The following is a 72,089-nucleotide window of genomic DNA, read 5'->3' on the forward strand; positions in this document are numbered from 1 at the left end:
ACTGTCATAACTTGAGATCTATACATGCTATTGATGTGATTCCAATTGGAGGTGATAGCTTGTTCTCTTACGATTCCAACGGTAGGTCACACGCCCAGAATGACAAAAAAACGAGTGAGATATGACTGTTTTACAAAAACTGGTCATTGTTGAGCATTGTGTCGCACTCGACCGAGTGGACCGGCACTCGACCGAGTGAGCAACACTCGACCGAGTGAGTGACACTCGACCGAGTGGATCGAGTGCCGCTGTTTTCAGAACACGGGATTTAATCCCTCTCCCCTAACCCTAAAATCATTTTCACCTTCCTCCTTATCTCTCCAAACTCTCTCCCTTCTCTCTAAAACCCTCACAAACACAATATTAGGAGATTCAAGCTTGGTTTAGTGGATTGCTCACCTTCCTCCTTCTTTTCTCTTGATTTGTAAGTTAAGATCTACCCTTTTCTAGTCTTATGAACCCTAACTTTTGGGGGTTTTCAATTGGGTTGATTAATTAGCAATTAGTATGTGTTTATGGGTAATTAGAGGGTAATAATAAGGGGTTTTATAATTTATAATGGATTAGGATGTATTATGATAGTTGTTATGTGATTATTGTAGAGTGAGACGATTTTATGAGATGGATTCTTGTTGTCTTGGATTAGCTTATGGAGTATGCTAAAAGGTAGGTTTATCCTACTCGGTTTCAATATTTTTGTGTGCATATTTGTGTGTCTTGCATCATCATTTTTATGTACGAGTCGATTGGGATAACATGTTGGTCTTTGAGGAAGTTTTATCCATGATATGTTAGGATTGAGTTCATGATGAGTCATATAATTAGTATTGTGTTGCATTTTCCATGTGTGGTCATTGTTGTGTTGTGTTGGAGATCATTGGTGGTGTTACTTGGTTATTGAGGAAACGTAAGACGGTTGGGAGGCTGTCTTGCGCTTAAGTCGCCTCTTGGAGCTTCCCACTCCAAGAGGGATGTGCACATTAATGGCTTGAGTTACGGAGGGACTCGTGTGGTTGAGACACAACGTCTGGCAGGGGATCCGGTTAGCTTCTAGACCTGGTATGTCTGGGCGTGTACGTCCCGGTACCTGTTTGTGGTTATCGGTACGTCTGGGCGTATCCCGGTACCTGTTTGTGATTATCGATATGTCTGGGCGTGTCCCGGTACCAGAGTGGTTGTCGGTATGTCTAGGCGTGTTCCGATACCGTGGTGGTGGTTGTTGATAGTGGTTTATTCATATTAGTAGTCATGTTGCACATTCACACACTTGAGTCGTGTCGCACTTTATTTGTTTATTGAAACTGACGTTTGTTGTGTCTGTTTATTTGTCACCTATCTCTTTTGGGGTGGCTTGTGTCGATCCATATGATATCCTTTGGTAATATGAGGAGTAGGTTAGGTACAGATTGTTTGGATAGTACGCGGGAGACGGGACGAGCTTGATGAGTCACGAGACGAGTGTAGCTAGTTAGATGAGCATAGTAGCCATGAGTTATATTTTTATTCATTTGTTTACCTTTATGTAGTAATTCACTAAACATTATATTTATTTATAAAATGTTCTTTTATTTAAGTTTTGAAACACTACCTCGGGAAACCGAGATGGTAACGCTCCAATTATCCTGGCCGGATAGTTGGGGTGTTACACCGCCCCACCATCAACATCGTCGATGCCACTATCACCGCCCCACCATCAACATTGTCACCGCCCCTCTATTGTCCTCGCCAACGTCGTCAACCATTTTTATCAAACTCGCAACAATGGTGGACATCAACCTCATTCTTTATTCCGTCACTCCCTTCGACTCTTCATCTTTTCTATATTTTCGCCTCCTGTTCTCGGTCCTTAACCCTAATTTGCTCTCCGTCTTCATCGATTGCGTTGATTATTTGTTCTTGATAATGTATTTGTGACATTATGTCAATAATTTAGGGTTCTTGATTACGAAATTGATCTGATTATTATGTGCGCTTGCACTTTGTAAAAGAGAAGAAGTATGTGATTTTATCATGATTGTGAATGATTATTGGGGAAAATATTGTGAATCTTTGATTTCTGCAAGGTTTGTTGATGCGATAATTTCGCTGCAAAAGAGAAACCACCACTACAGTGACAGTCGGCGGCGCATGGAGGCAACGATGAGGGTTGTGTAGGGTGGCTGTCGGATGGTGGTTGGATGGTGGTGTTTGTGGCTTAATTAAGGTGATGATCTACTAATATGTGAAAGACTAGGTGGGGGTAATAGGGGGCAAATGGGTAAATTTGCTATCTTTCTTAATTCATTCCCTCCCAACAAAGGGAAGAAAATATAAAATCAGAAGGAGTATATGATATGATGGTAAAAAAAATGATTGAGATGGAGCGAATATATTTTGTTTGATATCAATTACAAGTTGTACCACTTTTAATTTGTTAGCTTAGTAACAGTCAATGGATGTGAATTATTCACATAAAAATAGACGGACATTAGAAGTGCTAAACTACCCTTAAGGCTCAAGCGCAGTCAGCAACCTCAAAGCAATAAGCGTAAAGACGATTCGTCTTTTCACATTAAAGATTGTGATTGTTAAAAAAATTCATATTCACCTACTCTTCAAGGTTTTTACAAAATTCGCTACCCCGTATATTAATTTATGGGTAATGCTAAATACAACCGAGTGGGTTGCATTTAAGCATTAAATACCTTCTAATTTGGGTATTAATTTGGGAATTAGGAACTACATTACACATTAACCAATACAATTAATACATATATTAAGACTTTATTTCCTCTTTTGGTTTCTTAAATACAATCCAAATACCCAATGCCCCAATGAGTTGTATTTATCATTACCCTTAATTTATAGGTCGCTCCTAATTAGACTTATTAATGTTGCAAGTTATACCAACTATTACCAAGGTACTTGTAAATTGTAGCCAATTAATCTATATAATAATATAAAAAGCATCTTGAGTATCCTTTGAAGTGACACGTGGCACTCCTTAAGCTTATGCCACCTATCATTTCCGATTTATACCGGCCGTATCTATTAACTTACGTTAGTTAGTAACTAAGTCAGGTGACTGTTGTTCTGTCCTATACCTCTGTAAACGCACAAAACCGGCAACTCAAATTCAATGATGCAATTCATTATCCCATAATTAAGTCCCAGAGATGAATTAAATCGTCATTATCTAATTACGTACCAACCCAGCCGTTCATCTTCCACCATAATTGTCGCCCCGTATAAGGATCTTATGCATAAATTGAATGTTCATTAAGATGTCTTCGTCTCTTCATTTTCTTTCATGCATAGCAGCATAGTGCTCTTCCATCCATTTGATAAATTGAAAAGGTTTGCCATTAATTAAGATATATTTATTTTTTTTCCTTACTATATTTATTTAGCCCTTTAAATATGAAGCGTCTATGAGACTATGATTAAGCAACAAACCACCCCATCATCGCCCCCGTCGGCTCCATCATCATGATACACGGTAACACGACTACAAACTTCTTTATTCTTGGCCTTCCGATGTTGAAAGATAATTTTCAAGTTGTTATTTTAGGGGGTTTCTTTGTAAGAGTACTATTTTTTATTTTTATTTTTAAATTTTGGGTAATTTATTTAGTCGTAGATAAAATGTGTTGTATTTAGTACTGCCATTTCTAAACTTCTACTGCCGTTTCTTAACCCATATTTTTTCAGGTTTCACATATACAATTGCAGCTTTAATATCTTATATGTATATTGCAAGATTAATGTTTTTGCAATTTATCCACTTATTGTTTTCCCATTCCCCCTTTATACGTTGACTAATGATTTTTCCGACTTTGAAGGTATGCCTATCCCCTTCTAGAGTTCTAGGGAAGAAGTAAGTGACGGGTTGGTAATATACTTGTAATCTTGTATCAAGTACGGATATTTAGGCTATTGATTTGGCTCCACTTGCATATTTTTCATTAATAATTTTATTTTAGATCTCTAGGTACCTTATCTTCTACAAGTTTTATCCTATGTAATTTAACAAAGTTAACTGGCTATTGCAGGAAGAGGCATGGTAAAGGGAAGCGAAAAGTCGGAATCCCTGTTTCCTAAAGTGGGGCTACATTTTTGAGTGGGTAAAGTTGTCACCTGGAGGAGTCTTGGCTTGGCATCTCCGGTTTACTTCTCTCCCATCGTCGAATACCGTACCGTACTGTTTCTGCATTAGAATGATGAAGAGCTATGTAAGCTCATAGGGCCAGTCATCGTTATTGCCAGTGGCTAAGGTGAGATTGTTAACGCTTCTATTGAGTTCTGGGGTTATATGTTCGATATAGAATTGGATACTGACTGCTTTTGGCTAAATTTAGTGTGTGGTCATCAGGTCATGTTAGGAGTTAGGAGTGTTTTGCAAGTTGATAACTTGACATTGGTGTAATTTTTTGTGGAATCATGTTTACTCTAATTGATTATTAATAGAAATTAATTTAGTCTTCATTTTGACTATAATAGAATGGTCCAACGCAGGCTCCGCAACCACATTTCGCGCCCATTATTGGCCTTCACATGTTTTGGTCTATTGTAAGTTTGTAACCGCTAATACATAGGGCAAGCCAACAAAGAATTACGCCGTCTTACTGGAGCCATGTCAATTAGTTTTAGGTATTTATAGTTCTTGCATGCAAACAACTGGGTCGGTCATTAACGAATTAATAAAACGAGGTGCACAAAATTACAAGTTTTAGCAACAGTAAGCGGACAACACAATTATTTGGGGAGACTCGAGCTTATTGTTGATTCAACCTAGATTATACATATTCTCACTTCATTAATCATTATACCATACCCACCACATAAGCCCCTCACAAGAGATTTAAAAGTATAGCATTTGAATCACTAACCAAATAAGTGAAATAAGACACAAGTCAAAATCTAATGGGAGCCTAAAACATGTACTCCCTCCAATTCACCATATTCTTCCCTATTTCCTAAAACGGTTATTCAGGTTTTCTTCCCTTTTTTATTTTTGGTAACTTTTTACTCCTCAAATTCACCATATTCTTCCCTATTTCCTAAAACGGTTATTCAGGTTTTCTTCCCTTTTCTATTTTTGGTAACTTTTTACTCTTATTTTATTCATACCTCTCTCCTATTATCACACCCCTACCCAACTCTTTTAATCATATTTTATTCCTTACTTTAATATTTGTGGCCCACAATTCATTATTTAACTCTTAATTATTCATCCATCTCTCCTAACACCAAACCCCACCCAACTTTTTATCAATATAATATCCATTTCTTAATCCTTGTACCCAAACTAAAGAGGAAGAAAATAAAGGATTGGAGGGAGTATAAATTAGTAGTTATTGCGTGCCACCGTGGGATAAATATTGATTATTTTATGTTAAAAAGTTATCACTTTAAAAATATCTAGGTCATTTTATAATAACAATAAGTGGTCAATTTTTTTTACTATAAATGGTCACTTTTTACAATAAAAGGTTACTTTTTTAGTGATCGAATAGTAGACGGTCTTAATGTATAATTTATAATTCTATATAGTGTACTAATCTATCAATCTAATGCACTTAAAAGAGCTATGCAGATTCCGAATGGCTAGATTTAGATGGGTTGCTTTACGATCTTTGATACAAGAGCAAAAAGACTACGCATCACAATCAAACTGTCTGAAATACTATCGATCATAATTCATAATAGCCCCGTGAATTTCACGGGCAATAGAACTAGTTAGGTATTTATTATTGTAATTGGGCTTTTTTAAAAACAAAAAAGTGTTAAACATGGGTTTTGAACACACAATAAATGGTATAGCCAAGCAACTCCTACCCATCGCACCACCTTCACACTCATACTTTCTGTTGTTCCCTAAAATATTTATCTTAGAATCAGTGGGGGTTCATTGAACCCCATGAACCCCCACTGAAAACGCCCCTGAACATAGGTTGACACGTGTCCAATAGAGTTATTAGTGGTTATTCTATTATACTTTTATATAGAATAGAATAAATTTCTCTAGATCGGTTGCTTTTCCCTATACATTCTGCTTTTGTTTTATTAATAAAATTTGATGAATTTTAAGATTAAGACAGATATACACGTTTAATAAAATCAAAATTTGTGTAAATTTTGAGTAAAAAAATGCAAATAAGGTTAGAGAAGGGGAAGTGTCATGTAACAATAAAAGATGATGACATAACATACCAAATTGAGAAGACACACGTCCAAGCTGTTCCATAACCCTGGTCCCTGGGTAATAATCCCACATTTTGAAGAAGAAAGATTAAATTCTCAACCAGTTACGGTGGTAATTACCGACATAATCAAATAATTATGGCGCTTCTACTCCTCCTTCCACCCTAATTTTTACCTTCTTCCACAGATCATAACAATACCAATAATTAATTTTTGGTTCATCTCACATTCTTGTATAATTATATCATCAATAATACTCGTATATAATAAATATAAATATAAAATTGGTGCAAGGTTGTTGGTACAACATCAATTTAATTGGTCGTATAATAATCAATCAATCAATAAATTCCGTCATTTTCCCCCAATTTTATGGTGTAGAAGAGCGATTTTGAAGCTCTTCGTGCAATTCGATCACTCCGTCGGTAATTAATTCGCACGATCTTGTTTGATTGGGGGATCGGATTGTTCTTATTTTGATTTCAATTGTTTATTTGGGAGATCGAATTGCATTTTTTTGAAGCTCAATTGTATTTGTGTTTTTTGATTGGATCGATTAGGGTTTCGGCAAGTTTGCAAAGTTTTTGAATTTATTGAATTAGGGTTGTTGTTTGATTGAGAAGATGGCGACTGCTCAAGTTTCGTCGGAAACCGCGAAAAAAGAGGAGCTTAGAGAAGCTGGCAGACGTCGGGTAATCCTCGTCATTGTTTGAATTTGATTTTAGTTGATTGCATTTTGATTTTTTGTTTTAGGTTATGCTTTTTCCCCAATTGTGCTGTGTTTATGCTGTTACTCCGTATCATTTTATGGGATTCAACAATGTTGCAATGTGTGTGTTTTCCGCAACTTTGATCGTCTTTTTGACGAATTTTGGGATTTCAGATGGTGTTTGGCGAATTTCGGGATCTTTGGTGTTGATTGTTGAGGTTTTGTTGTCAATGTGCTACCTTTTTTTGGCCCTCGATGACTCGATCTGTGCACGACATTTTGAGTTATCAAGGTTTTGGAGCTTACTTTGGCTGCAATTTACCACATTTCGAGGTGTTACTGGCCGCATTTAGCGAGATTAGGCTATGACCACGGAAACTGGGACCGTGACCAAAACCGAGATTTAAATATAATGCACATTGTTATCTTGAATGGCATGATAGTTTGCTTGTTCAGTAGCGTTTATGATTGGAGTAAATGCATCCGCTATTGTAATGAAGTAAATTAGTGACCGAAAATGAATCTGAATTGAAGAACTTATATATTGATTATCTTTCTGTAATATGCATATATATATTTACAGCTTGAAGAATTCAGAAAGAAAAAAGGAGCGAAAAAGTCAGCAGCTACAAGTCAACCACGTACTTCTAATCCTACAACAGCTGAGAAACAAACGTCTCACCATGAACCGCCTCCACCACCACCACTTAATTCTGTAGGTCTTGGCTATGCAATGACAGATGCGATTACAGATAGTTCTGGTGATACTAAAAAAGATCATGGTTTCACTCATGATAGTGGTTCTGAAACAGTTTCACAAGAACAGGTTAATAGTGGAAGTGGTAATTGGAATTCATCTAATTTGTTTTCGGTTCTCCCTGTACAAGCGGTAAACGGGAATGATGCTCCAGATCTAGAGTACCAAAAAGGTTCTGTATATGTAAACACTTCGAAATTTCCTTCCTTCGAGACTGATGTTGGCGATGGAAAGCATGAAGTTGCAGTATCTTTGGGTAGGCATGGTAGTTTGCAAGATGGTAGTAACAGTAATTTCTCTTCTAATTTCTATGGAGGCGATATGGACACTAACGCTTCTCTAATCCTCCCAAACGCTAATGACAACGCCAAAAATTTTGGACGTTTGACCAACTTATTACAACGACATGATGAACCTGGTTAGTGTAGTAGTTGTTTGCTAATTGCCTTTGTTTTCTGTATAATATTACTATTACACTTGGTTGCCGTAATTCATTATGGGTCTTCCAGAAACTACTTCTCAATGTTTTCAATTTATGGTAAGGCTGCATATTTCATCCCGCATACTCCGCCATAAGCTGAAGCCTTTGAGGCATTTGGGGTAATTTCGTTGTTACTACTGTGGCACAGCTAAGGGGTAATTTTTAAAAAAATTTCTTGGGGTTCGAGTGATTCAGCTGATGTTTCTGCATCACTATCTCCTTTTATGCAGAATCAATGCAGCCTAATATTAAATCTCAGGCATCTACATTGGCGGTTGGTTATAACCAGCAAAGACTGGCGTTGAAGAACGATGTAACTTCTGATATTGATGAAAGAAGACCTAGTGATATAATCGAGAGCTCTTTGAAATTTGGTAGTCAACAGGCATCTGAACCGCTTGCAGAAGGTTTGAATTTCAATTCAAGTGGTCCGGTTCATGGAAACTCTTCAGCTGCGGCCGAAACACATTTCAGAAGATCCCGCCCTTCATTCCTTGATTCTCTGAAAATTGGTAAAGATTCTCCTGCACCTGGCCAGCCTCTTGTCGAAAAGGAAAGTTTCACAACTTCCAAGCTTCTGAGCAATGATTTTGCAGCGCCATCACGGTTTCCCGACACCACTACTTTTTCTCCACCTGAACCTCTTCCAACACCAGTGTATGCAAATAAAAATAGTGATTATTTTGGCAATGGGTTTATGGGACAAAAGATCTTAGAGAACAGCATGGATAGTAAGCTGCAGTTCAATTCTCACAGGCAGAATGAAGATTTTGCTGCTTTAGAGCAGGTATTTTGGTTTCTTTTCTGCTTTTAACCTCCATGTCAGTGATTTCACTCTGTAGACGGAACCTTTGTGATTTTGCCTGCTTAACAGTTCACATCCTGGCAAGTTCTAAAGGCACTTCCTGCGTATTCTAATATCCTTCCCACTTCTTAGACTCGGGTACTTGCATCGGGATATGGGTACATATCCAAGTGTGGTACTCCATTGATTTATATCAAAATGAGGATACATATGAATACAGAGACATGACTCTAAAAGGTTAATAATTGAAAATATGAAACAAATTTAGAGTTTTAAAATGGAGTGGAGAGATATATTTGAGATTTTCGGCTAATAATCGCCAAAAATCATATTATATGCTTCATATACCTGTCCGCCTCCTCTGTTTTGGGCATTCAATACTTTTACCTTCTCTGCTAGGGAAGTGCCAGATTAGTAAGTATGGGTAAGGACTCCATACCCATTTCCTTGAGTGTTGTGTCGGACGCATATGGCCCCAAAACTTCAGAAAAGTAAAAAAAAAAAAAAGCCGCACATCAAGGAGAGGCGTTAGGTCTGGAGGGGGAAAATTGGGGAGGGAGTTCAGGTTTGGAAGGGGGAGATTGCGTGGAGGTTGCTGCTGAAGGGAGCAGATCGGGCATGGATTTGGCAGACTGAGTCGTGGCTGTGGCCATGGTAACGTTGTTGGGGGATGCTCATAGGAGAGAGATCGAGGGAGGAGAGGGGAGGGGTTGCAAATGGATGGTAGGTTACGGCTGGCGGAGATTGGTGAAGGTGTTGTAGGTAATGTCGAGGAGAGAAAAGGTGGTAAGGGTGACAGGTGGGAGGAGAGAGCAGGTAGCTCAGATAGTTTGAAGAGAGTGGGAGTAAATGATTTAAGGTTAAACCCCATATATGGTTATGTTCAATCAAGTTAATAGTTCTTAAGTTGAGCCTAACAATGTTAACTTTCTTGTAATGTTTTTGAGCACAACTTGGTAAAAAACATTCTATATATGGAAAGAAAAGAAGTGGGCAGAATACAGCATTAACAGCCCAAAAAGGACATTGGGTAGAAAATCTCATTATGGAGGGAGTATCTGATTAGGAGCTGGGATTAAATTTGACTCTTATCTCATATTACTTGTATGGTAATCTTAAAGTCCAGGTCGGGTTAGTGGATGAGGATTCTGCAAAAGAAACTAAAAAGTTAGCCCCCCCCCCCCCCCCCCCCCCTCTCTCTCAAGGAACACACCTTTCACACACTGTATCTAGCAAGAAGTTTTTATCCTTCTTAAAATCTCTTTCTTTTTGAAACTAGGTTTAATAATCTTTATTATCATCTCGTATATTTGTATACAGAAAAGTGACTTTATTGCTGTGTCAAAATACTCCTTACGGATAAAAAATTTACACAGGATGTACATCCCTATTTTTTGTGACATCTTTTGGTTGTACAATTTACTTATAAGGTAACACTGCCTCCCGTGCATATTTTACTTGATGTGTGATACTAACTTTTTAACTTCTGCTTGCCATTTTTCTTTGTTATCCCGGTCAAGCTGTCTAATGCTGGTTCTTTTTTATTTGTTCACAAAGTCTTGGGAGAGACTGTCTCTCAATAAGTTGTTATTGAGAGACCATTTCGCCGTACCCTTTTTTAGTATCTTTTGTGCCCCTTGTATTGTTAATGGTGGCTTAAAATGACTCTTTCATTTGGTACCTTTTATCATACAAAAACATACCCATTTAAACTTAGATAGTAACTTTTTCTATTAGTACCACCATTTTATGTTATACATACTTATTTTATGACTTTTGGTACCATGTTTACTTCAAATTATAATTGGTCTCTCAATAAATTTATTGAGACACCTACTCTTGTTTGTTTTATAGTTGAATCCATGTTGAGAGATTTTTGAACTATCAGTCGTCTTTGTTCCGCACAAGCTGTCCATTTTTTAAAAACAAGACTTTTTGGCTGTAATGCTGTATTACTATTACATGATGTTGCATTCAACGGCATCTTTGTTGGTCATAAGAATTTCTTATTTTTTTAGGCTTCCTATACCCTCTCTTTTTAACTTTTTTTTTTTGGGTATGATCTGTAGCACATAGAGGATCTGACACAGGAGAAGTTCTCTTTGCAACGTTCAATGGAGGCTTCAAAATCTTTAGCAGAGTCTTTAGCTGCCGAAAATTCGTCTTTGACAGAAAGCTATAACCATCAGGTTGGTGTTACTTCTGTTGAGCATTGCATGATCTCCCTACTCCTGCTGAGATCTGAATTGTTTTTAGATAATAATGTACAAAGACGTTAAATATTATAGCTTGGTAACATGCTTAAGCAGTATAAGAGAGAAAATTTTATAGTTTTCACACCAAATAAGACTGATATTTAACTAAACCTAATTATATAAATTATTACTTCATTATTAATTTTCCATATTTCCAATGGAGCCAAATACTCATTACTCTTTGGTTATGGATTACAATGGAATAAATCAAAATGGCTCACTAAAGTGGCTGCTCTTCTTTCTTTTGTGAAGTAGCGGTCCTTCAATGCAGTTCTTGACGTAATTTTCATCTTGGGTCATTCGGAAACAGCCTCTTTGTGTTGCTAACACAAGGGTAAGGCTGCGTACATCCGACCCCCCTTACCCCGCAATTTGCGGGAGCCATTGAGGCATTGGGTTGTTGTTGTCGTACGACTACATTTACCAAATAACCTTAAGTAATGACTTGATTATACAATAAAATTAGAGAAGTTGCAAAAGGAGATAGTGAGCTAGTAGTGTACCTTTGTAACAAAAGACAGGAAAATAGAACTACGAAAAAAAATGGTGGAGAATATTTATTCTCTTAGTATATAGGAGGATTTTTCTAATAAAACTATTGCGGATCCTTACTCTTGTAACTTGTAAGACAACAACTTATTAATCAATGGGTGTTTGTGAGTTGTGACACGTGATGCTAGCTGGAGTTTTCAAGTTGGTGTATACTTGTGGCCTTGTGGGTCACACTTGCTGAAAATCTGATTAGCGTTTGTATCAACTTTCAGCCTTTCATCAAAATGATAACTTTGTCCCTAACACAATGACTGTTTGTTGCTTCACTTTATCTGTTATCTTACTGGAGTTGATATCGCTTTTCCATAGGCAGAATTGAACTTCAAATTTACTGTGTATTTTTTTTCCCTCAAACCCCTCAAAGTGGAGTGATTTCTTTTTTGTGGGTATAGTTGTTCTGAAGTTATCTAAAGCTTCTCCATAAAGTGCCTATATACATGCAAGGAAAACCTAGTCTTCCTCACTCACCTGTCAGCAATGCTTTCATGAGAATTAGACAAGCTTAAAATACGCAAAATTTTTTTTGAGTATCCACTCTTTTGTTTTGTCAAATAGTCGAAAAGAAATATTCAGAACTCAGGAAAGAGGCACATCAGACAATAGGTAAGCCGTTATTGTTCAAGCACGAGTGGTGCTTTCACTATAAGCCACCCAGCTACAAGAAATATGTTAGTTCAAAAGCTTAAATCTTTATGAAGCTTTACATACCCAATGCCACTAAAAGTTATTTTACGTAAAGAAACCCTCTAGACCGGAGTTCCTTAACCTTCCGTTCGTGCAGGTGGGCTTAGATAGTGGCAGCATTTGCTGTGCTGGTACTATTGACAACTGACTATGGCCTATCAAATATCAACAAGTTTCTAATTTTTTTGTATTATACCGGTACTCCTGAGTCTACTTACTTGGTGGAAAGATGTGATGTTTTGCTGCCTTATTGACCTTCTCCCCATCATTCTCTAACATTCTTCTCTCACATAAATAAAATAATGTTTCTTCCTATTCTTTGGAAATTCTCCATTCTTTTCGAAATTATGTGACAGGAATTTTGAAAGTGAGGTAATTCCAAAGAATAGGGCGGATCATTTGTTTGCTCACGTTCACTTGTCATCGTTGTAAGCATATATGTATTAAGTTATATTTAGGGTTAATTGATAAGAATAATCCAAACTATACCTCTCCTTCTCATATTAATCCACACTATACTTTAACTCAGAATAATCTGGACTATGCGCTCATTTTTCTCACAATGCACTAGGTGACCGGCTACCTATTGATCAAGTCACAATAAAAAAAGAAAAGCTAATAACTAAACTCATTACACCCTTCCATCTTCTTCCTCCTCACCCACTTTTTTCCATCACCACCTCCTGGGTACACCTCCATAATAATCAGTCACCATCTCCAATTAACAACTTCTAAATTTATTCATTGTTGTTCTTCTCCTTTTATTGACTTCAACTTCTAAAGTAATTTGTCAAATTATTAGCCACCATTTTCCAATAAGTACTGGATGTAGCATGTAGCAATTAAAAAAAACGGGTAGTGTAGCTTGTGAAAAAGAGGGGGCTGGAAATGGTTTAGAAGAATTGATGTGATAGGATAATGGGGAGGTTGATTTATTGTGATTGGATTTGGAATTTCAAAAACTTGAAAGAAATGGTACACCATAAGACTTTGTCACACTTTTGGGGAGAGGAGACAAACGAAGAGAATGCAAAAGCAGGAGTGCTGGGATGGGTTACGGACACAAAATCAGCAATGGGATACCTTGTTGTTCTTGTTTGTTGTTATGGAGATTTTAATCATCAACAATAAACCCAAATCAATTTGGGGGTTTATCAACAAACACAAATCGATTTGAAACCTAACTTTAAAGAAGATTTTATTACTCAACCTAATTTAAAGCTTTAACCCAAAACCCAGATTTGAACTCAAAAATTGAGTTTATTATTCAACCTAAATTAAAGCTTCAACCCAGAATTGAAGGTTAAGCTTGACGGGGTTATGGTGGCAGTGGTGATAGTGGTGGGTCAGAAATTTGGAGGTCAGTGTCTGGTGGTTGCTTCTGGTGGGGCGCCAGAGGGGTGTTATGTGTTAATGGAGAATGAAGAAGTGGTGAGGAAATGTTGGTGTTAATGGTGGAGGAGAATGAAGGAGTAGTGAGGAGGAAGGTGAAGTGTTAACAGGTTGTTTACCTGTTGCAACAGGTTAATAATGACTCGAGATCATTACGAGAATAAGGGGTAAATATTATGGATTATTTTGAGTTAAAGTATAGGATGGATTAATATAGGAAGGAGGGGCATAGTTTGGATTATTCTCATCAATTAACCCTTATATTTATGTGAGAGGGGAAGATTGGAAAGTGAAGGTGAAGGGCCATAGCATTGCTCTGGGATAATTTTACATGTCCCCTTTCATCTCTTGCGGTAAATGTCTGGTTACATTATTGCATTTTTTATTCTCTCTCGTTTGAGTCGCTTGACTGATACACAACTGTAAACCTCTATCTATCCTCCAGTGAAACTTTTCTAACATAGATGGAGTTAGATTCTTGGTTTTTGCGTTTAAACTGTTGCCTCGCTTCGTTTCTTTTTTTTGCTCCGTTCAATTCCCCTGATCCCTCATCAGTACATTTGACGGAGAAAAAGCCGATCCATCATCTATTAAAGTCTACCAATGTTTTATCAATTTCCTTCTTATTTAGTACAGATTTAAATGTATTCGATAAAGGTGTTGTATTAGACAAATGTCTACTTGACTATCTGACGAATAATCTTGCGATTAACTTTTTATAATATTTATTTATGGGCATGTCTTTTGCGAACTTGATGTTGGTCTCCGTGTTCTAACTTCTTGGAGCTAATTACAGGCGAGCCTTGTGAGCCAGCTAAAGGCTGAGATGGGAAGATTACAGGACGAAATCAAGGCCCGATCGGTAAGTATTATTGATTTTGGATGTAATAATAACAATTTTCGTACATGTGGTTATGTGAATGAAGCTGTAGGCACTGTGACATAGATATGAAATTAATGTTTCTGTGAACCGATAATTGTGCTGGAGTGTTATCTAAATTTGTCATTGATAGATTTGGGCTCACCCCTGTTGAATCTTCTAATTTCTTAAATAGGTTGATTACTATTAATTATCTCTGCTTTTATAATTCTGTCGTATTGGTGTAGTAGGTTGAGCTTGAGGCTATAAAGGCTGAATTTACAAACGCGCATCTTGAATGTAATGCAGCTGATGAGCGTGCAAAGCTATTGGCCTCTGAAGTCATCAACTTAGAAGAGAAGGTGATGATTTATCTTTTAATGCCTCCATTCCGCCCTTTTTATGTGAGACCTCCTTGCATCAATCCACAGTAGTGAATGACTGTTTAAGAGGAACAAGGATGATTTGTGTGCCTCAGTTTACAATATTAAGAGCAATAGCAATAGAAGAACTTTATATAAAGTTCTTCTTTTGCCATGCATATTTTAGTAATTTCAATGTTTAAGAACTTTTGTTTACAATAGATCACATTTATATAAAGTTCTTAGATTAAAAATAGACTATATGTAATTGGTCTTTTACAATTTTCAAAGTCATATTTATTGGTCCCCAAATTCCAATATATAACAAACTAAGTTCTTATTTTAGAACTTGGTTCTTTATTTTAATAACAACTTTTAGTTGCAATAGAGGAACTTTATAATTTGGGGTTCTTATTGAAGACCCCAAGAATAAGAACCACTATTGCCATTGCTCTAAGAGTTTCTCTCACGAAATTCGAGTGTGAGATTATTTATTTAGATTTATTTTTATTCGTGTGTTTGAATGCTCTCAAGAAATGATTTATTCACAGTATTAAATATTGGTTTCTCACCAACTGACATCGGACTTACCAAGGTTTTTAAGATTACAATTTACAATGACCGCATTTTGAGCGGCTGTTGGCATTTCTAGCACAACAACCAAGATTAGGGTCTAATAACAGATTCTGGCGTCACGTTTCGAACTCAGCTAAAATATATTTTTTTTGTCAGGGAGATGACAAACTTTATGAGATTTTGAAATAAAAAGAGATGGTTTCCAAAAATATGGGAAGTAAAACTTTTTTAGGGAATTTTATAAACTACAGGAATTCTTTTTTCAGATTCACAATGATTGACTTTGAATAAAGCAAAATGACTCCCTTAATTGTCTCATGAAGGATATCTTGTGTACATGTGATGTGACCCTGTTGGGGCTGTTCCGTCGTAGGCAGACCAGGGAGGATGCTTTTATTTTTATTGCTTCATGTCTCTGAAAAATGACACCTAAATGCAAACTTGTTGTAGGGGCGGTTTTTACTTGTAGACTATAACATAGGGTCATAGGTATAAGTAATGCCACGCCTTACAAAACAAGTATGTTCAATCAGTTAAGTTACCCATATATTGGCTGGACCAATATATCATTGTCTATAATACCCTAGCCAGACCTGTCTGAAGTAAATCTATTTTTTTTTTTACTGTGTCATCTGAACTGAATTTGCCTTTTGAAATCGTTCTGTAGGCCCTAAGGTTGAGATCTAATGAGTTGAAGCTGGAGAGGGAATTGCAAAACTCCAATGCTGAAATTACTTCCTACAAGTATGAATTTTTTACTTTTTAGTTATAGAATAATAGAAGTCGCACTTTGTGTAGTGTAATACGTTTAGTTACATTCACTTTTTACTTTATTTTTTACTTTTTAGTTGTATTAGCTTGTTAAAGTTATCTTTTCGATTGCTATAAGCACGCCTATATTAATGCTATGCAATTGAGAAGAACGCATACGAACTACTCGTAAAAGTTTATGTTCGGAGGTAATCTTCTACATTTTGGTCTCCCGTATCTTCGAAGGCTTATTTTGGGGCGGGGTGGGGGGAAATGAGCCACAATTTAGTAAACGTTTAGTTACTTTTTGGCGATGAATCTCTATAATATAAGTCTAGAAGTAATTTTGATTGGGGCTTGATGGTATGGAATCTAGCCCTTCAATATTGTTGGTAGTGTTTTCTTGATTTTATATGAAACAATTTTTCTTTCCAATTATGAATTGCCCAGAGTTTTAGGCTTTTAAAACTTATCTCTCGCCTTTCCCTCTTAATTCTTGATATGCCATCTCGAATCTCAACGTTGTCAAGCCTCAAGTTTTCATCCTTTCGATTCTGATATTGTTCCGAGTGCCAGTGATATTACTTCAAAATGCTACCCTGTTGCATGTAGCATAACTACATCTAATCAGTATTGTAACTGTGGTAGATTTCTGCACTAAACGGCTGCCTCCTGTGCTTAAAGGTCATGAATTGCGTAGTGGTAGTTTGATAAGCTGGTAATTTTAGTGTTTCTCGTTCTGCTGTTGCTGCTGTTACAGTAATATTATAACATGAAATAAGGTGTTGCTGTTGCTGTTAGTGTTGTTGTTGCTGGTGGTGTTGGTGGTGCTGCTGCTTCTGCGGTGGTGCTCGCCAGTGGCAGCGACGACACGGTTGTGGTGGTGGTGGTGGCTATTGTGGTGCTTTTTGGGATTTCATTTGAGGTACTTGGTGTCATTTCTCATAGGCACTGGGTGCTGTTACACTAATATTTTAACATGAAATAAGGTGTTGCTGTTGCTGGTGTTGTTGGTGCTGCTGCTTCTGCGGTGGTGCTTGTCAGTGGCAGCGGCACGGTTGCGGTGGCGGCTGTTGTGGTGGTTTTTGGGATTTCGTTTGAGGTACTGGGTTTCATTTCTCATAGGCACTGCCGGGTGCAGTTGATAATATCCTGTGGAACTTGACCATCTGTTATGCTTATGTGGATCTGTGGAATAGGTTTTGTAGTAGTTCAACGGCTTGTTGGTCTTGATAGTATTTGGTGAGGGGTATTTCTGTCCTCACATGGCGGTCATGGCTTTCTCTTGCTTTGTCCTGCAGAAGTAGGTATCTTTGCCTGGTGACTGGTCGATTGCTCATTCTTCTAATCAGTATTGTAACTGTGGGAGTCAGGAGTGTCTTGTTGCCGTCTTTTTTCATTCATTGACGTCTCTCACTATGTTCATATTGCACTTGATTTTATTTTGTCCTCACTATTCATCAGTGTGTGGTCTTCTTATGCAAAGATTAAGACTATGAATTATCATGCAGGAAAAAGATGTCTAGTTTAGAAAAAGAGCGTCGTGATTTGCAGCAGACTATTGATGCTTTACAGGAAGGTACATAATCATTACAAAGTTTACAGTTCATATTGAGGCAGAAGAAAGTAAGAAGCACAAATCTGTCACTTAGATCAGCAGAAGACTGCTAACGCAATTACTGTATCTATTTGGGGATTTACATTTATTTTTGCATAGTAGACGGAATTACAAGATAGTCTTAAACTTCTGACATCACATTTCATCCCTTTTCTTTCACCATTGTTGTGTAAAAAAAATGCTTCATTGATGCAGAGAAGAAACTACTGCAGTCTAAACTACGCAAAAATTCTACTAGTGGAACTTCAGTGGATCTCAGTAGGGCACATAGCAAGAAAGATGTATCCACTTCTACAAATGATTTGCGTATGTGAATGGTTCTCCCCTTTTTCCTCGCATGTTGTAGTTTTGTCGACTCAGGTGTCTGTCGTTGCTCATTGGTAAAAATCTTAGTGATTGCTGAATACTTCCTTTCCCTTGGGTTCTTTTGTTAGTCTTTGATTGCTTACTGATAGACTAATACACTCTCCGCCTCACCGAATTTAATTGTGATATTGTACCTGATATAATAACGACTTAATTTTGCTGAGAAGGTGAAGGTTGGGAAGGTTATTATTGGTGGTAGCATTGAATGTTGTGAAAAAGAAGTAATGGTTTTATGGCTCTCAGCTCTGAAAGTTGGGACAAAATGACAGCTTGAGATTTGTGCGGTATGATCAATGATGGAGTAGTAGTAGTAGTAGTAGTAATAATGGTTGCAGGCCATGAACAGATTATCAGTTTGTCAATTGGATTGAATAGTTTTGAGAGTCTTCCACAGGCTTCTTGATTGGTCAGAAATTTATGTTCGAGGTTTACTTATTATGTGTCAGACACTCGGGACCATTTAGCCTCAGGCTGAGATCTCCTTGCATGAGTTGGGTTCCCACTTAACCCTTTTCGTAGTTTTACCAACAAATCATTGCATCATTAAAAAATGGGTTGTCTAGGTTATCACTAGCAGAAAATTTTGCTTTCACAAGTTGGCTGGATTGAATTTTTTCTACAATATCTTTCATGTCACTTGAGTTGTTGCAATCCTATTCTTTCTACTATATAATTTTGGAGTGTATGTTTGTCCTTGTTAATTGGTACTTGTGATCTACCCTAAATAGTTCTTCTTTTACCCAAGAGCTCTTACCAGTATGAGTGTTTGCTGTTTGAGGCATATTATTGGCTCCCTATCCTACAGTAGATGTGTTCACACTGGTAGCTTCCATTCCTATTTAGGTTTAGGTTTTCAGAAACCATTTATCATCATCAGACTGGTGTTTTAATAGTTTTATTTGTATTACTGATGCTAGATAATTGAACTCATGGATTTGTTCTGTTCTTCAGAAAACACCTCAGAACCAGCTTCATCCGACATTCAGACGCATGATAATACAGACAATTTGTTATCTCTTTTAGAGAATAGATCTGCCAGTTTTGAAGAATTGTCTACGATTATACCTCCTGATCAGGTGCAAGTAATACAGAATATAAATTCGCTAATATCTGAGGTAGGTCATCTCTTCTGTCACTCTATAGATAAATATTAGCGATTTAGTGTCTGTCTTCTAACTCGCAGAAATTCTGATTGCAGATAATGGTGGAGAAAGAGGAGGTGACACAAGCTTTAATAAGCGAAGTCTCGACATCTGCAAAACTAAAGGTAGTCAGACTCTTTAATTCAGTTTGTTTGCGTTCTTATCACTGAAATGTTCCACCAAATCACCCGTATTAAAACTTACACAAGAACTTATAAATCTTATATGAGACGGTCTTACATGCGAGACCAGTCCATTGACTATGAAATTAATTAAGGAATACATATGATTTGGTTTGTCTCACATATGAGGAAACTACATAGCAGAACTGAATAGATTCTTGGTGGGGAGGCAGCGCTTGGTAACCAATTTATGTTGTGTAATAATATGATGTGTTTGTAATTTGAAGGATATGAACAAGGAGTTATCCCGCAAACTTGAGGTTCAAACTCAAAGACTGGAGCTGTTGACTGCTCAAAGCATGGCTAGTGATAATCCTCCTTCCAGACAGCCCACGGGATCTCGTATTGCACGTGAGACTATTGCTTATGCAGATGAAGGCGATGAGGTACTTTTTTTCCTCGTCATCTAGTTTAGCATCTTAAATTACTTTGGTAGACAAACTGGTAGGTGAAATATGTTTTAGTTACTTTTTGGTCTTCGTACTGCAAAAGAAAATGCTTAACTGAATAAAAAAGTAAATCAGAAAGGAAAGGATTAAGGGAAGAAAGGGTGTGAGCCTGTGAGGGTATCAATTTTGGCCAAGTCGGTAACAAAATTGTAAGATGCGGAAAAGTACTTCAGTTGGTGATTGTTTCAAGCATTTAGCTGCAGTTTATGGAAAAGCATATCATATGTTTTGTTTTGCCTCGGATTTGGATGACTTGCATTTATTAGAGGCCGAGTCGTCCGGCGATTTTATTTATTAGTATTATTTTTGCTTCTTTGCATTCAATTTCAATGACTCGCGTTGTGCCTTTAACTGGGAAATTTCATCATCCTCATAGTGTCAGTTCTGAAAATTGAGGTACTTTTAAGCCAATAGAAAGCAGGGGAGATCGAAACTTTCTAGCTATGTACTAAACTACTAATATTGTGGTAGATCTTCGAGACCAAGTCTTAAAACGTAGAGCAAATACAATGATCTCGGCTTTTCTAGTGTCTACAATGAATGATTTGTTTTGATTTATTACCATTTTTCTTCACTGTTATTGAACTTTGGCATACTATCAGGTGGTGGAGAGAGTGTTGGGATGGATAATGAAGCTTTTCCCCGGAGGGCCATCGAAGCGAAGGACGAGCAGACTGTAAGACTGTTTGTTGGCTTACCGAACTAAGGTGAGATTTGATTTCACTAGTCAGTTTTTGAGTTGTAAAGCAGGAAAAAAAAATTCTGTACAACAAGTGTTTAATATCTTGCACCATTTTGTTTAAACAAAGGGGGGGAAATTGGAGGACATCTACTTTTTTCGATTAGTGGGGAGAATATGTCAAGCTCTTAATTCATTTGTTAGATGAAGGATAATAAAGCGATCTTCTTGTTTAGTGCATTCACAAGCGTCATCCTTTTTCCGTAGTCAATTGAAAATTGAAATTCTTGTGAAGTTTGCGTTTTAGGATGATGAACAAAAATATATTCCTGTATTAAGTTAGAAACTTACTATATGACTCTTCACAGTATATATAAATATGGATTTTGACAAAACACGCTGTTCTTTAATTATCCCAACCACATGCAGTGGCGGTTTAGAGTTTGGTAGACGAAGAAGGTGTTTAAGGGTGGTAGACGACTGACTATGTTTGAGTTTCATGGAAGGTGGTCGATAACTGTGTTCAATGTGGCTAACGGCTCCAAAGGGGTTATTTTCCAAAAGACTTGGCAGTTGCTAGGTAGAAAAATAGGAACAGTAGGGGTCGTCTTCTTCGTATTTTTTTTTTCCATGATAAAAGTATTCTTTCTAAGAACGATAGTGGCAGCTACCTTGAACGAATTGAATTTCAGGCTTGATAAGCGGATTTTTCGTCTGATCTATGCTACATCTCTTTAAGATCATCAATCGAAATAATACTTCTCTTTCCCTCCTTGTGAATTTCATGTTGGTTATCCAAATCGTGAATTGTTTGATTTTGAACGATGCGAGTGAGTAGTACTCCGTAGTATTTTTACTTGGCCTAGGCATGGGTTGTGACTTGTGGTCTTGTTGAACGCTTGTTGAATTGCCTTGCATCGTTTCTGGATCGACAGGGTTGTGCTTTGACTTTGAGCCTTAGACTAGACATTGATAGTATTGATTAGAGTTTAAACTTTGTTCTTGATTAAGATATGCAACAATAGATGGATTTTGATATTTTTGGATTATGGCATAAACCTTTATGATTAAGGTATAAGAATTGGATCCCAACTTAAAGAGCCTATAGTCTAAATTGCACCTACATATGAGAATTAAATTGGTACTCTTTCAGTTTGTTTTCCTTTGATTAAAAATATTATGTATAAAGAATTCGGAAGAATTTAAAAGGTAAACAAATGAGAGACAATAGGAGTACAATTCCAAGGGTGACTTTTAAGCTTCTTACAATCTTACTGCTTCACAATCTTACGAAGATGAGAATTGTAATGAGGACATAGGTAGAAATGTCTCGAGACAGGGAATAGTCGAATAGAGATTGTTTGTTTATTTTGATTTTTAAAACTGTAGTTAAACAACATAAGTACGTGATCGAATAGGTTGATTTAAGGTTGAGTCAGTTGACTATCCCTTGTACCTTGTTTTACAAGGTACGGGCTTTTCAACTAGTATAATAGTATATGGCGTATACTTAGAACACTTAAAACATAAATATTACTTAAAAAAAGACGAGCTTGATAACATTGCAAAAAAGAACATTAAACAAACCAAAAAAAAAAAATTACAGAAGTGCTTACCTTAGAAATTAAAAAAATTTCGTGGAAACGACATAAAATTGTCCATATTTCATGTAACTAGTTGAATTCAATCTTTGAAAAGTGAATTGAACTTATTGTCCTTGAAAAATGTCATCTATGCTTCTTCTGCCAATACTCGGGGATAGGTATCGGCCATGGGAGATTGAGTTTATAAGAAGAGAAAAATCGATGACGATGAATGTTTGTCAATGGAAATAAGATCTTGGATTGAGTATCGCACAAAACCAACTGTTGTTTATCTTTTGCTAACCTTGTTATTAAATATACAAAGTACTCCTTATTCGGATCTACTTTTAGCACTCGATAGGTGCGATCGCTAGTACCACATTCTGCTACTATTGATCCCATCACTTTGATCTTACTGTGGAGTATCGGCACTAGCTCCCATCTTTGAGGTTGTTCATCGTACTCGAAATTTATATCAAGCTTCCAGATAATCGGCCTTCCTCTGCTCTCAGCCGAAGATTTTTCATTCAAGTCGAACAATAGCCTAAAATCATTTACAGTAACAATTTTCCATAACTTTCTTGTAATCTGCCTGGAAATATCAGTGTTGGCAGTCCGATAGATCTCAAAATCCCACAAAAAGTAGGAGTAACATCAAAAGGATTGAAGGCACCGAAATAATTATTAAGGCGAATGCAAACCCTTCCTTGGCAAACTACGCCTGTCATATATAGTAGTCACATCAACGCTTTGATACGGTTTTGCACCGAATCACAGTGTGATAACAACTTAACAAGGCACCCTGCATAAGATCTCAAACAAAATGTCATCGTTCAGACGTTCAATTGATGTTTTGTTGTAGCATCTTTTCCTACTATTTCTTTGGCAGCTTTAATCGTTCATCATTGATTTCTTTCAAATTAGTTTTCTTTTGCCAAATTAAATTCTGTTTTAATGTAGAAAAACAGAGAATAATTTGGAAAACTTTATGCGCAAGATCTTTTGCTTAAGATTTCTTTTATTTTTTTGGCAAATGGAGATCATTTGTCCCATTTCGTGTCCCCATCTTGTGTCCCATCACTTCTGATGATGACACATAAACACTTTGTTATTTATTATTGCCATTTTTATCCTTTGAAGTGTGATGTGTCAAGATATTAAGATAATAGGACACAAGATGGGACACAAAAATGGGACAAGTGATTTTAACTCTTTTCGAATATAGATATACAGAATTTAAAATAGTTGAGTTAATTAACCCGTGCAGCACATACGTTTTTAAACTTGTCGGGATTTTTTTTAAAGTCTGTCCTCATACTCTTTGAAAATATTGAAGAAAACAAATTCTGTGATTATACCTTCCTTATTGCATTATGTCATACATTATTTTGTCCATCTTGAACTCTCTAATCTACCTCCCTCATTTATCCGCAAATACTTGGAAGCCGGCCACTTACAATTTGAAATTGCGTATCAACACAACTTTGTTATCTAATGCTAATCCTTATAATGGTGTCATAGTAATATGCTGTTTGTTTGCCTACTTATAATATATACTCTAAATGCGACTGTCAAAGCACTAGTTATGAACTGAGCATTCTCCTTTTTTCCAAAAAAAAAGGTTCGATCTTGTGGCAATTCGTGACCGTGGCACAAATATATCATAAATATTTGTTAAAAGAAGCTAAATTCGCAAATATCATAACAAAATCATCAAAATTTGGCATAACGAATAAAAGAGTGCTGATCTTGAAAAGCTAAAACCTAAAAAGAAACTGAAATCCTAGAAAACAGAACAAACAATGGAAAAGGAAACACTAGAAACTAAGAAACTGAAATCCTAGAAAACAGAACAAACAATGGAAGAGGAAACACTAGAAACTAAGGTAACACACCAACTACTACTATCACTACCGATACTTAAAAAAAGATGAGTTTCGAGTTTTGAGACCTCGAAATTAGACAACATCCTCTTCTTCATTTTCCTGTGACATGTCTTCCAAAGATTTTCCCTTTGCTTCGGGTACACAAAAGGTGAATAAAAAGCCAAGTGCATTGACAACGGCTAACACAAGGAGTGCGTTCTTCACACCAATGCCTGGAGGGTAGCCTTCATCAGTCTTACTTGGATCCTTGCTTTGGGCCAAGTATAGGAACCCGAATGCTCCAACAATGGCCCCTGCCTTTCCTGCAGCAGCTGATATTCCATGACACGTGGACCTCAGTCGTGCTGGAAAGATCTCGGCGGGTACCACAAATGTCGTGGCATTAGGACCAAAGTTTGCAAAAAAGAAGGTTAGGGAATACAAGACCACAAACCCAATTACATGGTCATCGTGAGTCCAGTAATCATATTTAATCGCTAGAGCAAACATGAATATGGTCATAAAAGCAAAACCCATGAGTTGTATTGTAAATCTCCCGATTCTGTCAATCAGAAACACGGTGGCCCAATACCCTGGAACCGTGCTAAAGATGGCTATCAGGGTCTGAGCTCGTGCTATCTTGAAGCATTCATGGATCGCATTCATGGTTTCAGCCGGTGGGATCCAACCAACCGCGCTAAAAATGTCTTTTTGGAAGAGGTTTTGGCTGTAGAAGGCTATGTCCAGCAAGAACCAAGTGGATGTGGTTCCTAAAAGGTGTAGTCCGTGGCGGCGTAAGAACTCCTTAGAACACAATCCCCAACTAGTTTTCGTCGTTATATTGTCTACCTTATTTTGTTCCCCGGTAAACTCTTTTTGCAATACCTTCCCCATATCATTAGCCGCCTTTTCGGCATTCTTTTGTACTAATGCAGTGTAACGTGCGGTCTCCGGCATCTTTGCCCTTGAATAGAATGTCATAGCTGCAGGTATGGCACCTGCCATCACTATGATTCTCCAAACGAAGTCAGCTTGGGGCGGTACAGATGCTACTGGGTTGACTTCATATACGGGCGATGGATACCTATAATAATAAAAAGTAAAACAAAGTTATTTATTTTTGTTTAACCTATTGCTGAATGAAAATGGAAATGTAGGGAACTATGTTATGAGCACATACCTCGAATCAAATATAGCAGCTATTATGATGGCAAAAATACCACCGGCAAGAATACCAAAACCTTGCATTGCAAATACTGCAGCAATGAATGCTCCCCTAGTCTTTTTATTAGCATACTCGGACATGATCGTGGCTGACAAAGGGTAATCACCACCAACACCAAACCCAAGCCAAAACCGAAAGAAGCATAGAGTGGCCATGACAGAGCCAGGAGTACTTCCGAAAGATAGACCAGAAGCCACAGAGCATAGGCACATAAGCGCAAGTGTAAGACCATATACCTTTTTTCGGCCAAGTTTGTCACCTAACCACCCGAAAAACAACTGTCCAGCTAGTGTGCCGACAAAAGCCACACCGTTAATAGCCGAAGCAATGTTTGGTGGTAATGTGCCTGGTTTTGGCGAGCCTGGCACATGGTAATAGATCCGACCCAGGAGCTTGGTAACCAAAGATACGCAAAACAGATCATATGCATCAGTGAGGAAGCCCATCCCGGCCACAACTATAGCTGTGAAATGGTACCATTGTGTCTTGGCCACGTCCAAGGCATTCAGAACTTCCAGTTGATCCCTTGCCATCACACAATTTGATCGTGTCGAGTTTCGTAGCTTATTTGTCTCCTGTTTCATATTGAAAATGTTAGGATAAAAATATAAATAAAATTAGGAATTGTCAAGAAATAATAATAATAATAATAATAATAAAACTGACACTAGTAGTAGTAATTGTTATAGACGATCAAAACAGATGTGTGTTTTATATGGGGTATTTTCTTTTCTACAGGTGTCACGTTTAAAAAAATTATTTAGTGAACTTGGTTAATTTTATACATTTATTTATTTTGATCAAATAGTATTAAATGATTGATATAATACATTCAGTTAATTATTGGAAGCAATAGTGAAAAAAATATAATTAGTGCATGAAAATTCTAAACCTGGATTAATTTAATAGATTAGAGCGATAATTTTTTTTTAAAAAGTAATAAGTCTGATATGTAAAAACTTACAAGGGTGAAATCAATGCAGTGAGAAAATATTACATTGTCATCCTAAATTTTTTATTTTTCTAATATTACGTGCCACTTTATCAACACACAACGTAAACTATTTAGAGAATGTCGTTAATCAAGGGTGGAACCAGGAATTAAGGGTATTTAGGGCTAGATTGATAGATTACTAAACTGTATCGCTAAAAAAAATTTAAACCCATGACATACCTTTCTAGCAAGACGGATATTTACTATTTTTAATTAATCATGTAAATTTAATCCGAATTTTTTTTAGCATAATAAGACAAACCAATAGTAAAGATTAACAAAAAGAATGGTGCACTACAAAATTACTTTTACTTCGGTAGCATACAATTTTTTTTATCAATCAAATATTTTATAATGATAAAAATATAACATATTTAATAATTTTTTATTTAAATAAGAAAAATATCTATAATAAATTGTCTAATAAAATTAGATTTTTTTTATGAGAAATAAATAATATTAAAATTTGTGAATGATTTGACGCTAAAGTCTAAAACCAGGGATGTGTATTGAGAATTGTATAAAATCAAGTTGCATATTAATGAACAAATGCCGACAAATCTGGCAATACAAATCAATGAAAAAACGAACAAAGTGGGAGTCGAACCCCACTCGATTATATAATAGACAGCACACAAATCAGCCGAGCTATAGCCCAAGAAGCCTACCCCTAGTTCCACCCCTGTCGTTAATTATCATTCGATTCTGTTGGCACAATGTAAGACATATGAATTCGGTTTTCTATACCTCGATATTCGTTATTATTTACTCCAAGACCTGTTACTGTATTGTATTTTATTTATAATACTAATGACATACACAGGTAAAAGAGAGAACTTTTTAACAAATTAATTAACCAATTAAAATAAATAAACGAAATCAATCATAATAAAAACAACATACCTCGAGTCGCACCAAACTCGAACAAGGGAGCAGAAATGGAGGAAAAACAAAGCCACTATAATTCTTTGTACTTGGATGTGAAAGTGAGATGATTATGAGAAAAAGAAAGCCTATTTATAAGAGAATAACTAGGTAAATTAGTAAATGATAGTAAAATATTTGTGTCAAATTTGTTACTAAACAACTAGGAATAATCTGCAAAGTTATAGTGAATATTCCCTCATTTCTCTCAACCTACACTAAATTGTTGCTACAATATCTCTCCCTCCTCATTTACCAAGTCTAGTTTTGTTTGCTCAATTAATTTGCAACGTTTTTTTTATATGATGTTGTCTTTAAATTGTTAGGTCATTTTAAGTATATTCTATTTTATTGTTTTGTATAATTTATGTATTTTTTTTTTGATGACGAGGGGGTTGAGTCCCCCGTTCCATGCATTTTCGCACCACCACATGGAACATGTAAGTCATCCCCTTTGGGGCTGCAGTGACCGAGTGATCTTTGTACTTATTATTGAAACAACTTTCGAATATTATTAAAGACTTCACTTATACATGATTCGAATTGGTCACCAAATTCATTTTTATTTCCGTTGTTTTTAATAACTCATTTTGGAATTTGTCAAATTATTTTAATGAGAAAGACTACTATTTAGATGATCTTGGCAAACTGACATTTTAATTCGGATGTTCCGTAATAATATAATTAGATGCTAGTAAGGCGAATTCTTTTTTACATAAATAGAGCTATGTAAACCGTCTTATGCAATAATATTATTATTTTTAAATAAAAAAAGCTTTATGTATTCTAAGCTATGAAATTCGGATATAAAATTGGCAGAAATAACGTTCCCGATATATTCGGAGTATACATCAAACCACATTCTATGCCATATTAACGTAGAAATGTAGAATGATGAAAAGGCAAATCTTCCTTTATTTGAGGAGGTTTAAATTAACATGGTAAAATATGACTTTGAATATAAGATGAGAATATAAGATGAGTTGATGATGACTTAATTAAAGATCAACAAATTTAAAAGTTTCCATTTTTAAACTTGTAACTTACCCTCATTTGCGCAAAGCATTAGCAACAACATTTGGTATATTCTCTTAATACGTAAGTAATTCGCATTCTCATTATTTTTTCCACAATAAAAACTACACACATTTTCTCATGTAAATAAATAGATCATATATAGTCTTTCATAGTTTAATTAACATCAAATTAATTCTATTATTCGTGAAAATTCACAGGTAATTCAATCACGTTAGTGGTGTTATGTAAGGCTGATCGTATTTGGCTTCGAGGACAAAAAAACTCTTGTCATACTATTTCGTCAATGTACAAATTGTGTTATGTATATGTCCACACTATAGTAAACTTTTGCCACGATTATTAATATTTTGTCATGCATATTGCCATGTTAATTATTATTTTGCCACGAATATTGTTTGTTATTGTTATCTTCAATTTTTTACATTCTATTTTATTATAATCCCTCTATCTAGGTCATTTTTTTTACCTATTATTGTTCTTTCATTAAAAAATAGTTTAGTTATGTAATTAGTTCAACCTAAAAAAGGTTTTCAAAATAGAAATTTTTATATTTTTATTTGTGAATTAAAATTCAAGGTAGATTAAATGGTTAACATTATCTTGAAATAATATGGTGAGAACTATAAGCGCCGAAAACAATAAACGATGATCTTATTCGTAAAATATATTATAACAATAAAATTTCAAAATATATTTAGTATTTGTTTTGATGTTTAATGCTTGTTTTAACAATTTTTTTCTTGAAAAAAATATATATTCATGATGATATGGTCTTTTTTTATATATATATTTTTTAAGAGAATGATTTATAATTGACAAAACCAATACAACTAGGCTTTTTTACTTTCTTTTTTATGGATCACTAATTCAATTATCATTTAATGTATATATTTTTTTGAGTAAAACTTATCTATCAATATTGTATTGAGAGCCGATTCTCTGTCCATTTTGTGTTTCATCTTGTGTCCTATTATATTATCCTTATGACACATCATTAGATTAATAGATATTGTTATTTATTTTCTTATGTAAATGATGACGTGTCACTATTAAGACAATGAGACAGAAGATGAGACACAAATGTGGGACAATGATCTCAATTATGTTGTATTATAATCAAATACGGAGTATTAAATACAAATTAATGGTAAAACTGCAACATGGAATAATAATTTATGCTTTAGGTATATTTTTACCTATATTGTATAGATAAAATAAAAATTAGAATATTTTTATTTGTCTTATATAACTTATTCTAACAAAAAAATGTAAAATTTACTCTCATATTTAATTGTTGTTTAATTTGCTTTATGAATAAAAAAAAGCATTTTAATCTTGTACATTAATTTGTATTTACTGCTACAAATTTCTTAAACCTTTTCTTTTTCTTATAAAATGAAGTTGATGTAACTTTTTAAAACTCTCATAAAAAAAAGAATGGTACAATGTGGTTAATTGTCTTGCCATTTTATTATATTTATAGATTTATGTAAATGCAATATTTTTTAATTGTAACAAGTCTAGCTAAATAGTTGTGACTAATCATACAACTTTATTTCAAGATATTTTATTCATTTAATCAGAGCTAATCAGCTATATTAAACCATATACAATTGTGTTATACAGAATCAATTAAATAAACTAACATAAAATACATGTACCATATGAATTATTATTAATAAAATCGGTCTCTCAGAAAAAAAATTGGTCCAACCCTAACGGATTCATAAGCTCATAATCACCTTTGAATACACATACTCCACTACTCAATTAGCTTAATGTGTATGACTATTTGACTAGGGAGGGAAAATGTGAGGTGATTTTGGATGACTTCAAGTTCTAGACCTTAATAATCCTATAAATGCATTTTAAGTCTTAAACTAGTTTTGTAACCCGTGAAATTCATGAGTGTGACGATGTTTTTAGTGCTTTTGTAATTGAAATTTTATAAAATATCAAAACATATAGTAAGATCACCTCATGAATAATTCATGATAAATTGCGTAATAATAATAATAATAATAATATTTTTCCGGTCTCTCTCTAAAAATTCTCTGAAACACGCGATTGAGTGGTACACTCCACCTTCTCTTCTGAGGGTTTCGCCGCAGTTATGCCGAGGGGCCGGCCGCCCAAATATCCGGCCACAGGTCGTAATACTAGATCTAATGAAAAGGTTACCACAGGACAAGTGGATTCTGGTACTCGTTCTCCTAAATATGTGAATTTAGGGGATTTCATGGTTACTCCTTCTGTTAATTCTGGATCTCCTCCGGTGAAGGAAGCATCGGCTTCTGCGACACAGGTAACTCCTACTCCCGTGGTCTCTGAAGTGGCTACTCCTGTGGTTAATGCTCCTGTCGTTAACCCCCCTCCAAAGAAACCCTACGCCCAAACTCTAAAATCATCCAGTAAGGGTATGTCTCTGTCCTTTGTTAAAGGTAATGAGTCTGAGGTAATTATAAATGAGGCTGATATTGCTGATGAAGTTGAGTACTGGAGCACTACTCTCGTTGGTACTGTTATGGGTAAGCAAACTTCAATAGTGGAACTTAACTCTCTGGTTTCAAAAAATTGGAATCATATCACCCCACCTGAAATCCTCTATTTTTCTCGTGGGTGGTATTATTTTCGTTTTCTAACTAAGGAGGATATGACTGCGGTTCAGGCTGATTCTTGGAATGTTAATGGTTACCCATTGGTCTTTAAGTCCTGGTCCCCTACTGTTGCAGAGGAATTAGATGAGATTACTACTGTCCCAATATGGGTTTTGTTTCCTAACCTTGACCCATGTTTCTGGTCTTAAACTGCCTTGAGCAAAGTGGCTAGTTTTGTAGGAAAGCCCATTTGTGCTGATGAACCTACCACCCTAAAGATTAAGATTGTTTTTGCTCGTATTTTGGTGGAGGTTGATCTCTCAAAAGACTTGCCTAGAGGTATGACTCTCCAAACACCATACTGTGGTACAGTTTTACAAAAGATTGACTATGAATGAGTGCCTCATTTTTGTCATTCTTGTAAGAAAATTGGGCATACCCAGGATAGATGTAATAGGAACAAACCCAGGCAAGTCTATAAGCCCAAGCAGCCTATCATTGAGCCTGTTGTGACTGTTATCAGTCAGGATAAAGAAGGTTTTACTAAAACTCCTCCCAAGAAGAGTACCCCAAAGAAAAGATCTATTCCTGCAACTGATTCAGTGGTTACTGATTTAGGCAACCAATATGCTGCACTGGCCACTGAAGCTCTTGTTTCAGTCTGTCTTGAGGTGGATCAGGATCATGTTCATTTAGCCTTAAATCAGGGTATTGTTGTGGAGATTGACCCTGGTGGTCAGCCACCCCCTCTATCACCTCAATGATCATTTTCTTCTGGAATGTGAGGGGGATGACTGACCCCCTAAAACAGCAGGAGGTTTTAGGCTTCTTGCGTGCTAATAAGGTTGATTGTGGAGTCATAATAGAAACTCATGTTAAGCAGCAGTTCTCTGGTTTTATTCATAGGAATTTTTTTCCAAATTATCAGCTGGTTACTAATTATGATATGCATTCTGGGGGTAGGCTCTGGGTTTTGTGGAATTCTGTTTTAATGCAAGTTCAAGTGCTGGCACGTGGGGCCCTGTTTCTCCATTGCTCTTTGCTCCATCATGCTAGTCAGGTTAAAATTGAGGCTACTTTTATTTATGCATTTAATAGAGCTTCTGAGAGAAGAGACTTATGGGACAGTTTAAGGATTATTTCTCAAGGAATTCACTCTCCTTGTGTTTGTTTGGGTGATTTTAATGTTTCTCTAAGTGCTGATGAAATGGCTGGGTGTGTTATTCATGATAGAGAAATGGAAGAATTTAGAGACTGTCTTCAGTATTGTGCCTTGTCTGATCACCCTTATACTGGAGGGCTCTTTACATGGCACAATAAGCAGGAGCATTCTCCAAAATGGGCAAAGCTGGATAGGCTCTTGGTTAACCCTGGATGGTACACTAATATTCCTTCTTCTGTGGTTACTTTTCTCCCTGTTGGAATCTCTGATCATGCTGCTATTGTTCTCAACACTGCCACTTCTTTCTCTCCTATAAGATCTTTTAAATACCTTAATTGTTGGTCCCTTTCTACTGGTTTTAGCCAACTTATTGCTGCTCAATGCAATCTCTCCTCTACTGGCTCCAAAATGTTTGGTTTGTTTTCCAAATTGAAAAGACTCAAGTGTCATCTTAAGGTTATCCACAAGAATGAGTTTTCTGGTATTACTCAAAGAGTGATTGCAGCAAAAGCTGCCTTGACTCAATGTCAGATTCTCCTTCAGTCCTCTCCTCTGAATCCACTCCTTCTTGGGGAGGAAAAACAGCTTTCTGCCACCTATATGAAAATGAAGCAAGCAGAAATGAGGGTTTTGGTCCAAAAGGCTAAAGTGCAACATGTTAAGTATAGTGATGCTAATACTAAGTATTTCTATGCTAATATTGCCGCAAGAAAGAGTAGGAACACTGGGTTGATTAAAGATATTCATGGGACAGTTTGTACTGGTCATGCTGATGTTGCTTTGGCTTTTCTGGACTTCTATAAATCTCTCCTTGGTTCTGAGGAAATTATTCAGCCTCTCCCTGCTGAATTGTTTACTCATAACATTCTCCAGAATCCCATTTCTTTGGACAATATGGTCACTCCAAAGGAAATCAAGGATGCTCTCTTCTCTATAGATAACAATAAAAGTCCTGGGGTGGATGGCTACTCTTCTGGGTTCTTTAAGGAAACTTGGGAGGTTGCTGGCCCTGATTTCAATGCTGCTGTGATGGAGTTCTTTAATACTGGAAAAATGCCAAGAGCTGCCAATTCTACTCTTATTGCTTTGATTCCCAAGAAAGATGCCCCTCATTCTGTTTCTGACTTTAGGCCAATATCTTGTTGCACAGTATTCTATAAGACTGTCAGTAAGATTTTGGCTAACAGAATGAAGTCTGTGTTGGGAGATGTTGTAGGCCTGGAACAAGCTTCCTTTATTGAAGGGAGGGATCTTTTTGATAACACTATGCTTGCCCATGAGCTGGCTTTTAAGTACAATCGAAGCTTGCTGACCCCAAGATGTATTTTAAAAGTTGACATTCAAAAAGCTTTTGACTCTGTCAATTGGAATTTTTTGACTCATTGTCTGCAAAGGTTTGGCTTCCCTCCAAAATTTTCTCATTGGGTCCTTTCTTGCATTACCACCTCCTATTTTTCTATTAATGTTAATGGCTCAGCTGAGGGGTACTTTCCTGGTAAAAGGGGCTTGAGGCAGGGTGATCCCTTGTCCCCCTATCTTTTTACTTTGTGTATGGAGGTCTTGTTTAGGCTTTTGAGGCAGCTCCCCTCTTACCCAGGCTTTTCTTACCATCCCAAGTGTGTTAAGGTTCAGCTTACCCACTTGGTATTTGCTGATGATTTGTTGATTTTTACTAGGGGGGATCTTCCCTCAATTCAAGCTGTCAATAAGTGCTTATCTTTGTTTGCTGGTTATTCTGGGCTCAGGGTTAATCCCATAAAATCTAATTTGTATTTTGGAGGTGTCAATTCACAGTTAAAACAGCTTATTCTTGATTCCCCTGGTTATGTTGAGGGTGAGCTTCCTGTGAGGTATTTAGGCATTCCTTTATTTAGGGCACGGCTAACTCACAAGATGTTCATACCTATGCTGGATAAGGTCAGAAGCTACATTACTCACTGGGCTAATACTACTCTGAGTTATGCTGGAAGGGTGGCTCTTATTAACTCAGTCATCTTTGGGATTCATAATTTTTGGGGAGCTAGTGTTCTTTTACCAAAAGGGATTGCAAAGAGGATTCATAAAATGTGTAAAGACTTCCTTTGGGGTATTGAAGATGGGCAAAGAAGGATGGTTTTTAAAAGTTGGGAGAGTTTATGTAGGCCTAGAAAGGAAGGAGGGGTTGATATAAAAGAGATTCTGAGTTGGAATAAAGCACATATGATGGGGTGGATAAAGAAGCTTGAATCTGCAGCTCCTAATATTTGGGTCCAATGGGTTAATGCTTATATTCTTAAAAGTGTTAGCTTTTGGAACTTCCAAATTACTGCTGCTCACTCTTGGTTTTGGGGAAACATCATCACTTGCAGGGATCATCTCAGCTTGTTCACTGGTGGTATTCAGCAAGCTAAGCAACTCTTGCTTACTCCTGAATATAAATGCCTGGTTTATGAAGGTTGAGGAACAAAGGGCCTGTTTTTGTAGGGAAATATCCGTAAAATTCCCTTATAATTAAGGATTATAACGCAAATTTAACATGTGAATATGGTCATAAACGAAAATACAATAGAAACGATAAAGGTATATATTATCAACCTCGGGTCCTTGAGAATTCGGCCTAAGACAGAAATCAACAGAGATTTCCTCCTAATTGTTGCACCCAAGACCGTCTGAGACTATGCCCCTTGTGCTAGAAATACTCTCTAATTGACTTGCAATATTGAGAGAGTTGTTGTGAGGTTTTGATGATGTGAGATCTAGAATTTCAGAGAAAAATACCCCGAAACCCTAATTTTTGTTGCAAATGATAATGTTTAGGTCAAAAGGAGAGAAAGCTCTCCTTTTGTTCTCTTTGGTTCGGTCCGTGGGTTAGCAAGGGGAGGGAGTGGGCTTTCCACTTTCTCCTCATTTAACTCGTGGTCCGACTCGTCTCGCTAAAATGTATACGACGGGTTTTCAATTATAAATCGTCATCGGTTATTAAAATATCAACTAGTAACATGACTCAGTCGATATATTAATACTTGTCCGACAAAGACAATATTGTATAATTAACTCAATATACATCAATTAAATATAAATCGTTTATATTCAATTTACGAATTAACTGCTTAATTCGTCTTAGCCATTATTATTTAATCTGTATTAAATAATTATCTCAACATCGCATTTGACTAATTATTAGTCAATAACTCCGACTAACTGCTTAGTCATATTAGGCATCAACATGACTGTATTTTCATACCGTCACATCTCTCAAACGTATCCTATAGGTGTGACTTTTAGGGACCAGTTGATCACCGCCATCTGTATGACAATAACGTCAAACTTATCTAGCAAGCCAACCGTTATTGATAAACGTGGACCAACTGATAATAATACAAAAGTATGCCCTTTGATCCTTTTAGAGATTTATATGTCCTTGCACTAATCGTAGAGGACACCGCCCCAACAAGCTCCCACTTGTCCGTACAAGTGTACGTGCAATAACGTTATCCGCACTAAGTGGAGGACACCAGCTCCAACAAACTCCCACTTGTCCGTACAAGTGTATGTGCGATAACCGATTCTCATATCCATTTAAAATTTCTCCCACTCAATGTAAAACAATTTGCAGATCCGGATCCGCAAATGTCGTATTTTACAATCGATCCGTATCTAGAGTGGTTTCCCGACTAGAGAGTAACTTAAGCGATAAAACGAATCCGTATTCGAGCATGGCCATGCATTTCGATTCTGACTCCTCGAGTGGCCCTGAGAAATATCGAGTACCTGATAAAGGCTGAATATTTCCTTCAACTCGACCCCTGCCGATATAAGCACAGCATGAAATGACCCAGAAAAAATCTACTTGGCCCCCTGTTACGGATGACCGTGAGAAAGAAACCAAAGTCACCCAAAATCTACCTTAATCTCAAGAGACAGTCGATAGTCAAAAGAATCGACTCTTAGGATCACCATGGAGGTCTTATCCACGACCTGGCACCGAATGTTATAAAACATTTAGGACTCCACGTCGATGTCACAATTGTGTCCTACGAGATATCCGTATAACTCGCCTCTGTGATTGGTCAGTCAACCGTTTGACTTATGGCTCGTTGAACCCACCATCAACCAACGTCACAAAATAATTGCCAGAGTTATCAGCTCATGTGGGCAATTAAGGACCAAAAATATAATGTTTGTTCAGTTCACTTTGTGGTGTTCAAAATTGTCGTACAATTCCACATGAAAAACAGAATATATAAATATCAAAACGATGATGTCGTATAGAGTACACAAGAAAATGAATCTAATCCATAAAAGAGTACTACAACTCAGGAACACGTTTAATTCCCATGGAATTAACATGCCCTTCATGCTTATCTTGTCGTAATGGTTTAGTGAGAGGATCTGCTATATTATCATCTGTAGCAATCTTTTCTATCACTACTTCCTTTTGCTCCACGTAATCTCGGATTAGATGAGCTTTCCGTTGTACATGCCTAGACTTGTTGCTAGACTTGGGCTCCTTAGCCTGGAAGATGGCACCTCTATTGTCGCAATAGATGGTGATCGGGTCATTCGAACTAGGCACTACGGATAGTCCTTGTAAGAATTGACGCATCCATATCGCTTCCTTTGCAGCTTCAGACGCGGCATAGTACTCGGACTCAGTCGTAGAATCTGTTGTAACACTTTGTTTGGAACTCTTCCAGCTGACTGCAGCGCCATTAAGAGTAAAAACGAATCCAGACTGAGATTTAGAGTCATCTCGATCCGTTTGGAAGCTAGCATCTGAAGGTTGCGCATAGCTTTTGATCTCCTCCATAAGTCAATGCCCAATCTTTAGTCCTCCGTAGGTACTTAAGAATGTTCTTGACAACCATCCAATGTGATTCACCTGGATCTTTGTTGGAATCGACTTGTCATACTCAATGCATATGCCACGTCCGGACGTGTGCATATCATGGCATACATGATTGATCCTATAGCCGAGGCATAAGGAATCCGTGTCATGCGCTCTTTCTCTTCCGGTGTCTCTGGTGCCTGAGATTTACTCAAATGCACCCCTGGAGTCATAGGAAGAAACCCCTTTGGAGTTAGTCATCTTTGAATCTCTCTAGGACCTTGTCTATGTAAGACTCTGATCGAGAGATAACATCCGACGTGATCTATCTCGATAGATACGGATGCCCAAAATTCTTTGTGCCTCACCCAGATCTTTCATCTGGAAATGGTTCTTCAACCATACTTTTACCGAAGTTAAGAGAGGTATGTCATTCTCAATCAGGAGTATGTCGTCAACATACAATATTAGGAAGACAATCTTGCTCCCACTCGACTTGATATATAGACATGGTTCCTCGACCGATCGAGTAAATCCATTTTCTTTTATCACTTGGTCGAAACGATGATTCCAACTCCGAGATGCTTGCTTAAGTCCATAAATGGAACGCTTAAGCTTGCACACTTTCTTAGGATGTTCAGGATCGATGAAACCTTTGGGTTGTACCATGTACAACTCTTCCTCCAAATAACCGTTTAAGAAGGCGGTTTTTACATCCATTTGCCAAATTTCATAGTCATGAAACGCGGCAATCGCTAAGATAATCCGAATGGAACGCAGCATGACTACTGGTGCAAAAATTTCATCGTAGTGCAAACCTGGCACTTGCGTGAAACCTTTAGCAACTAGTCGTGCTTTATAGATATCTTGTTGACCTTCCACAGAATGCTTTATCTTGTAAAGCCATTTGCATTGAAGGGGACGAACCTTAGCAGGTAAGTCAACAAGATCCCATACGTTGTTCTCATACATGGAGTCCATCTCGGATTGCATGGCCTCAAGCCATAGCTTTGAGTCGGAACTAGTCATGGCACCTTTATAGGTTGCGGGTTCACTACTCGTTAAGAGTAGAATGTCATCTATGTCATGTTCCTCGACCATACCAATGTATCTGTCCGGAGGAATAGAGACTCTACCCGACCTCCTAGGTTCCTCAGGAATATCAACCGCAGCCGGGATTGAAGGAACTGGTTCCTCCAATGTTTGCTCGGCATTTGGTTCTGGGATCTCCGACAGCTCGAAGGTTCTATTACTCTTTGCATTCTCGAGAAATTTTTTCTCTAAGAATGTCGCACTAGCCGCAACAAAAACACGTTGTTCGGTTGGCGAATAGAAGTAATGACCAAATGTTCCTTTAGGATAACCTATAAAGTATGTCTTGACAGATCGCGGGCCGAGCTTATCCTCGTGTCTCCAATTGACATAAGCCTCGCAGCCCCAAACCCGTATAAAGGACAAGTTAGGGACGGTTCCCTTCCATAGTTCATATGGAGTCTTGTCAATGACTTTAGACGGACTTGTTAAGTATTAGAGCGGTGACATAAGAGCATAACCCCATAATGAATCGGCAATACCGTGTGACTCATCATGGATCGAACCATATCAAGTAGTGTTCGATTTCTCCGTTCGGACACACCATTCAACTGAGATGTTCCAGGTGGAGTTAACTGTAAGGCAATCCCACAGTCCTTAAGGTGTTGATCAAACTCGTGAGAAAGATACTCGCCACCACGATCTGAACGTAGTGTTTTAATCTTTCTACCCAATTGGTTCTGTACCCGATTCTGGTATTCTTTGAATTTCTCAAAGGACTCACTTTTATGCTTCATCAAGTAGACATAGCCATATCTACTTAAATCGTCCGTGAAAGTGATGAAATACCTATAGCCTTCTCGTGCGGTGATTGACATAGGACCACATACATCCGTGTGTATAAGTCCTAATAGGTCAGCAGCGCGCATTCCAACACCTTTGAAGGAAATACGAGTCATCTTGCCAATGAGACATGATTCACACGTGCCAAATGATTGAAAATCAAAGGCCGAGATAGCTCCATTCTGTATGAGCTGTTTAACGCGTTTCTCATTAATGTGTCCCATACGGCAGTGCCATAGATATGTTTGAACTTTGTCACCAACCTTTAACTTCTTATTCATTACGTGCAATATTTCGGTGGTCTGATCTAAAACATAAATTCCATTCATGGAGACTGCCTTGCCATAAATCATATCGTGTAATGAGAAAATGCAAGTATTATTCTCTATTACAAATGAAAAACCAAGTTTGTCAAGTGCAGAAACTGAAATAATGTTTTTAGAAAGACTGGGTACATAATAGCAGTTATATAAAAATAACTCAAATCCGCTAGGAAGCTGGATCACGTATGTTCCCCTCGAGACGGCAGCCACTCGTGCTCCATTCCCGACACGCAGGTCCACCTCACCCTTTACGAGGGGTTCGATGTTTCGGAGCCCCTGCACATGATTACACAGATGAGAACCACAACCAGTATCTAGTACCCAAGTTCCGTAACTTGCGTGGTTAATCTCAATCATATGAATAAAAGAAGAAAAAGAAGAAGAATAAGACATACCAACAGGTTTAACGCGACCTGCTTTTATGTCCTCATGATAAACAGGACATGTACGCCTCCAATGCCCAGTCTTGTGGCAATGATGGCATTCCATGTTATCATTCTTGCTCTTTGTCGCGCCTGATGAGGTGCTCGACTCACCAGGCCCACTCTTACCTGATCCCAACTTCTTAAACTTTGGTTTACCTACTGCTAGGTCTGCCTTAGCTTTGCCCTTACCCTTGCCCTTGTTTGACACAACGAGAACATCCTGTTTAAGGCTCCCACTAAACTTCATGTCCTTCTCGGTCTGTACGAGAAGAGAGTGTAGTGCGTGAGGACTTTTCTTCAAATCATTCATATAGTAATTGGCTCTAAAGAGCGCAAAACCATCGTGGAGTGAATGAAGCATGCGGTCAATCACAATGTTCTCGTTGATTTTACAATCAAGCGTCTCCAGTTTCTCGACATTCTCAATCATGCTGAGAATGTGTGGGCTAACCGGTTGGCCCTTCTGGAGTTTCGCCTCAAAGAAGCGAGTGGTATGCTCATAGGTCACGATTCTCGGTGCTTTCGAGAATTCCCTAGTGAGCGTGGTGAAAATCTTGTTTGCACCCTGGGCTATGAAGCGTTTCTGCAAATTGGATTCCATTGCAAAAATGAGTACGTTTTTAATCGCACCCGCTTCCATGACGAAATCGCTATACTTGGCGATCTCGATAGCGTTAGCCGTGGGACCTGGGCTTGGCGGGATGGGCTCAGTCAGATATTTGAGCTTCCCGTCAGAAATGGCAGCATTCCGTAATGCCGCCTCCCATTCCGCGAAGTTTGATCCATCATTCTTCAGTCGAGTAGACTGATTCATCTGATTCATGAAGATCCGAAGCCAGGACTCACGGTCCAATGTGGCACTTGGCATTGGGTCGTTTGTAGGACCAACCATTATGTTATTAGCAGTTTAAATGTTCGTGTTCTACACTGAAAAAGAAAGAAAAACAAAAACGAAATAAGCAACTCATCGAGCTGATTTAAGTCTATTTAAAATTCATTTTAACGTGTAGACTCTTGCACTTGCATAATTGATCTCCCTCAAGAATAATACAAGTGATCCCAAGACTCAATTTCCGTAAATTGATAAGCCAACTGTTTAGCTAGTTCTTCCGTAAGAACTCTTGGTCGATAGATTTCCGTAAATCCTATCTATAGTCCACCATAATCACAGGATCGTACGAGTGACCATAGTGTTGAGATAAAATAGGTCAATCAGTTCCAACTTACCCGACGTAGAAGGGGTCATATTATGCCTACCGACGAAGAAGGGATTCATTGGAGTTTGACCTATAAAGACTATTCTCAATTTTTGTTTATACGAGGAAGATCCCATCAACTTAGTTTTAATTCATTTTAAGTGAACGAAAAACTAGCATTACGTGAATGAATTAATTTAGGTGATGGCTTATTAAAACATGTGATATCTGTATATCAAAGAAAACTAACGCGTGACCTCTATATGTGTCAGTTTTCATGCAATTATTAGGTGGTTTGGTTTTAGGCGGAAAATGATGCAAACTATCGTTACGATAAAAGAAATAAAAGAATGCAATACGTAAATAAAATCCTAGTGTGGCCTATCCTAGTAAAAAGAACATAATACAACTTTGGAATCCACCGTTGGACCCGAGAAGCTTGTCTTGATGTTCCATCTTTGTCCATGCAGCGGGAGTGAGCATCTGATTCTCCATCTTTGTTCTTCTCAAAATTACAATTTAAAATTACAAAATATAAACCTATTTACATTCTAAATAAAACTTGTAATTACAAGGAAAAACCAAAACGGAGATGCGAGATCTCAAAATACAACCAAGACCGTGTTCCATCATTACGGTAACACGTTCTACTAAGGCCACACTAAGTTACAACCGTTTGTAAAATTAAATACGTAATAAAAAGCATTCATGGCATTCAAAATAACGATAAATAAAATGCATCAACTAAAACAAAATTTATTCGTGACATAATTCCGTAATTATGTTAAATTTAACCAAACCACCTTTTAACGATTAAAATTATGTGATAAAACCGCTTCTATCAATTTAATTTTAATTCATGATAATCCGTTACTTTAAATTCGCTTTAAAATAACTATATGGTACGTGAGTGAACCGTTTCACTATAAAGCGAGTGTACAATATCCGTATAATGTACAAATTATGGCCAAAAGAAAAATTAAAACAAAGAAAATAATTTTTCAGCGCTGCCAAAGACAAAATCCCTCGATCAAGACACTTAAGTCCTCGATCGAAGAACAAAAGGGCTCGATCGACTGATACTGCAAGTCGATCGAGAGGTTTGCCAAACAGAAAGTACTCGATCGACATAACTCGTGGTCGATCGAGGACTTTTATTAGCAAAAACTGTTCGATCGAGTACGAGGACTTCTCGATCGAGCAGTCAGGGTTTTAAAAAGAGGTCGATCGAGTACTGCGAGTACTCGATCGAGCAAAAAACAACACTGAAAAGCTCTCGATCGACTGGAAAATAGCTCGACCGAGAGCAAAACAAGGCAGAAACTTTAAAACCCTCGTGAAAACATTTGGTAAAACAAAATCAATTGCAAATATGATCTAATTTCGAATAAAAATTAAATCAACAATTGACAAAACTTTAACATATTGCTATAATGATCGTGTAAAATAGCAATATGCAAAAACAAAACGACAGACGTGAGCAACAAGTCACGGTTTTAACAGCACAAAAGGCTAAAACAGCCGTGTATAACATGGCACGGCTATCAAAGCATAAAAAAAACGCTCTGATACCACTTGTAGGGAAATATCCGTAAAATTCCCTTATAATTAAGGATTATAACGCATATTTAACATGTGAATATGGTCATAAACGAAAATACAATAGAAACGATAAAGGTATATAGAATCAACCTCGGGTCCTTGAGAATTCGGCCTAAGACAGAAATCAACAGAGATTTCCTCCTAATTGTTGCACCCAAGACCGTCTGAGACTATGCCCCTTGTGCTAGAAATACTCTCTAATTGACTTGCAATATTGAGAGATTTGTTGTGAGGTTTTGATGATGTGAGATCTAGAATTTCAGAGAAAAATACCCCGAAACCCTAATTTTTGTTGCAAATGATAATGTTTAGGTCAAACGGAGAGAAAGCTCTCCTTTTGTTCTCTTTGGTTCGGTCCGTGGGTTAGCAAGGGGAGGGAGTGGGCTTTCCACTTTCTCCTCATTTAACTCGTGGTCCGACTCGTCTCGCTAAAATGTATACGACGGGTTTTCAATTATAAATCGTCATCGGTTATCAGTTATTAAAATATCAACTAGTGACATGACTCAGTCGATATATTAATACTTGTCCGACAAAGACAATATTGTATAATTAACTCAATATACATCAATTAAATATAAATCGTTTATATTCAATTTACGAATTAACTGCTTAATTCGTCTTAGCCATTATTATTTAATCCGTATTAAATAATTATCTCAACATCGCATTTGACTAATTATTAGTCAATAACTCCGACTAACTGCTTAGTCATATTAGGCATCAACATGACTGTATTTTCATACCGTCACATCTCTCAAACGTATCCTATAGGTGTGACTTTTAGGGACCAGTTGATCACCGCCATCTGTATGACAATAACGTCAAACTTATCTAGCAAGCCAACCGTTATTGATAAACGTGGACCAACTGATAATAATACAAAAGTAAGCCCTTTGATCCTTTTAGAGATTTATATGTCCTTGCACTAACTGTAGAGGACACCAGCCCCAACAGTTTTACCCTATCATAGGACTCTGGGTGACTCTCTTAACATCCCTAAGCATTCTTTTATTGGGCTTCTGGCTGCTGAGAATAGTCTGCCCACTGTGGATAATCTTTGCAAGAGAGGGATGGTGCTTGTCAACAGGTGTGCACTGTGTGAGAGTGCTGCTGAAACGGCTGCCCATCTCTTCTTTGAATGCCCCTTCTCTGCTGAGGTCTGGTTTCAGGTCTCCAGTTGGCTGCATGTGCCTTTTCAGGCTAGCTTATCTCAGACTCTCCGTTGGTACAAGCTGTATAACAGAGGGTCTGCCCTGGTAAAAAGACAGCGGAGATGCCTTCTGTTGTGTGCTATCTACCTTATCTGGCGGGAACGCAATAGAAGGATCTTGAATCCTCTCCTGCTGCTTTAATTTGGCAAATTCAGTATTTAGTTAGCATTAGAATTCAAACTTGTGTTAGCTTTTGATGGTTTTGTTTTGTCTGGGTTTTCTTTAGGCGCTTGTTATTTTATTTAGGTGGCCACACTGGCTCCCTTGTAGATTGGTGGACTTCGGATCTGTATCCCCTGATTATCTTTAATGAGAATAGATCCTAATCTTTCTGAATAATAATAATAATAATAATAATAATAATAATAATAATAATAATAATAATAATAATAATAATAATAATAATAATAATAACAATAATAATAATAACAATAATAATAATAATAATAATAATAATAATAATAATAGTCATTCATATTGATGTCGTCAATCTTGTAGTTATTCTCCGGTATATAGTTATTTAAGCAATCCCAGTATTTTACTTCTCCGTATAGTCTTCTCTTTCCAACGAATCATCACTATAATAATAAAAAGTAACTCAGTAATTAGTCTGAATTAACCAATAAAATAGTGAAATTTGTTTTATGTAATATTATCGTTATTAACTAAGTTTCCTCTTAAAATAGTGAAAGAAAAAGGGAATGATAATGAAGTCGTATAAATGTAAGTATATTAACCTTTGAATGGCTCAACACCACAAATCTTGATAGCCGCTAAATAAGAACAAAACAAACACAAACGATGAAGTTGAAAATGTGATGAACACTTCATAACCTAATGAAACATTAAAAAAAAAATTAGTTAATAATTTAAAAACCTTAATACACTTAGCTTGCCGTGAATTGATAGGAAATTTAGTGACGCATTTAGTTCTACTGATGATAGGGATAAGAAAAAAAATAGGCTTACAAATTTTGCCTTCCATATAAAATATATAAACAATTGAGGATGCATTTTATCACTTTTGAACATCCTTTTTTCATTATATTAAACTAGTTTTGTACCCGCGAAAATCGCGGACTTGTTCTATTTGTCCCATTTATTTGCTTTTGTTGACGTCCATCTTTAACTAAGTTATAAAATATTTTTTTTATCGCGAATAAGCTATAAACCAAACATTTGTAAATATTTACTTCTTTTACATTATTTTTCATGATCATAGTAATATAGATAGAAGTTTTAATTTGAATTTTATTTCCATATATTTTAATACATGTTAATATTATTCATGAATATTTTGTAGTCAACAATTTAATGTAGCTAATTTTATAACTATAAATGTTTGTTTAAATTTTTTTACAAATTTGTTATTTTTAAGTATTTATGATGTACGGCATAAATAATTAAGCTAAAAACGGCTGCGTCGTTAGGTCGATAACAAAGCACTCCAAGATCGCGGTTATATATCTGATAGGTTTTTTTTAAGAAAGTTAAATAGATACTATTAATTTAACTTTTTCTCAAAATCTATACTTTTTATCAAAAATATACATGTAAAATAGAGAATCTTGCCGATGACGAATGGTGATACTTTGTAAGCCAACTAAAAGAGTAAAAAAATATGTTTTTGTTTTTCACATTTAGATCCAAACATGTAATCTCCACTTTTTAATAGCCTCCTCACAATCAATAATCTGCAAATTGAGATATTAAAATTAAAATTAAAATTAAATAATCATCATCTTAATTACAAAACAAACTATACAACTTATTAAACGTTTAAAATTTTAAAATCTTAAAAGATAGAAATATGGAGTACTTTTAAGAAGACTATGAACGTTTGAATCACATGCACATATACACCTTATTTTCCACTTTTTTCGCAAGTGTGCTAGTTACAATATTTAAGATGGTTTTGAAATAAATCAAAAGTAACAATATGAGATATTGTGAAGCTTTATAATCCAAGTTATTGTATTTTTCATTTACTACATATAAGACCTTTTAGCTACTATCTTTATTACTAATGAGGAATTATATGGATAAATTTTACGATTTAAATTAGACCTGGCAAACAGGTAGGGTTGTGTCGGGTTCGTGTTCGTGTCACATGTAAACGGGTCATAAACCCTCCAACCCAAACCCGACCCAATTAAATATCGTGTCGTGTTCGTGTCGACTCACTTACATAAATGGGTCATCAAACCTCAACCTTAACCCGTTAATTTCGTGTCGGGTTCATGTCGTGTTTTCATGTCATGTCCATATTTGGAAAGTTTAAGTATATTTATGTGATAGAGGATCAAGAAAAATTAGAATTAATTTAGTAAACAGGTCATTCCTGTCGAGCTTGTGTTTACAGAGCTCAACCCAAACCCAACCCAATTAAATATCGTGTCGTGTTTGTGTCGACCCACTTACATAAATGGGTAATTAAGTCTCAACCCAAACCCGTTAGTTTCGTGTCGGGTCCGTGTCGTGTCATCGTTTGCCAGCTCTAATTTAAATAACGAGAGTAAATTCTTAATTTTTTTTATTTAGTACATGATCTTATGGTTTTCACTAAAAAATATTATTAGTAGCTTTATAATCCAAATTATTAGACTTTTTATTTACTACATATATGACTTTTTAACTACCATCTCTATGGTTAATAAAGAGTTAGATGGACAAATTGTACGACTTAAATGATGAGAGTAAATTGTTAATTAATTTTTATAATTTAAATCATGATCGGTATTATGATTTCCATCAAAAAATATTAGTAAATCTTATGAAGAATTTTAATAAATAAGTCTGATATAGCCTTAATATTAACCAATATAAAAATGACATGTGAATTAAAATTAGATGTTTTAAGTAGCCTTTTAACTATATTATATATTTTTTTTTTTACAAAAACAGAGTTATAAAAAAAATAATTTACTAAGATCCTCTAAATTCGAATTAAAAACTAAAAATGTTTTATTTTTATATCAAGTGAGACAATTACGTACCAAATAAGTTTTAATATCATTAGAACATGGTTCAAGGATGGATATCAAGTTTTTGTTCAACTAAATCCTTTTGTTGCCTACACATTTCTCATGTAGTTTTTTTAACACACTATATTAATATTATGAGAAGACAAAGAGAGCATCACCTACAAAAATAGAATAAGAAACAAACATACATTTAACGATAATTCAATTAATCTTGTAAGAGGGTTTACATAAAGATAGTATAAAATAAATCTACCACAAAGCGATATTAGTGGATAACTTACAAAAAACTGTGCATTTTACAATAAGTATATATAAATTACACAAACAAAACTCGTAGAACATACCTTATGTATAACGTAATTAACTGCACAATCCAACTTTGCAATAATAAGAAAATTGTACCATTCCATCTACAAAAATAAATCAAGGTAAGAAATACAAATTGACATCAATAAAAGTTATTTAAACAATACTAAATAAAACACAAATCTTATGTATGATATAACTTTATTTTTTTCACAAATGCAAATGATTAATAAAAATTATATGCAATGGAAAGTTTCAATAACATATGAATATGCCAAAAGGTTAGAAAAAGAGGGTAAAAAATAAAAGTGCTTATTTTAAAGACTTTACTTATATTACTTAGCATCAAATAAGGAGTTAAATTTTAGGGGGAGAAAGGAATCATCAAAAAGGAAAAGGAAGAGCTAAAGAGAAAATGAAGAGTTAGAGATGAATAAGGGGTCATAAACGTGATAATAAGTATTCTATCTTAATTCTATGAATGAATATTATTAATTAGTCACATATTATCAAATGAAAGTTTCTTAGTGATTCTACGCTGTCGCATGTCTTATACATATGCTCAAGGTAGCCTTTTTATATTATTGTATAGATATGACATGTAGATTATGATAGGTAATTTAGCATGCCTTTTAGTTAGACATATAGATTTTGTATTTAGATTATAGAGTTATTGATTTTACATACATAAATATGGAGCAAGGAGAAATGTAATCTAAAAGGTTTGCATGGGAGTGGTTTATAAATTATCTTATGAAATTAAAATAAGATATATAGTTAATGGTTGATAGTTTGGCTTACTTTTTAATTATATTTATAGATTATTATTATTATTATTAAATCCACTTTGCATGAGAGTGATTTAAAAATTATCCTATGAAATTAAAATTATCTAAATTTAGTTTTTTACCATTAATTATGAGAGTAACTTTTAAATGTGGAATTGATACTTTTTCATGTGTACTACTATGCTAGTATTTCCACGTGGACTATATTTTGCCACGTCACAATTAATTGTTGCCATGTCACATTTGTCTATGTGGCGTTTAATGTCTAGCCTTGTAATATTATTTATAGATTTAATATAGGTACAAATATGAACCAAGGTTCATGACTTTTGAACATCACTTTTTCATTATTATGAAATTTAATGTAAACATAATAAGGAATAAAGAGAAATGGAATGTATAAGGTTTGCTTGATTATTTTTTTTTTTTTTTTTTTGCAAGAAGGTATTTTCCATATATTTCAAAAAGAATTACATGGAGTTTCTTACAAAAGAGAATAGCCTTTAGCCAACTATACACACTATGCTAACCACCTAATTAGGTGTTTAACACATCAACTAGGACATCAAACAAAGGCCCTGAGACTCGACTCAACAACAAAACATTTGTAATTAACTTGATCTCCGTACAAAGAGCCTCTACAGACCTCTCTTTATCTTCAAATACCCGCCTATTCCGTTCAGACCAGATGTTGTACACCAAGCAGGCAAGTGCACAGTTAATCCATTTAGCTTGCCAGTGATCAGACTTACTTCGTCTCGTAGCAGATACCAGCAGAGAGTGGAGATTCTTGTCATCCGTATGGAATCTAGTCCATTCCTTGATGACAGCCAAAATATCCCGAGTATAGGAGCAGTGAAAAAACAGGTGACGGGCAGATTCAACACTCTTAAAACACAGATAGCATCTATTTACCAAATGTATTCCCCTCTTTTGCAACTGGTCCAAAGTAGCGAGTTTCTTTTGAACTGCAAGCGTGAGTATAATCTTGTGTCTTGGGAGGAAAATACCCTTATGTATTGCTTTAAAACAAGTATTAACATGGAATTTAGGTCTTAGCTCATTGTAGGCAGTGCTGACCGAAAACTTCCCCTGAATGGTACACTTAGGCCCTGGTCTTTTGGACTTAAAGTCACTTAATTTAAGTCCACTTCAAATCCTATAAGTTCAGTTCAGTTCAGTTCAGATCCTATAAGTTAGTTCAGTTCAGATCCTATAAGTTCAGTTCAGTTCAGATCCTATAAGTTCAGTTCAGTTCAGTTCAGATTCTTGAAGTTCAGTTCAATTCAGATCCTATGAGTTCAGTTCAGATCCTATAAGTTCAGATCCTATAAATTCAATTTATAAAAGTTATATACAGAGTATTATTTTTAAAACCAGCGCAAAAATATTTGACATTATTAATTATTCGATACATATATACATTATTATTTTTAAAACAAAATTATCACTCTTCTCATTATTTTTTGTCGTAATGTAACCATAATATAATGTATGAACAAACCAATGTATATAAAGCGGAAAAATGTTATTATCTTACCTTGTATTTTAGACTATATTTTCTTATTAGTGTTATCTCTTGGCTGTCCACTAATTTCTTGTAAAAAGTTTGTTTAATCTCAATAAAAGTTTGCGTTTATAATAATAATAATAATAATAATAATAATAATAATAATAATAATAATAATAATAATAATAATAATAATAATAATAATAATAATTGCGGTTTTATAAAAAAAAATAATAAAAATAACAACAAGAACAATGATAATATTAATAACAATAAAAATAACGAATAACAATAACAATAGTAATAACAATAAAACAACAACAACAACAACAACAATAATAATAATAATATTTAAGTTAAATTAATTTAAGTTAATTTAAATTCGGATCGTGTAAGTTCAGTTCAGATCCTATAAGTTCAGTTCAGTTCAGATCCTATAAGTTCAGTTAAGTTCAGATCCTATAAGTTCAGTTCTGATCCAATAAGTTCAGTTCAGTTCAGATCCTATAAGTTCAGATCAGTTCAGATCCTATAAGTTCAGTTCAGTTCAGTTCAAATCCTATAAGTTCAGTTCAGTTCAGATCAGATCCGTTTAAGTCCAAAAGAACAGGGTCTTAGCGAGCAATTCCTGCACATCCCGCAGACTGCCAAGCTGCTGAATACAAGCATCCCTAACCTGCAATATGCCCCTAAAACTTTCTGAGAAATGCTCCTTGTTAAGAATCTCCCAAATAGAACATGCAAGATAGTATCTACGAATCCAATGGGTCCAGATGTTCCCCTGATGCTGATCAAGATACCACAACCACTTGAGGAAAAGGGCCTTGTTCCAGCAGGAGAAATTTTTAATCTGGAAGCCGCCCTCGGGCCAAGGAGAGCAAATGTTGTCCCAACTCTTGAACACAAGCCTATGCTTCCCATCCATACGACCCCAGAATAGGTCTTTGCTGAGTTTGGTAACATATTTGTTGTAACACCCCCATATACCGAGGAGCCTTATCCAGACCTTCCTTAGCATATAGGGGCATTACCATCTCGGTTGCCCGAGGTAAGTAATCATCAAAAGTCGATAAAAGAACAATTACAGTTACATTACAAGTGTTATAACCAACTAATAAAAAGAAAGTACAACTCGTCAGCTACATGATATCTCTATCAGACTCGTGATGATACACCCCTGCCAGGACTCCAGCTATCAACCACGTCAACACCTGCTAAGACTGACTGCTCACCATAAGGGATCACGGCAGTGTGGACGCGGGCCCACGGGGGCGCTTGGGAGAACAAGCGTTTGCATTTGTGGAGTCGCCACCAATTTATTGTGGAAAATTGGAAACCGTTCGAATACCTCGTGTCATGTCTTCAAAGTAGTGACATGAACACCAAGAACTCGTTACCCTTAGCATTCTATGTCTAGAATGACTCTCGTGGATGCCAATGAACATGGATGTTCACAGAGATCTGGAGTAAGGGGTGAGGGTACGTATTAGGAAGCTCTTTTGATCGAACACCTAATCCCGCCCGCCTCGATAGCGGCCTCTACTAATGATTAGGGAAATTATTCATACTCGATATATTGTCGATTATATGCATGAAATGCAACATCCAACGTTTTGATCCTAACATGTGAAGAATTAGACTAAGTCGGTAAACACGTAATTTAAGCATACAATTGGGTCAAAGTAGAGATTTAAACTGATTACATGTGAGAGGCATACGAGCAATAATAAAGAAATACAATAAAAATACAATAAAGGAAAATTACAATAATTACATTGGATTTAATCAATTTATGTCGAAAATACTTTTAAAATGGATAATTTGAGAAAGAACGAATAAACAACTTAACGAACAGGAATTAGGCGATAATACGGATAATAGTTAATTAAGTACGTAATTAAATAAACTAGGTCAAGGCAAAACGGGAGTTTAGAGACAGAAATCAACCAGGAACAGGCGCAGCAGAGCTGCGTCCCTTGGAAGAGGCGCAACAGTTGCTGTGTCTGTTCCTTGGCTCAGTTCTGGCTGTGAAGCCGGAATTGCAAATCGTTAATGTTCGTTGTTGAATTTAAGGCTTGATTATATTATTTGACTCGGATGAAAGTGATTAGCAGGTTATTTACATATGATTAATGGTCATGAAAGCGATAAACATGGACGAAAATAATTAGAACTAATTATTTACAAGATTAATAAGGTTAATTAAGATCCCCCTTAAACTAAAAGAATAAGAGATTCTCAAGTTTTCCCGCCTAAATGAGTTGCTCTATATTGGGCTTTGGGCTTCATTATATCCTATCTTTGACTAGGCCATAGTGATTTATTTCATGCAATAAATAATTCTATGACATTTTCAAATTGCATTCCCCTTTATTTTACTACTAGAGATAAAATTTGTTCAATAGTTTTCCCTCCAAAAAGAAGTTGGCTAAATAAGGAAACAAAACTCTATTTTTATTAAATTATTATCTTTTAGTTAAGATATAATCTTTAATCATTATAAAATTTTTTAATTAAATTATAATCTTTTAATTTAAAAATAAAACAAAACTGGTATAAATCTAAAATTCGTATATGAAAAACCGACAAATTTGATATTATTAGTTTCGCAAAAAATTTTTACTAAGTACGAGTATTTAGTTCGTATAAAAAAATTATGCTCTTATATTATTAATTTCTTGACAAAAAAAACTTTTAAAATTATTTGAGATAATTTATAAATTGAAATCATTAGTTTTGTGATGAAAAATTTCATTAAAATATACATTTCATGAATTTACTTAATTCTTTTAATTAATTTTCCATTTCAATTTTTTATCCTCATATTAAAATATGAAAAATTAATAAACGTCAATTTTAAATCTTAAATAATACATTATAAAGTGAGTAAAAGACCTATGAATACCGCGCATGTATGCGCGGGATCCATACTAGTTAATGAACTAAACAAATTAATTAGGTTAAACAAGCTATTAATGACGAATTAATGATGGATATGCCAAATAACAGATGGAAATATATCAAAGATGAATTCCAGGGATTCAATATGGGTAAATCGAATCTCTAAAAACCGAATTTGATTTTAATGACGAAAACCCGCAAATATTGGTTATAAGGGATTTAAGTCGGTAGTTAATGACGAATTAAATACTAATGATGATTAATAATATGTTAAATTATTATGTTTGAGTTATTATGTCAAAGAAACGACGAACAATTGAAGACAAAAGAAAAAGAAACAAATTAACAAAAGACTAAGGAAAAAGAAAGGAAGCAGGAACTGCGGCAGCCTCACGAAGAGGCGCAGCAGGTGCTGCGTCCCTTCGAAGAGGCGCAACAGTTGTTGCGTCCTTTCTCGACGTCTGTCTCCTGGTAATTCGTAAAAAGGGTTTAAAGCATAGTTTTAGAAATCGGTTTTAGAAATACTTTTGACATAAACCTTACATTATGATTACAATAAATAAATAACAATAATAAAATAGGGATTATACACCCTCAGACTTACATGTTTGACGAAACGAGATGAACTAAGTTAACGTTTAGTGATGCTCGACTCGAATGTAGACGAAAGTGCCCTCGTAAGAGGAAAACGAATAAGATTGATTAAAGTTGATTATGGTGGAGTTGGTCAAATTGGTCGGTCATGCAAAACAAGGCTGGTACTCAGAAGGATCCGAGCTTACGTGGTCGAAAGTTCAAGCACGTAGACGCCAAAAAGTAAGAACATGGTCTAGAATGCAAAGGGAGAAGAGAAGGGCGGACACTCGCGTGAGAAATATGTGAGACCGAAGGTCTCTATTTATACTAATCACGTGGAGGAAATTAGGGTTTTCGGAGAAACTTGGAAGTGAATCTCGAAAAGATATGAAAAGATACGGAAAATACGCAGAAAAGGACTTGGGAAGAGGCGCAGCAGGCACTGCGTCTCTTGGAAGAGGCGCAGCACCTGCTGCGTCCTTTCCCAAGTGGTTTCCTCCTGCGGAAGAAAGCTTTCCGTGTTTAGGTTATGGAATAACGGATTAATCTTGTTTTCCTTAATATTTTGTGTGAATATTACGGGAAATTATTTGCCAAAGATTAAAAGATTGTAAAATATGGAATAGAAATATCGGGAACATTCCAGAACATTCTGACTCGGTTTCAGAAAATGAAGACGGTTTTATGACCCAGACTCCAAATGTACTCTAATTACTGCCAAAACGACCGTATCGGCACGTAGATGATAATTAAGAGGTAGACACAAGTGTTTGAGTGATCACTTGACGATAGACTTATGAACTGTCACAAATCATTCCGTATACCAAACATGCGGCCCAATCATCACCGGGTGGCTTGCGGGAGGTGCAGAAATGAGGTATCTACAGAGCCCCCACTTTGACTGAGGCTTGGACAAGGCGAAAGTCAAAGTATAGCCATCAGGTCAATCGAAGATTACATCCTGACGACTATGGCGACGCGAGGCGGCTCAAGGGGTCTGAGCCAAGGACCTGTCGCCGGGAACATTTTAGAGTCTGTCGACTATCGGGGAGGGTCGTTTAAAGTCCATTAGACTACGTAAGGAAGCTCGCCAGCCATAAGAAGAGATCATACCTGAAATTCTTTGAAACTCCAGGGGAAACAAAACGTGATATTGGGAGAAGACAGCAGGACACAGTCTGGAACTGCTGGGAGAAATCTGCTTGTGTTCGGCTTCAAACAAACTTCGGAAGAGCTTGGGGTCGATGTTGATCTTCATGTCTCAAGAGAGAATGACTGTCGGTCGTGAACTCTCGCTGGGGAACATAATAGGGAACTGATCTCCATGTCTCGAGAGGGAGTGTCTATCCGTGTACTCTCACTGGGGGAACATAATCGGGAACTGATCTTCGTGTCTCGAGAGGGAGTGTCTATCCGTGTACTCTCGCTGGGGGAACAGAATAAAGGTGTGTCGAAACACCTGTCAAAGAAGGAACGCTCGTTGTGACAAGCTAGGTCTTGGATAAAAATAAGGCGATAATTTGATGTTGGCTTGGAAGATGTGGATCCGGGTGAAGAATATACGTCAAACGGATCAAATATGCGATATGGCATCAAGGAAGAGGCGCACCAAAGATGGGCTCACAAAATAACGAACTCAAAACGAATTTTTGAAAATTCGTATGAAGGGAGGCTGAGGAAGAGGCGCAGCAAGAGCTGCGTCCCTTGGAAGAGGCGCAGCATTTGCTGCGTCTATTCCTGGGTGTGTCTTTCCTGCGTAAAAACCCGATGAAACAGAGGGTTTTACTTCATTATTTCGAAACATAAATTCTCAATTTCTCTCTCAAATTCTAGCCATTTCCGTCAAAATTTGATCCAAAAGCTTGCATTTGCCATGACTAATCGAGGTATGTGTATCAATCTTGCATTTATCTTCCGTATTTGATCAAATGAGATCGACAAAATTAGGGTTTTCGACCCTAATTAGTCGAAAATTTGGGGCTTTTCCCCCAAATGATTTTGCCTTGCAAAATTGACTTTGTAAACGGCTAATTGGTAATATAAGGATCATAACCATGTATTTGTTTCGAATTTTCATTGAGTTTTGAGCATTTGAGTGAAATTGTGACGGTTTCACAGCTAAACCGTAAATTGCTTCGAAAATAGCCTTAGGATTGCCCATTCGTGACGAAACTTGATATTTAGAATCCTTGTGTGATGGGTAAACTTCCTACCATCTCGGAATTTTGGTTTGTGACGGCTTTTTCAGGACACTTTTCTAGGGCATAATCGCCGTTATAACGAAATGCTGTCAAAATTCCGACTCGAACCCATGAATAGGCTTCAACTTAGGCTTGACTTGACCCAAATTACCACATGAGCGGATGGGTTTGTGGGAAAATTGCCAAAGATGGCGAGAAAAGAGCGATTTCGGAGCTCCGAAAACTCGAAAATCTCCTAATCAAGGCTTGTCGTCACTTGACGCGGCCTAAATTTACTTTAATTTTGAAGGCGACGAGGCTTCTACATCCGGGAGGGATCCTATGAACGTGAACACTGCTGTTGACCCTTCTCAGGTGCTTGAGGAGGCGTTGGAGGAGGCTTTCACTGCTGCGGTGATGGCTGCTGAGGACGAGGTCCTAGAGGAGGAGGTTGTTGAGGAGGAGGAGGCCCCCAGACGGGTCAACGTTGGACGGGGTAGTCGCCAGCTGAGGGGAGCACCAGCGTGGGCTGAGACCTGGGATAGTAGGCACCTGCTTTGGGCTGCGAAGGGTCACCTGTCCTACAGAACGGTGAAGAGCTTGGTAAATCGAATTCATCACTCTTCATTCATCTTCTTTCATTTCTGTTTGTCATTCCTTTTCTTCTTCATTTGAGCTAACGATAGCTTTTGTTTCAAATCAACATAGGAGGCCGGGAACATCAGGTCGTTCTCGGGATACACGACGGCGATGGGGTGCTACGAGAGGCTGTCGGCTGAGGAACGAGCCATGATCGAGCGGGGAGCGTTCGGCGCCTTGGTGCAGGCTTGGAGGGATTTTGCGAGGAGGAAGATTCGGGCTAACCTCAGTCTCTTCCGAGCTTTCTTGGACCGGTTTTGGGACACGACCTCCACGTTTCACATGCCTTTTGGTGAGGTGGAGGTCACGTTGGAGGACTACGGCATAATTTCTGGTCTGCCGTATGGGACTGAGGTGGTGGAGTGGCCGGAGACAGCCATGAGGGTTGACTCGGCAGAGGCTAGGAGGCTGATCGGCTGGAACTTGGCGCCGAAGGCGGCTGCGGTACCTGGCTTGGTGCCTAGTTCCTACGTTCGAGACTACTTCGTGGGGAAGACCCCGGCGTCGGTGGTGATCGAGGGGAGGGAGACGGCCCCTCCTCCCTGCGTCGGTGGTGATCTGGTGGTTCTTGTCTTCGATTTACCTCGGAGACAAGGGAGAGAGGCTTTCGACGAAGCTTCTTCCCTTTCTTTCTGACCTGAGCTCCCTAGGCCGTTGGGACTGGGTCACTGGTGGTTTTGCGGTCCTCATCCGCTTCATGAGGGCCATGGTTCGTCCGGAGTTGATGGAGAAGGGGACTTCTCCTGCTGTTGTCGGCCCTGGACTGCTGTTGGAGGTATGAACCTTCATCTTCATTTCATAAAAGATCATTTTCTTTTCTTATCGAATCACGAAAGATCGTATTTGATTATCTTGATTTACAGGCGTGGGTGTACTCCTACTTTTCGGGCCTCGCTGTAACACCCCCATTTATTTAAGGGCCTGAACTAGGACTCCTCAGATAAATGATGGTGTTACCATCTCGGAAACCCGAGGCAGTAGATAACAAAGGAAAGAAACACAGTACTTTATTAAAATGTTTATAGTGAGATTACAACTGGAATTAAAACAAAGTCTCCAAAATACGACCAAAAGATAAAGTCTGATAAAACCACTAATAAAACTAAGGTGGGCTAGGCACTAAGTCAGTCATCCAAGCTCTCTTCCCGGCCAGCTCCCATCGGTCACTGAAATACCTGTCAATCTGCTCCCCAATAATTGGATCATCACAGGCGTACACGAATACACAGGGTCAGCCGCAAAGCTGAGTAGGGAAAACAATGAAACAATAAATATGATATGCATGCTCCTCCGTCACCTCTATCTCCATCTCAACTCATATCTCATATCTCATCTCATAACTCATAACCCGGAACGCCCAGCCATACCGATCCCCGGTAGACTATATGTATCGACCGTAGCCGATCTGCCAGCTCGCAGCTGAGGACACCAGGGCAAGTCCTGCAGAACCCGCCTGGGCCTTATCACAACATCATCATCACCACACCTCATCACCACCACATCCTCCACCTCCAATGCATATGAATGCTCAAAAGAAATTAATGCAATGCAATATGTAAATCATTGAACTGATAAAACATAAAATCATGCCAGATACCCGATGTCGTGATATCATACTCAATACGATCAATTCAGTCACTCACAATTCAGTCAATCACCTTCCCATATATGAATCATAACGTAAATCAACAACCACGAATCCAGTCAACACAATTAAACAACAACGATAATAAGCCAAGTGTATTTCCCTACCTCAAAGTGCCAGCAAATCCAATTAAGCAGTTCGAGCAGTCCAGAACACAAAGCAACGAATTTGATTATCGATCCTTCACGAATCCGTCACCTAAGACAATTATAATATTTATAATTACTAACTACTAAATATAGAAATCTCCCAAAATAGAAGCTTCCCGAAATACAACCCCGACACCAAACTTATGCCCAACTGATAACTAAAATAACCCGATTAATATATGACCCAACTTCCAAAATAGAAAGTTACTAAAGTAGAACTTCTTAAAATGGAAACTTTCCCGATATAGTAGCTTTTTCATTTTAACAAACCCGACTTGAATTACTTAACTGGCTCGGGAATTAAATTGAATAACCAATATGATAATTAAAAGATTAAACGAATTATTCGATTAAGAAAACCCGAATCAAACATTTGAACAATTCAACAACCCGACTCAAAACCCGTCTTCAAACATTTTGAATAACTCGGGAATTAATTTAAATAAATTAAGACTACGACCGATTAACGAATTATAACGATTAAACTAATAAAAAACCCGTTTCAAAACAAACACAACCCGTCCACAACCACTGTCCCTTCACTCGCATCCCCACGCCCCCACGCGCCACCTAACCACCGTGACAACCACCAGCCCTGTCCCCCACTTCGACCCCACCACCAACAACCACCCCCACTGGGGTCGACTCCCGCCGGTGAGTCAAACCAGTGCCGCCAATTGGCCTGGTTCACCACCACGCCTCACCAAACACCTCTCGTTCTCAACCCACAGCCACCGCAACTATCACTTAACCCCTGCCAAACCACCACTACTTTGCTCACCATCAGACCACGCACCAAGACACGGTGGCGCCGCCATTTCGACCTCCCCCGAGTCCACGGTGGCGCCACCCCAATCCCAACCATATAAACCCGCCTAAAACTGCATCTAAACCCGTTTGCTACCCCCCCATCGCTGCCGCCTTTCACTGTTACTATCACCACCTAAAACCACCCTACTCACCACCACTACACTCGTCCCTTACCACCCTACTCACTTGCCCTGCTAACAACCGCCAGCCACAACTCCCTAAGCCACGAAACAACAACCAAAAACCCGACATAAAAGCTAAAACAGAGGAGATGTGTTGAATGCTTACCTTTCCGCCACCATAACAGCCACCACGGCCACCCACGGTCGTCGACAACAGTCCCTAGCTCATCCCTGATGTGCCGCTAATGCCCACGCCCTCTCACTCTCTCTCGAAATGCGTGAAGATGGGGATTGGTGTTGCTGAAATGAGGGTGGCGGGTTGAGGGAGTAGGGCGTTTTGTGTTAGGGTAGAATTAGGTTAAACTTAGGTTAAATGGTTAATTGGGTCATGGGTAAACGGGCCTGGGTCAACGGGTAAATGGGTAAGTGTAGACAAAGAATTAGCTGTCGTGATTTTGTTCAGTTAACCCGTCTTAACAAGTTTACGAATAACTCGACCCTACGATATCGAATACGGCTAAACAATTAACTCGACTCAACTATTATCCCGACATAATTAGTAATATAAAATACATAATAATTAATATAAAAAATACGGGGTATTACAGTCTTCCCCTCTTAAAATGAACTTCGTCCCGAAGTTCGCTCCCGTACCCAAACCTCAGAAGGGTATTGTATATCGTACCTACGGACGTCATGCATTTCCTATATCGTTAACACACACTTTTGACACATCAGTTAAACATAACAGACACGAAATGTTACATTCTGCCCTCCTAAAAATAAACTTCGTCCCGAAGTTTAACTCATCTTCACTTAACCCAGCTAACTACAACTAATAACTACCTGAGAACACAAATGTATAACAACTAAATAATCATCTGGGAACACCGTCATCTTCCATCAAAAATTCCGATCTCAACTCAAGTAACTCAAAAACCAAGGTCACACTGAACCGTGAACGTAACACGGCACAAAGGCCCCACAACTCAATACTAGTGGCCAATCTCAATCTCAATATCAACAGTTTAACTACACTCTCCTTTTACACATCCACCAACTATCAAAACTACAATCTACAAATAAGTGCAATATAAACATTAAGATTTTACAATCCTACCCGACTAGAAACATGGTTACGTCCTCGTAACCTCTTTTCAAATTTTCATATACCTATGCAACAAAATCATTATCAACCACACGTGACAGGAAAGAATACATGATAAGAGATTGCGCATCAACATTAAGGTCGAAACAAGGTTTTATTAAGGAATTAACTGATTGTCAACACGTAACATTTATCACTAGCTCATGCGTAACTTAAAAACACAACATCAAACTAAAAGAACAACAAGAAAGGAATCATGGTTTACACGGTTTCACAACTAAACCAATTTGATGAGCAATTATAGACTATGAACGAGCGAGAGCAAAATCAACAAAACAATTTAAGAACTTCTCACATTTGTAAACATATCACAGAAATAGATCTACCACTACTATCTATCACAATCACAGGATCTTATTGACATGTCCATACAACCATTTACTCACTCACTGGTTTAGGTCACGAATTAGGTCGATGAATTTAAGCAATCAACAACATACTCATAATTCATATTTTAAATTATAAAAATTGTTTGCACGATATCATTTCTGAAAACATGTTTCCCAATAAAAGTAACTACATATGATCAATGACAACGACAACATTACTTCCATATCACACCTATGTTTCACATTTTAGCAACCATATCATTCAATTGTGCCCAGCAACTTAGTATAATTCATTTTCAGCAAAACAAGAGATATTGTATAACTAGTTTAAACATATATTTGCCATCATATACTTTGTAGAACACTAGTTATGATAAAAGATTAGCAACTTGAACAACTTCTCTGATTGGCATGATTGAATAATTAGGCAACTCGTAGGCTCAATTAAATGTAACTATAATGACTTATCATTTAAACCAATGCATATCATGTGAATCATCAAAGGGTTATCTTATTATAATTGTCAACATAGTTATCATAACAATCTTTATTATAATATAATCGGTAGTAACGACTCGAGAATATAGGTATGCCAATTGTCGTGTTATATCCACTAGTTTCCTTTATATCACACCCATACATTTGCAAGACTCACTTTAGCATTTTATGACATTGTAATAACGAACATATTCAATAAGGAATAACGACACTGTTTATTATCATGTTATAGGTGTAGGTCCAACTGACATAATTTAATGTGATGAAGGTACTAAATATAATTATTGGCACACAACTCATATGAAAGACATTAAAACTCAGATGCATCCTACATGTGTGAACATTTAGACATACTCATTATTACCATCCATGTGTAAACATTTAGACATAGTTATTATAATTATTCATGCGAGTATATTAGAACAATCAATTAACTTTTAACGCCATCAACTTTACCAAGATATGACAACATAGTTTTATATTTATATATATCCGACCATCATGCAAATATGATGAACATACTAGAGATAGTACAACATGCCAAACATACATAAAATATGCAACAACTGGATTCGTATAAAATATTTCACCCTTGATTAAGAATCAATTTAAGCTATCCCATTTTACTCACGCTGTCATGCCCACAATGTTATCAACTAAGTTTTAATTTTAACACTTGTTAAGATACATAACTACTGGACATGCGTGCTATTATCGTCATATAAAGCATTATAAATTCACATTACTAAGGCTCATGAATTATTCAAACAACTGCATGAAACTCAACCTAGAACGCACATTTTACAAGTCACGTTTCACGTTGTAACTTTCAAAGATCACGAATAAATAACCGTCCGATTAAAACTTGATTCATATTATTTTTATAAAACACGGAGAGTTAAAAACACAGGGGAAAGAATTAGGTCCAAAGCACAAAATTTTCATTTTTAAAGAATTTTTACAACTCAGTTGGTCCAAACAAACATGTGACAGCAATTGGTCCAAGACTTGGGTCAGTTTGCAAAACCTACCGTTTAATATAGAGACATCAAGAATTTTCGTGGTTTGTTAATTTGAAAACATATGCGAATCTTCTGATCGATGGAGTTAGAATTATGCAAAAATTATTAATACAATTTAAATGAGGATTTTTACAAAATCGTTGGTCAAAACATCACTGCACAGGAACTTCCTGACCACAGCCCACTAAAATATTTATTACTCCTAATCAGTATATCATATAAGCATGAAACCAACGCCAAATGAACACTAGCTCACGAGGCTATCTCTCATAAAATTTTCATCCCTAGGCAATAAACAGAAAACAAATGGCAGTAAGGTCAATTAAAGAGTAAAATCAAACAAAACGCGTTTCAGCACTGAGTCGTTCATTTTCTATGTTTCAAACTCTTACAACCATACTATCGATACTAACTCATCCTAACTTAAATCTCACACTGTACTTTTGTAAACATCTATCCCGTAGAATCCCTTCGCATCTCGATCTACTCCTTACATCTAAATCACGATTGCTATGACTAAAAACATGCAATTCAACAGTGTTTCTAATTACTATCACAATACTATACTAGCATGGCTTCGGGATCACATAACCGCATATTACTAGGCATAATAGTACAATCAACACATCATTCAACATCCAACTAGGTAACTATCATCGACTCGCAATTATTTTCATACTCACGGCTACCACAACACTTCATTGATTATTAACCTGAACTCGAAAAATTTATTTCTCATTTCTACAACATCATATGCTCACGTCATCATTCATACAAAATACTTACTGTAGCGTTGTCCTGCAGAATGGTTAGAATATATGGGTCGCAAGGTATACATCACTCGATTATGCAATAATCAATGTATCAATCAGTTAACACTTAGGCAACGATATAGGAATTTCATGCTCAACCTCAAGCAACTTTGCTACCCTTTCTCTCATATACACTCAGGGTTTCCGGGTCAAACTGAGAGGGCCGCTGGTTCGGTGTGAGGGGGCCCCTAACTCATACCTTACCTTAGTGTGCTCCTAACAGTTCTATCCCGGGGTTCGTTTTATTTAGACTCTTCCTATGTTCATTGGGTTCATTGGTTTAGGCCTGAGGATCGTTCGCTCTGATACCACTTTGTAACACCCCCATTTATTTAAGGGCCTGAACTAGGACTCCTCAGATAAATGATGGTGTTACCATCTCGAAACCCGAGGGCAGTAGATAACAAAGGAAAGAAACACAGTACTTTATTAAAATGTTTATAGTGAGATTACAACTGGAATTAAAACAAAGTCTCCAAAATACGACCAAAAGATAAAGTCTGATAAAACCACTAATAAAACTAAGGTGGGCTAGGCACTAAGTCAGTCATCCAAGCTCTCTTCCCGGCCAGCTCCCATCGGTCACTGAAATACCTGTCAATCTGCTCCCCAATAATTGGATCATCACAGGCGTACACGAATACACAGGGTCAGCCGCAAAGCTGAGTAGGGAAAACAATGAAACAATAAATATGATATGCATGCTCCTCCGTCACCTCTATCTCCATCTCAACTCATATCTCATATCTCATCTCATAACTCATAACCCGGAACGCCCACCATACCGATCCCGGTAGACTATATGTATCGACCGTAGCCGATCCGTCACCACTCGCTTGTTGAGGACACCAGGGCAAGTCCTGCAGAACCCGCCTGGGCCTTATCACAACATCATCATCACCACACCTCATCACCACCACATCCTCCACCTCCAATGCATATGAATGCTCAAAACAAATTAATGCAATGCAATATGTAAATCATTGAACTGATAAAACATAAAATCATGCCAGATACCCGATGTTGTGATATCATACTCAATACGATCAATTCAGTCACTCACAATTCAGTCAATCACCTTCCCATATATGAATCATAACGTAAATCAACAACCACGAATCCAGTCAACACAATTAAACAACAACGATAATAAGCCAAGTGTATTTCCCTACCTCAAAGTGCCAGCAAATCCAATTAAGCAGTTCGAGCAGTCCAGAACACAAAGCAACGAATTTGATTATCGATCCTTCACGAATCCGTCACCTAAGACAATTATAATATTTATAATTACTAACTACTAAATATAGAAATCTCCCAAAATAGAAGCTTCCCGAAATACAACCCCGACACCAAACTTATGCCCAACTGATAACTAAAATAACCCGATTAGTATATGACCCAACTTCCAAAATAGAAAGTTACTAAAGTAGAACTTCTTAAAATGGAAACTTTCCCGATATAGTAGCTTTTTCATTTTAACAAACCCGACTTGAATTACTTAACTGGCTCGGGAATTAAATTGAATAACCAATATGATAATTAAAAGATTAAACGAATTATTCGATTAAGAAAACCCGAATCAAACATTTGAACAATTCAACAACCCGACTCAAAACCCGTCTTCAAACATTTTGAATAACTCGGGAATTAATTTAAATAAATTAAGACTACGACCGATTAACGAATTATAACGATTAAACTAATAAAAAACCCGTTTCAAAACAAACACAACCCGTCCACAACCACTGTCCCTTCACTCGCATCCCCACGCCCCCACGCGCCACCTAACCACCGTGACAACCACCAGCCCTGTCCCCCACTTCGACCCCACCACCAACAACCACCCCCACTGGGGTCGACTCCCGCCGGCGAGTCAAACCAGTGCCGCCAATTGGCCTGGTTCACCACCACGCCTCACCAAACACCTCTCGTTCTCAACCCACAGCCACCGCAACTATCACTTAACCCCTGCCAAACCACCACTACTTTGCTCACCATCAGACCACGCACCAAGACACGGTGGCGCCGCCATTTCGACCTCCCCCGAGTCCACGGTGGCGCCACCCCAATCCCAACCATATAAACCCGCCTAAAACTGCATCTAAACCCGTTTGCTACCCCCCCATCGCTGCCGCCTTTCACTGTTACTATCACCACCTAAAACCACCCTATTCACCACCACTACACTCGTCCCTTACCACCCTACTCACTTGCCCTGCTAACAACCGCCAGCCACAACTACCTAAGCCACGAAACAACAACCAAAAACCCGACATAAAAGCTAAAACAGAGGAGATGTGTTGAATGCTTACCTTTCCGCCACCATAACAGCCACCACGGCCACCCACGGTCGTCGAAAACAGTCCCTAGCTCATCCCTGATGTGCCGCTAATGCCCACGCCCTCTCACTCTCTCTCGAAATGCGTGAAGATGGGGATTGGTGTTGCTGAAATGAGGGTGGCGGGTTGAGGGAGTAGGGCGTTTTGTGTTAGGGTAGAATTAGGTTAAACTTAGGTTAAATGGTTAATTGGGTCATGGGTAAACGGGCCTGGGTCAACGGGTAAATGGGTAAGTGTAGACAAAGAATTAGCTGTCGTGATTTTGTTCAGTTAACCCGTCTTAACAAGTTTACGAATAACTCGACCCTACGATATCGAATACGGCTAAACAATTAACTCGACTCAACTATTATCCCGACATAATTAGTAATATAAAATACATAATAATTAATATAAAAAATACGGGGTATTACACTCGCGCCCAAGAGGACATAGCCGGTGGAGAAGGCATATCCCGTTGTGAGGGATTGGGTGATGTGCCGCACGAGGAGTCGGCGTTCCTTCCACGACGTCTGTCGGCGGGAGGTGAACGCTCTTCAGCTGGACGGCGTGAGTATTTCACCTTACATTTTGCTTGTTTCTACTCTTCTTTACTTTAGAACCGATCATAGGAATGACCCTTCGTTTGCTTTTCTAGTGGGTGCCCAGGCCTTGGGAGGAGTACGCTGGCACTCCTCCTTTCGTGGCTGAGGTCCTTCGACCTAGGAGCTCGAGCCGGCTGCTGCTGAGGACGTCGATGGGTCTTGTGTGGTACTTGGGTGAGTGCTTGGCACGTCAGTGCTCTCGGGACGTCTTGACGGTTCCCATCGATCCTCCTCGGACGATATTTAGGGAGCCTTCTGAGGCTGAGAGGGAGGTTGACCTGGCTAATGTCGGTGGCGACGCCCTCCTTCTTCCTGGTGAGGACTACTCAGCGTTCCTCTACGGGAGGTTGGCGTACTGGCCGGTTGTGGTAAGTGCTTTATCTTCTTTCATTTTCGATTATTTGAGAATACGATGAAAGATCATCGGTTAACGGAAATCATTTGACTTTGCAGGAGGTCAAGGCGGCGGGCATCGAGCCCCCAGAGTACCCCGAGACCCTTGAGTACACCGACACGACGGGGATGACGATGATCTCCGAGCTACGTGACTTTGACGTGGCGGTGAGAGATGCTGGCTTGGACGAGTGACATCATCTAATTCGGAGGGTGAGTCTTCTAACTCGTATAGTTTTGTGTAAGAACACATTTGCTCGAGTTTGTCCAATCGCTAAGAATTTTCCTTTTGAAATGCAGGTTCCGCCATCCCGGTTCGTGGCTTTGTGGAGGGTAGCTAACCGGCTGCGGGCTACTGCCGTCGAGGCACTTGCTGGTGGCCGAGGACGTCAGGTATGAACCTTTTGTTTACCTCATTTTTGAATTTTCTAATCTTCCTTTATGTTTGAAATGATTGACATGAGCCAGTTTTTGTTGTTTGCAGAGGGAGCGTGAGCTGGAGCGAGAGCTTGCCCAGTCTCGAGAGGAGACAACTCGCCTGCTGAGGGAGCTCGAGGTCCGCGACGCCGAGGTTGCTGCTCTCGAGGCGAGAGTTGCTGAGCTAGACGGCGACCAGCAGTAGCTTCCGTGTTGCTTCTTGTTTTTTTTTGTTGTATTTTTGTACATTTATACATTTTTGGACCCGCCTTTGGACATTGAGATCTTGTTTTGGGGCTCGAGCCCCCAGTTTGGTGTACATATCCCCTTTTGGTTGTATATATGATGGCCTGAGTGCCTTTGCTGCCGGGTTGCTTTGTTTGTACCTGCATGTTAGCTTTGAACAGGTTTGGTAGATGACGGTTTTACGCGTCATCATGCCGCCGAAATTTACGTAAATCTCGTAGAACATATATTTGTACATATGGCCTAAATTAGCGCAAAACAATGACTCGAAAATGCAAAAAAATATGACCAGAAATGAAAATGCAAAAATTTGGTCGAAAATGGAAATGCAAAAATTTGGTCGGAAATGACCGGACGGTAGGGAGGGTTACCCCCTAAAAAAAGAAAAAAGAAAAACATATAAGTTTGAAATGTGATGTGGAAGAAGAGTGAAATGATTCCCCAAAAAAAAAAATTAAAAGGAAATGTATAAGTTTGAAAAATGATATAATTAAATTAAATACAAAAAGTATAGATTTGAAAAATGAATGAATTAAATTAAATTGGTGAAATGATTCCCCAAAAAAGAAAATTAAAAAGAAATGTATAAGTGTGCTAAAATGACGAAAATGTCGATATCGTCTCGAAATAGGTGTCCGGGAAATTAGGAAACACGAAATATGGTAACCTGACGCATTTACTAAGATAATAACCCGTATGAATAGGAAATTATTCGTTGAGGAATTTAGGAAAGATCCAACGCGGAAAATCACAGAAAGAGTGCTGAGGAAGAGGCGCAGCAAGAGCTGCGTCCCTTCGAAGAGGCGCAGCACCTGCTGCGCCTGTTCCCCAGTGCGTCCGTGCTGACGGATTTTAGGAAACAACTTTTAGTATAAATAGAGGCGTCGAGGGAGGTTTTATTCACACAATTCTTCCGTCTTTCTTCGTCTTATTACACAAAGCTCCCAAAATAAGCATACATCATGAATACTCTTGAAATTCGTCTAAGAGAATGGACAAACGAGTTCTCTAATATGAAGAAACACGACATGGGTGCTTATAATTTTGAATCTCTTTTGAGCTTGAAGTTGATCAAGGTAGTCAAACCGTTTCTAGATGCTTGTCTTGACTATTGGGACCCGAATTATCACGTGTTTGCCTTTCCTGGAGGCGACATTTGCCCATTTCCCGAGGAGATTGCTGCGATTGGTGGTTGGGACCCGAAACATTTGCCTGCTATTCCCTCCACTTCTCAAGGGTATAAGAACAAGTTTAGAGACTTGCTTGGATTGGCCAGAGTTGATGTTGACCGTCTTGTGACTTCTAAAGGAGTGCGAATGTTGGATTTCATCGATCGCTTCATCAATAGGGCTGATCCCACTGTCTCTTATGTTGCGAGGCAAAGGGCATTCGTATTTTGCCTATTACATGTATATGTCCTTCAAGGGCATGTTGATGAGGATATGAGAGGCGACCCTCGTCTCTTGAGCGTTGTTAGGCCCAGTTTAGCCTGGTCTGACCATAACCTGGCCTGACTCAACAAGGCTGATTGATCAAGACAAGAACCGGACAAATCTGACCACTATTTAGCTGCTGAAGAATATTGTGGCAAGAAGACTACTAATTCCTGGAAAAGAAGCACGATAGTCAAGTATATCATAGCTTGGCGGAGTACTAAAAACGACTGGATTAAGCGGATAAACAAGAAATGCGATTGTATAAGCCAGATAACCATGCCCTATTCTCAAGGAAGACCAAGTCCAAACCTAAAACTATTTAATCCATGAATCTGGACGGAAAGAAGAGAAAAAGCTAAGGATTGGTTGAGTTGAGAACGGGTCAAGCGAACTAATAGGGAGCATGCCCTATTATTCCGGCAACAACTCCTACCTTTGGGGAGAACGTTATACATTTATAACGTTATTCATTGTAACGTTGGGAGAACGGTAGAGAACTATAAATAAGAGAATTTAACAATTGTAAAGGATATTCATGATCAGTCAATCTTATCTATACTTTATCTATTTATTCTTGAGCATTCAGATATTCATACAATATTGTGTCAGGTCTATCAAAATAATAACAACATTATACTTTGTACTTATTTCTTTCTTTATCATTTATTTACTCTATTCTAATCTTATAGAACTAGATACCCTGATCACTACATAACTAAGCCGGATCCCTTCAGGAAAATCCTGCTAAAACAATTGGCGCCCACCGTGGGGCATCTAGTTCTTCAAACCAATAAAATTCTCCTTATTATCTTTCAATTAATATTCACACACAAAAATGGTGGAACTCACCGCTGAACAACAATTAGCGGCTGCTCTGGCCAAAATCAAGGAATTGGAAACAATCCAAGAGAAAGCGGCTCAGTGAAGCGTAAATCAATAGGTCAAGGAATCTGAGTCTAGCCTGAAGAAGAAATTGGAAAATCAGGCTTCGGGCTCCAAGACCAGATTCGAACCAGGAACCCCATTCTCATCCATCATCAAAAACATAGACTTCTCTAATTTTGGAACCCCGGAGAAGGATACATTATCCGGCACTCCAACCATTCCCAATGATGAGACAAACAAAACTGAAGCCGCAATAATGATAGCTATGCTTCAGGAAATCCAAAAACTCCACAACAAAATAGAAAATATACCCGGAGTACGGACCACTCGTGGTGAAGTAGAAATTGATGACTTTGCGGATTCACCCTTTGCAGATGAAATTGCAAAGATTGATCTGCCAAGAAATTTCTGTCCCATCCATGAGAACTTATGATGGAACTTCGATTCACAAAATCATGTTGCCATATTTAAACAAAAAATGTTGGCTGCCTCAATACCCAGTGAACTCAGGCAAGTATGTATGTGCAAAGGCTTTGGCACAACCCTGACCGGAGCAGCATTACAGTGGTTCATCAATCTACCAAATGGAGGTATCAAGAATTTTGCAGAATTGATCAATGCCTTCAACCAACAATTCGCAAGTAGCAGAGATATGGCCAAGAGACCCAAGAACTGTTCGGGGGTAAAACAACTTCCCGAAGAATCTCTCAAAGAATTCTGGCCAGATTTGTCAAAGAAAAGGTGGCCATTCCCGGATGCGATGAAGAAGAAAGCAGTAGAAGCATTCGGACAAGGAGTCTGCTTGTGTGACATCTATACGAGATCTAACCAGGAAAGCATGTCCAACCTTTGCCACTTTGTCCAATCCATCGCCTTAGAGCATGTCGATTAGAAGAAGATCTCAACTTCAGGACGAACTCATCCGGAGGAAAGCAAGGCTATGGACACACCAACAGGAAAAGTTCATACCAGAAAGGAGGCAATCCTAGATCAGCACCCTATTCCAGGCCTGAACGATCTGAAGTCAATATGACACAAGAGCATAAAGGTAACCTTTCTAGCCTCCCAACTATTCCTGAATATAACTTCTCTATTAATACTGCAGGATTAATCAAACGCTGGAAAACACGGGAGATACGGTCGGATGGCCAAAGAAATCCGACAACCCCAGGAAAGATCCAACAAGATGGTGTGACTTCCATCAAGACATCGGACACACCACAGAAGAATGCATTCAGCTCAGGAAACAAGTGGCATATCTTCTAAAGAAAGGCTACTTGAAAGATATAATCCAAAGATCAAAGAATAAAGATGAAGGACAAAATAAGAGAGACCCGGAAGCGGCAGAGATCCTCCTCCTCCTCCTCCCATCTATGAAGTCAAATTCATAAATGGAGGATCGAAATCGTGGTCCGACCAGACTCTGCGAGCCAAGAGAATATCCAGGGAATCAAGACTCCAACCTCCTTCCAGGCCCGAGTCATTTACTGCTATTACCTTTGATGACTCGGATCTGCAAGGAATATCAGGTCTACACCATGACGACCTAGTAATCACAATGCAAATTGGCACGACCAAAGTATCAAGAATCGATAGATGGAGGAAGCTCAATCAACCTGGTGATGCTTGACGTTCTTAAAGCTATGAAGATAGACGAAGGAAAGATCATCAAAAAATCCAGCGTCCTGGTTGGATTCAGTGGAGAAACAAAGAACACCCTGGGAGAAATCAGCTTGCCTACCTATGTGGAAGGCGTGGCTTCATATGAAAGATTTGGAGTAATGGATTGCCTGTCCTCGTATAATGTAATCCTGGGCAGACCATGGATCCACAATGTCAAAGCAATCCCATCAACATACCATCAATGCGTGAAAATTCCAACAGAATGGGGGATAACCACCATCAGAGGAGAACAAAGGATGGCTCAGGAATGTTACACTCAGGCTTTGAAACCCTCAAAGTCAGGTAAGTCCCTTGCATAGCAATTAAAGTCACCTGTCAGGGAAGAATACATAGCACAAACACAGATGGAAACAGGAGAAGTCATATTAGACCCAGAATTCCGACTGACGGAAAGTACTTGTAGGGTCGATGCACCCGACTCAATCGGACCAAATCGGTCGAGCTTTCTTAAAACTAAAATGTCTTGTTTTGCTTGGTCACATTTTGATATGACTGGTATAGATGCTGATGTTATTACTCATAAGTTGAACATTGACAAATCCTTTAAGCCTGTACAGCAAAAGAGAAGAAAATTTGCTGCAGAAAGGCACGAAATTATCAACCAAGAAGTTGACAAGCTACTGGACATGGGAATGATCAGGGAAGTGATGTACCCTGACTGGCTTGCAAACGTGGTAGTCGTCCAAAAGAAAAATGGCAAATGGAGAGTCTGTGTAGATTACACCGACTTAAACAAAGCCTGCCCAAAAGATCCATTTCCCCTACCACACATCGATGCAATGGTAGATGCCACTGCAGGCCACGAAATGTTGACATTCATGGATGCCTCCAGCGGATTCAACCAGATAAAAATGCACCCAGCAGACCAGGAAAGCACAGCTTTCATCACTGAAAGAGGTATATATTGTTATACTGCTATGCCCTTTGGATTAAAAAATGCAGGTGCAACCTACCAAAGACTAGTCAACATGATGTTCAAAGATCAGATAGGAGACACCATGGAAGTCTATATAGATGACATGGTAGTCAAATCAAAAAAGGCAGAAGACCACGTCAAAGACCTGGAAATAGCCTTTCAAATCTTTGGAAAAATTCAATATGAAGCTCAACCCACAAAAATGCCACTTGAGTCTCGAGGCAAATTCTGGGCTACATGGTGACAAAAAGAGGAATAGAAGCCAGCCCTGAGCAGATCAAAGCTATCCTGGAGCTAGAACCACCAAAAACAGTCAAAGACATACAAAAGTGATTTGGAAGAATAGCGGCCCCTGAACAGATTCATCTCAAGATCATCAGAAAGATGCAAATCATTCTATAACCTGCTAAGGAAGAACAAGGACTTTCAATGGACCCCTGATCATCAGGCTGCCTTTGAAGACCTGAAAATATATCTATCCTCTCCCCCCTTGCTGGCTAAACCGGTCAAAGATGAACCCCTGACAGTATACCTGTCAGTCACAGAAACTGCTATCAGTGCAGTCCTGGTCAAAGAAACAGACGGACAACAGCACCCTGTCTATTATGTAAGTAAAAGTCTACTGGATGCAGAGATCAGGTATGGCCTACTAGAAAAATATGTTTTAGCTTTAATAATGAGTTGCACAAAATTAAGACCATATTTTGAAAGTCACCCTATAATAGTCAGAACAAATCTTCCTATTAAGTCTGTACTTAGGAGACCAGAATTGTCCGGACGAATGTGCAAATGGTCAGTCCAGCTAAGCACATACAATATAACATTTGAACCAAGGACAGCAATTAAGTCACAAGCACTAGCAGATTTTGTGGCTGATTTTAGTCCGACCCTAGAACCTGACCTAATAAAAGAAGTAAATAAACTGACCAGCGACCAAACAGACCTAGAATGGACCCTATTTGTCGATGGAGCAGCCAACACAAGGGCACGAGGCCTAGGTGTAGTACTAAAATCACCACGGGGGATAAGATAGTACGAGCTATAAGTTTGTGCATTTGAGGCCACCAACAATGAGGCGAGAATATGAAGCCACGATAGCGGGTTAAAGGTATGTATTGAT

The 72,089-nt window shown here is 37.7% G+C and overlaps 2 protein-coding genes across 3 annotated transcripts; one reads left to right on the forward strand and one right to left on the reverse strand.

Moving 5' to 3' along the window:
* Positions 1-6,156: 6,156 nt before the first annotated feature.
* On the forward strand, positions 6,157-21,573 carry LOC141642429 (protein BLISTER). 2 transcript variants are annotated; one of them, XM_074451226.1, is made up of 14 exons: positions 6,165-6,875; positions 7,476-8,067; positions 8,361-8,917; positions 11,005-11,124; positions 14,615-14,680; positions 14,929-15,039; positions 16,283-16,359; positions 17,877-17,944; positions 18,179-18,289; positions 19,301-19,464; positions 19,548-19,616; positions 19,901-20,059; positions 20,725-20,829; positions 21,231-21,573. In XM_074451226.1, exons 1-13 carry the CDS (start codon positions 6,807-6,809, stop codon positions 20,800-20,802), a joined length of 2,241 nt encoding a protein of 746 aa, XP_074307327.1. In that variant the 5' UTR covers positions 6,165-6,806; the 3' UTR covers positions 20,803-20,829; positions 21,231-21,573. The 2 variants fall into 2 exon arrangements, with proteins under 2 accessions (XP_074307326.1, XP_074307327.1); XM_074451225.1 differs by lacking the exon at positions 21,231-21,573 and having other exon boundaries at positions 6,157-6,875; positions 20,725-21,041.
* A 2,510-nt stretch (positions 21,574-24,083) lies between these two features.
* Positions 24,084-27,546, reverse strand: LOC141642430 (putative inorganic phosphate transporter 1-7). The gene is made up of 3 exons (XM_074451227.1): positions 27,372-27,546; positions 25,430-26,049; positions 24,084-25,333 (listed from the first exon to the last, which is right to left on the reverse strand). The coding sequence occupies exons 2-3, from the start codon at positions 26,005-26,007 to the stop codon at positions 24,343-24,345; spliced, it is 1,569 nt and encodes a 522-aa protein (XP_074307328.1). The 5' UTR covers positions 26,008-26,049; positions 27,372-27,546; the 3' UTR covers positions 24,084-24,342.
* Between the last annotated feature and the right edge of the window lie 44,543 nt (positions 27,547-72,089).

The sequence above is a fragment of the Silene latifolia genome, chromosome 2 (assembly GCF_048544455.1).
Source record: "Silene latifolia isolate original U9 population chromosome 2, ASM4854445v1, whole genome shotgun sequence".
Classification (NCBI taxonomy): domain Eukaryota; kingdom Viridiplantae; phylum Streptophyta; class Magnoliopsida; order Caryophyllales; family Caryophyllaceae; genus Silene; species Silene latifolia.

Bases quoted from the DNA above. Each gene is read 5' to 3' on its own strand.
- LOC141642430 (XM_074451227.1), bottom strand. From the start codon at position 26,007: ATGGCAAGGGATCAACTGGAAGTTCTGAATGCCTTGGACGTGGCCAAG. The intron at 25,334-25,429 runs GTATGTGCTCAT...TTATTATTATAG, and splicing joins GCTGCTATATTTGATTCGAG to GTATCCATCGCCCGTATATG.
- LOC141642429 (XM_074451225.1), top strand. From the start codon at position 6,807: ATGGCGACTGCTCAAGTTTCGTCGGAAACCGCGAAAAAAGAGGAGCTT. The intron at 8,068-8,360 runs GTTAGTGTAGTA...CCTTTTATGCAG, and splicing joins ACAACGACATGATGAACCTG to AATCAATGCAGCCTAATATT. The intron at 15,040-16,282 runs GTGATGATTTAT...ATCGTTCTGTAG, and splicing joins TCATCAACTTAGAAGAGAAG to GCCCTAAGGTTGAGATCTAA.